The sequence below is a fragment of the Teleopsis dalmanni genome, chromosome 2, assembly GCF_002237135.1.
Source record: "Teleopsis dalmanni isolate 2A chromosome 2, ASM223713v2, whole genome shotgun sequence".
Classification (NCBI taxonomy): Eukaryota; Metazoa; Arthropoda; class Insecta; order Diptera; family Diopsidae; genus Teleopsis; species Teleopsis dalmanni.
The window spans coordinates 19,107,095-19,164,108 of NC_051847.1; the positions used below are offsets into that span (position 1 = coordinate 19,107,095).

Genomic DNA, 57,014 nt, shown 5'->3' on the forward strand with positions numbered 1-57,014 from the left:
TGCTAGGAAAAAAAAAAATTATAAGCGCTAGCTACTGCTCCACACCATGCCCGGTGCTTAAATTGTGCGAAGAAAACTTAGAGTGCGTGCAAAACTTTGTGTATCTGGAGAGTGTACTTACAGCTAGGAATGACGCTGATAAGGATGTCGCTATACGCGTCAACCAAGCGAACTCTACCTTCGGTATACTGAGGAACATATACAAAAGAAATCAAATATCTTGAAAAATGAAACTCCACATCTTCAAATCAAATCTCAAACCTATGCTCTTTTATGGTTGTGATGGAAAGGTTCTTCCATGGAAAGGTTCCAATAACATTGAATCAAAAATACAGACATTCATAAATAAGTGCTTGCGCTGAATATTTAGTATAAGGTGGCCTGAAAGAAATGATCACCAGTGACGTTGTAATCCTACACATTTCGAAAATCTGCGAAGCATAGTGCAAAAACAGCACTCAGATGGAACTTCCAACGCTCTTGAAATCCTGTCGCACCAGCATTAACTTGGCGCAGAACTATAGATAGAGAAATCAATAATGCAAATTATAACTGGAATAATATATGCCGTGAAGCTCCCAGTAGAGTTAGGTGTAGATCCATGGTAGAGCAAAAACCAGTTAGCTTTATCTATCATTAATTTCTATTCTGAGTTGAGTTTTTATTTTATAGTTGTTATATTATATATAATTATAAATATATGGAAATGGCTAAGAAATCAGGTAATTAAGGGAGTTACTTTAACAATTTCATATCTCATATTAGCAATACTATTATTTTGATAAATTACTAGACTATGGGTTGCATTATGGAATTGTGTAATCTTTAGCCATTAGTTTTTCGAGAACGTTCTTGGTTGGCATATAACAAATACTTGAAATTAATATATGTCCATGTATAATGACTAGACTTTAGAGTGTTTTATGGATTGGTAGAATCATTGACCACTATTTTTTATACAGCAGTTTCAACTAAAACAGCTGCACCATTACGTCTAAGCAGAAAATTAAACATTGCGAGGGGTCCGAAATCAATTAATTTGTTTGAATTTGGAAAGAAATAATTACCAATACTTGATACTTGATATACTTGATATTTTCTTTTTATTTGAAAACTAATAAATAATAAATCATTATACTTTTGTAGTATGTCTTGAGACAGTTATCGCATATTTGTGATCTGTTACAGCACTACCATAAAAGTAAAATTGAACAATTATCCAGCTGTCATAGTTTTATGCTAATGACTTAATAACTAAGAGATGTCATTTTTTTAAAGATCAAAGAATGAGTGTAATCAATTTGGAGCCATGTGGTTTCCAATTTTTCTTTCAAATATTTTTACTGATTCATAATCGAAGTTACACAAATGACATTTACCATTATCGTGAGAACGTTTTTTTTTAAATTCAAAATTCTATCTATGGCTCTTTATAATTTTTCAAGTAATATTTTAAATTTTGTGATAAAAAAATATTAAATTTTATTTTTAATTAGTTGAAGTTTTGTTTTTTACCGTACTGCTCTTGTGATTTTTAACATCTGCGGTGTTTGGAAACATTCGTTGATTTTATAAGTCAATACTACTTGAAAAGATTAGTACAATATTTTTCTTCTATCATAATTGAGTTTAAAGACAATATAAGAAAATTTATACTTTATATTCATTTTATATGAATATTCCTACATTGTTTAGTAAATTTGACTTCACTATAAAACCACTTCATATGTATAGCTTTATTATACCCTCTCCTCCTTTCTTAAGGATCGTGTAGGAAGCAATTTTGTTACTTTTATAAAGACAGTCAAAACTAATCTATTTAAGGGTCTAAGCTTCATGCTCTCTATTTCATATATATAAAAGTACACTTATTACCACTGAATAATATAATACATATTATTTATTTGATATAGGTTAAGTACACAGTAATCAGCTTTTATGGTTAACTCCTATTATGGTTAAGATTTCAGTAAAAAATAAATGCAAACAAATTTTATGGTGCAACTTAAATTAGTTTCTCTCTTCTTCCTGCTTGTTCTTGCTACATTTAATGCCACTTTTATATTGAAGTAGTTAACATTTTATTGACACAAAAGGAAACTGTATCTATGTTTAAGTATTAATGACTCCTCACTCCAAAGGAGACACACTAGCATCCTTTACAGTTTGTTGTTTCACAGATGAAATGGCTGGAAACACTCAATAATTTTAGCGCCTCTACGCTGCCACTTTCATGGATGGATGAAAATTATTACCGTATAGAAACTGCAAAATGGTTTTGGAGTTGCGCTGAAAGTAGCTTACATTTTCACGCTCCTTTCTAGCTTCTAGCCGTTGTCTGCAAACATGACTTCGTGCAAGTTTTGTGGGCTTTCGGCTTTCCCTTGCTTTCAACGCGGTACGTGCAAATGCAATCCGTTTAGAATTATTGGCAACAAAATAGAACTGCCTAATAGTTGCTATAAATTTCACCTAAGAACTTTTACACACCAAATTTATTGGCAACAATTTAAGGTTGCCGTTGCCTTTTCAGCCCCGAACAGTGGAAAACACAATGTTCGCGATTTCGCTGGAAATGCTAAAATGTTTTTGACAAAACCTGCAGATACTGATGCCGATGTGCATGGAATAACACAAAATCTCTACTTGCTTTAATGAAATAACAGCAAAATTGGATTGTTTTTTTTTAAAACTTTGTTGTTGTTGTTGTTTGAAAAACAAAAATAAGTACAAGAAAAAAATTAAATACGAAAAATCTGAAAACTTTATACGAATTTAGGCAATTTTTAGCTTCAACGTGCATTTCGACATTATGAAATGTTTTCATGTTTCAATTAAATTGTGCCAAACTTTTTAATGTATCCTACCCAGCAAGTGGTCCTTTAGGACTTCAACATTGTGATTATTTCTTTGTGTTTGGCTTTTGTTCTTGCTTTGAATTTTTCTAGCTTGCAAATATCTGTAAGAAGGCAAACTTATTTCGATTATGCAAAGTTTCTGCGAAGAACAATTTTCAAATTGAGTTAAGCTTTTAAAAGTTTGTAAAATGATTCTTTTATGTTATTATTTTGCTTCAACATTTAACATCTAAGATTTTATTTTTATTTTATAAATGACAAAAGTTTCTTTTCAAAAAAAATATTTCTTATAAAATTTAAAAATTTTCAAAACATTCAAGTCTATTTGTGACTGTTTAATGAAGTAGAAGTCATTAAAGTTTCATATAATTATTCGTTAAACTATTAATAAAGATAATATTTAGTAAATAAAAATTTAAATAATAATAAAAATATGATTTTCCATTGAACTGAAAAATATAGCTACACATATATATTTAAATGTAGAAGTCGTCAAATCTTGAGGTATAAAAGATAGATCGTCGAAATTGTATGACAAAATAGATTTGCAACAAAATGCAACTTTAAATTTCATTAGAAGTCAAACGTCAATAAAAAGGCACATTTAGAAAAATATGCTCTAACCACTAGTTATCTTATAGTTATAGAAATTTTAGATCATGTGGTAAAGATATAAAAGCCTACCATTTGTTGGACAACTTAACCAACTTTATGCAACGTTTAAGAATATTTTGATCTGAGATTTTGTTGAAATAAGGTTAAATCAAGCAAATTATTTTTCTGAGTGTAGATATGTAGATCTTTGTACTATAACTATCTTAATCAGGGCTGTCCAGACCAGATGCAATCGCGGGCTAATACAAATCATTATAGAGATTGGAGAGCCGCAGAAACAAATGCATACATTCATAGTTGGTTACGAGAAAAACAAAAATATGGTTATAATGTTAAATTTAGTTTTATAAATTTATCAATTTAAATTCATTTATTTGGTATACCATAAAAATAAAATTGTAGTATTAGCACTACACCATAAGAAAATTTGCGTAATTGCGTTAGATTGAAAACGTGCTTTGGACAGCCCTCATCTAAACATTGCATAGAAAAATAATTACAGATACAGTCCTTTAATTTTTAGTAGTCCATATTTACTTTTCATAGAAATAAGTATAAGTAATATAAAAAACTAGATAAATGAAGTTAGTAGATTGAACTGACTAACAACAATTTGTCATCCACAGATCTCCATAGGGTTCTTAATGACATAACTTAAGAACATGATTTACAAAGTTATAGTTATTAAGTACAGTCATCCGCTCCAGGCTCAAGTTCGTTAATTATTAGTAAGGTTCTTCAGCTTTTTTGTCTCACAACTATTATCAAACGTGCATCGCATTCTCTATATTAAACAGAACAGCCTCTTAATCTGTCTGGTACCGGTCTCTTGTTTAATTATTTCCACTAGACTTTGACACTAAATTATACTCAAACATTTCAATTACATTCCTTATATATAGCATATAATTCAGAACTTCTTTTGTTATAGATATGGTGCATTTATAATTTTTTACAAAATCGATTTTCTGAATAGTTGCTCTTAAGAGACAGTGTTTTCTGAGTATACCAATATAACTGCAGCAGTTCTTTAGAAGAAGAGAAAGAGAGAGTACAAACTTGGTAGTGTGCTGTTGAACAGGTTCCAGATTGTTTGTGTTCACTACGCCTATGCCATCTACGATTTCCATTTACTTTTAGAAAATATAACAGTTTCTTGTATGTATGTAACTCTGATAGGCAAGTAGATATAAACCAGACAGTAGTAGTTTAGAGAGTTTTTCAGTTGTCTTATTCTCTCCGCAACCTTTTGTTTGGAATGAATGGAACTTTATTTTGACTTTTACTGATTCGCTTGTATTTGAGTACGTTTAAAATTTGGTAGGACTCAAATATAGTGCTTTTTTGGCAGACAGACTATTGATACATGGAATCATTTTTGCCCACATTAAAGTTCTTTCTGTGTAAGGAACTGTATTTCTTGAGCAATGAATACTATGGCTTTGAAAGATGATATAATGGTTTGGTAGTTGATATGAATCCACTTAGATCGCATATAACTGAGTTGATTTTCCGCATGGGCTCTTTTTGTTCATGCACTATAAAACTTTAGATAACTAAGTTTATGTACTTTAATAAGTATTTTTCTAAGAAATAAAGTTGTGACCTTAAAAAGTAAAAAGTCCAAATAAATACTGAACCTTTTTAAATAGTTTTTTAAAATTTATTTCAATTCTTTAAAATTCAATCATATATAACAAACTAAAGCAGTTTCGTCTTATAAAAGATTAATAAGATTAATAAAAGATTTTGACTTCAGACTGCCTAATATAAAATCAAAATTCTTATATGAAATAAATGTGAAGCAAATATCCCTGTTTGAACTGAAGCAAATATTTTAATTTAGTCCATTAAAAAAATAAGTAAGATAAATAGTCTACAGGGCAGCAGACTTTTAAGAAATGTTAATGCAATACAATAAAGTTAAAATTTAAATAAATTTTAAACATTTTTTAAATTCCAAACAGAAGTTTTATAGCCTGAAGTTCAGAATTCACAAATTGCACAAAAGCAAAATATTTGGTCAGGAAGCGGCCTTTTAAAATATTTGCTCCTTGAGAGCAAAATTCGAAGGAATTTCAAAACAACTTTAATTAAGTTTTTAGTGGTGCTAAAATGCGGGGGGTATGGCAGAGAGTACTTTCGTATTTAAATGCTTCGCTCGCAAATATTCCAACATTTTCTAATGATGGACGATGTATCAGCATTTGCAGACTAAGGACAACCTATTCGTGAAGAAATCGACATAGTCTGAGTCTGACTTTGCTGTAAGATGAAGGAAAGCGTTTTCCAAGTATTTTGTAGCAATTTTAATTACATTTTAAAGGCGAATTGTTTAAATAAAATAATCAATATTTTGTGCACGTTTAAATGAATTCTCTAGAGTATACAAATTAAAGTGCGATTAAACACTAGAGCTCAAAACTTATATATATATATATAAAATATATTTTTATATATATAAATATATATTAATATCTATAATTTCAACTAAAAATGACATTCAGATTTGAATGGGAAGAGATAGTATAGGACATGAAAAAATAATTAAAACCGCAACAAAAACAATATTGATTAAATCGTTTTAGTACGTTAATTAACTATAAATTACTTTAGAAAAAAACTTTATAAAACAACTTTTGCAATAAATTTAAAATTATATTACTTTTAATAATTTTTGAAAATAAGCTACTCCAGGACTTAGCAGATTTTGCTCTTGCATATAGGTACCTATAAGTTATATAAGTTATTTAGTTAAATAGTTTATAATATTATTATATAGCAATAATAAAATTAATAAGACAATATGTGCTCACTTATTTATTTAAAAAACAAATAATTTTTATTTTCTACAAAAAATTATTGTGCATAATTTGTAATGATTAAGCACTTTTCATGTTTTGTTAACATTATGTTAACACTTATTTCTTAACATTTGCAGCAGTAAGTTTTTTCAACAACTTGGTTTTCTCCTTCAGTACGAAAGTAAGTTCCTTAATGCGCGATCTGGTCACTTGACGGATTTCTGATACTTTTTTAGTCACTATTAGATTTCCATACAAGCAAGGGACCCCTATTGAAGTACGCAGTTGATGTGCCGCAGTAAGAATAGAGTTTTGTTCCTCAAGTTCCTTACTTATTGATGTACAGTCGCGACGTATATCTTCCAAATCTGTAAAGCGAAAGAACTTTTTTTATAATTCTGAAAATATTTAGTTTATTTATATTCATCATTGTTTGTTTTATACGAAAATATACCGTTACTATCCGAAGTCTCAAAATATAGATCCATTTTAATATTTTATTCAGTGATATTAGCAAATTACCGAAATTACAGTAATCACGTTAGTGAAAAAAAAACACCTGTCAAAGTTACAGTGGGAAAGAGAGATAGAGAGAGATACACAATTAATTTTTTCGGTCAAAATATTTAAGCAGAGATGGCAAACAAAATATATAAAACATAGCTCGAAACAGAGTAAACGCTTAGAGACTCTGAACAATTGCATATAATTTCTTCTAAGTAAATATTCATTTTTAAATATTTCCAATTGTTTTGTGATTAGAACTAGAGTCCAATTATTTGGATTTGCTAGGTGATTTCACTTAAACTAATAGTTCAGATTTAAATTCATGCGAGGTAGTATGTTTAATTTGTTAACAATATGTAACGTAACCTTACTACTTTTGATTGGTAAATCAGCGATAGTTTTTTCAGTCGAAATGCTATTTTAATGCACTTTTAGTGCAATTTTTATTTTGTTTGATAAACCTGTATAACACTCGAGATGACTATATAATACTCGAGATTAATGTATAACATTTTAAATATTTTGCCAGAGTAGTAAGGTTATCCAGAAATGAAAAGCTGTTTCATTTGATATGTATTTCAGAAAAATATAAGTGTCTAATAACACTATTAAAAAAATTTTAGATTAGTCGAAAAAATTCGACTGGGTAACAAAATTTGACAGATCTAGAGTGAATTTAGTTTGAATCTAGATTTACCAGACGCAGTTAGAATTAACACAAAATATAATATCCCTGTTGAGATATAATTTTTGTTTTTGGCAAGTCCAAAGATGACTTCTATGTTTAATTTCATATATTTATCTATCTAATTTTAAACTTTTTTCTTTTCATTTCAGGTATGTTATATACACATTCAAAGAGTTCGGAAAAATATAAAGCGTATTCATCTTCATCTCACAACTTTTTAAATTATACCAGCTAAATACCTATATATATTTTATTGCAGATTAATTGTGTTACAAAAAATGATGAACAAATGTTCAGATATTTCGAAACTTTAGAAAGTCGTGTTTTATATTAAAAAGAAATATCATATTTAAAGTCGTATAACTCCAAAGTAATTGGTGCTGTGACGATTACGTTTTTCTATAAATTACTGCAACAGTTTTATAATTAAAATGTCTCTTAACTGTTTTAATCCTCGCATCTTATGCTTTTATTTATTATCAAAAAGTTTAAATCAAAATTTATAATTGTTTTGCAGATGATTTTCTATAAGATATCAGCTTTCCACACGTTAATTTGTGCGATTTAGTCTTTTTTCTTTCTATTCACTTAACTCTTTTCACAAAAACGCTAGTTGCAAACATTTCAATTAACATATAACTTAATTATAATACATAATATATTTCTCAGCTAAATTATTCAGTCAATATATATTCATATTAATTTAATAGTTTTAATGTGACAGAACAGTTGGGAAGCATCTGCAGCTAAACGCATACAATACATGTGGCATGTAACACACCTCTCGTGAAGCATAGAGCATCCAAAATAACTATAGATGTTCTATGCTTCACGAGAAGTTAATAGAAGACTAGGTGATAGATACATAAAGACGCACACAGCACAAGAATACTTAGTTGACTTAAATCCTTTATGTTAACTCATTGTGACACCACAGCCAGTTAAGAAGAAAGAGATAACAATATCTTGACGCACGTTGAATAGAAATGTAATAATTATTGGATAGAGTGAGACAGCAAGAACATCATTCACGCTCAAAACATCATCACTCAACAATCTTAATTCACTTATTCGTATGAATGGTGGATAAACACAGATGAGAAGATGTACGCTGTTCACATTCTCCAGATATGGTCGATATATTCAATATGTGATAGTACCCATAGATAGTCTGTTGGATATTTGAGAAACAGTTCTCTTTTAATTAAAAGTGAGATGTGTCATATATGCAATTTGACAACTGGACTCCTTGAGCCATTTTAGCGCTGCCATTTGATTTATTCTTTACTAAAGTAGATTTGACTGGACCATAAGGAATACCCATATTTGTGAAAATCAATGTTGAACTAATGAATTGGCCAGTTCGTCGGACTTACAGTTACTGGAATGTTTCTCTGACTCAATGCTTATCTCAGATTAACCGATAATGTGTACCGACACTTTATTCAGATAAGCACGACATTCCCGATACAATCTTTGATGTTATGAGAATACTAACAAGATACATTTTTTATTTAATATTCACATTAAAGTTTCAATCCATTCCTTGGTAAATTTCATTATGTAAACGCAAATAACCTTAACATAGTTTTTCATTAGTGAAGATGAGCGACATAATGCTTAATCTTGTTGTGAAGTAAAGTTGATAAGATTTGATTATTTGACTTCAAAGTAGTATGAACTCATTGATGTTTATAAAATTTCACAATATTTTCAATAAAAATTTTCATATACGACAGATAATAAATTTTATTCAAATGGCTTTGGTGAGTTATTTGGAATCAAATGACAGCAGAAAGTATGCCATACGTGTGGATGTTAACTGATGCAAGTCATGTTAGTTCAAGGACTTGCAATTTTAAAAGCAATATTTTCAAAAACGGATCCCATATAAGTGAATCCTTGCAGTATCTATTGGACAGAAAAACGTTTGTGCCGAACCAATCGACCGAGCTTTCAGTTCACGGGTTGCATGCACAACATCGTCGTTTTTTATAAAAATAAATCAAGCAAGCAAATCAAATGTGCAAACATTTCCTTTAAATTGTATCTCAGTGAACTGACGGAATGTGTGATGCATTAAAAGTTTGAACTTTTTCCATCTTTCTACTTTTCTCCTTTATTTCCCAATAGTATTAAAAACTGCTGCTAATAGTTTGGCATGCAAAGTATATATTTTTAATATCAACATTTTTCTGCTTTTTCCACATGAAATATTTAATACTTTTAATGGAAAACTGCAGTCGGAATAAGTAGAAATTTTCCAAAAAATATAATATTTAATATTTTTAGTTTAGACTCATTTCAATATTTTACTTTAGTCTCCTCTGTAAATTTAATATCTCAAAAATTTATACTTCTATATAAAATGTAGTAGTAATAAGAAGTAGAACACCAATCTGATAATAATATTTCAAAGATTTAATGATAAAATAAAATAAATTTCAGTTTTGAATTTCAAGTATTTCTTGCCGTGAAATAGAATTTTTTAAATGAATATATTATTTTTATATATATTTTACCAGCCGTTAGGAACTGTAAATATTTTATGTTTAATCAAATTCTTCCAAAAATCATTCGAATGTTGTTAAGCCTACCTTTTCGAGCCTGCCTGGCTCTATTACAGACACGAACATCAATTATGAATAACTTCAAATATTTTAAATATATGATCATTTGAGTCCATTAAATAAATAAAAAGGAAAAATATTTAATATTTCAAGAAAATATAAAAATTAATTTTATATTCAAGTTAAAAATAAATATAATGATATAAGTACAACTGGGCTGCATTCGATATAATTATTATTAAGAGTAGGACTTCAGTAAAGTTTGTGCCGCTATTGATATATCTTAAGAATAAGATTTCTAAATACTGGTTTTGTGCCATCCCTGTCTTAATGTTTTGTGTGTCGGAGTTTATTATACATGCATTTCTGTAGTTACCTCAAGTATATTTGTAAATTTCTTTCCTTTAAAAACGTATCAATTAATATAACTGATTACTTTAAAAATGATTACTTTTAACAATAATAGGTCTTTTCTTTTGTAAGCAAATCGTAGTAGAACAACAAAGCATAAGCACTACTTCTGTTGGCAACTCTGGAAGAACTGGAAATTTTGTTAGGCTTATATATGCAAAACACGCAATAAAATTTAAAATCAAAGTTTCAAAAATTAATAATAATTCCTGCCAATTATGGGTAAAAATATTTTACTCTTTAGATGATTGCAAAAAAAATTTGTGTTTTCAGACTTTTTCAATGTTAATAGAAGAAAGTTAACATTAAAAAGTGTTAAGTATTATTTGTCAAATATTTGTTTAAAGTTAACTGGACATTTTGTACGTACTTCCAAAAACAGTTCACATGTGATTTGAGCTGGTTATTACTTACTTAACCGCTAAATAAGCGGTTGTTCTTTTGTGATATGCTTGAAAAAAAAGCCTAATATTAACAATTTAAAAACACAAACACATGGTAAATTTGAAAACCTAAGTTTCATGAAAATTTACACTTTTATGCCAAAATATTGGAACTTTAGTGATTCCTGATTTCCTTTATATGTACCTTGACAACAATAATCGAATGTACTTTTCCAAATAAGTAGACACATTGAAGATAATTGCTTATGGTACACTGACATAATACAGCCTTTTCTAATGTTTAATGTCTTTTCTAATGTTCATTAATCTATTACTAGCACTAAAATAAAAAATGGAAATGGATCAAAATTGTGTTTCATAGAATTTCTCTATATACAACGGATGATAAAAGAGATGATAAAACAGAAATTGATATGAACAGTGCCACTCTCAATGTAAAGGTCTACATGTTGAATATGTTTCCATATATAAAACTAACATTTTTTGCTTAGAATATTTTATGGACTGAACACGTATGAATTTAGGTGTCGATCTCAACATTGGCAAGCTATTCTGACAAGCTATGTTTACATATTTCCGAAATTTTTATCCACAGCATTGTTGAGCAGTTTTTTTTTCCAAAACATTTGGATGTCAGTTGTAAGTAGCAGAAGAAGAGTGAGTTGAGAGTTATGTCCAATGCATTATATTTCAATTTCAATAAAATTCAACAGGTAATGAAGCTAGCGACTTTAGCTAAATTAGCATTAACCTAGGGCAAGATAAAAACTCAATAACGAATGATGGAAATGAATTTTGCAGTACAGTAAAGCAAAAATGAATTTTGCTTTACAGTAATAATGTTTTTTTAAAATGATTGACTTTAAAACATTTATTCCATTTTTACAATTAAATAACGTCAAATTTTAGCTCGTATAATATTGGTTATATTTTGCTTATCCTTAGTATTTTCGATACATCAATTGTTCAATATGTCAACTATTTAACAATGGTTATTAGGAATGAATTTACAATGCAATGCAAAATAATTATTCCTTAAAATTCGGTTAACTGATTATCGTAAATGAAAATCACTATTTAAAGTCATGGTTTTTTTATTTTCAGTGATTCAGTTAAGCAGAAAGCAAAATCAAAATTGTTCTACTTTTGAAAAGAAACGAAAAGAAGACTTCAACTTCAATATCAAAAGTATCTACAACTGCATCTGCACCTGCAACTGCAACTTCAACTGCGAGTACTTCTACAATTGACATGAAGTCAGGTTTATTTTGTTTTGATTTCCTTTTTCTATTTTGTTGGCAATTGTTTTGCTTAATACGTGTGGAAGGCCCTAATGCTATTGACGTAAGCTTCTGCATTTTTAAGCATAAAATCTACGAGAAGTGAACTACGTATTTACATACTAAATATTGGATATGTAAAAATACATAAATGCATTCTGTTAGCTATATAAACCACAGAGAAGAATGGAAAAAATTCTATAAAATGAATTGAATAAATTGAGGAAAATTCGATAAAAAGCCAAATCACAATCTGAACCTATTCAATAACAGTTTGATATTCTCTTCGTCTTCTTGTTATTTCTCTATGATTTACTGGTTGGTCAATGGAGTTAAGGATACATGAAATGAAAAAAATATTTGGTAAAAATCATAAATTATTGACAAGGCTGCATAGTACAATAGAATGCAATATTCAAGGGATTTTTGAATTCTGAAAGTAATACCAAAAACATTTTTTGACAAACCAAAATTAAAAATCTTTATACGTCATTGAGAAGGATTTGAACTGAATTTTGAGGATTTTATTATGCACTTAGCTTGAATAGCATTGTCATCATTCGATATGCCTTTCTTTACAATTATTTAGCTGCAAATAGAATATATGCCAAAATTTAATCAAACGAAGTAAATGTAAGCACCTTGAATCTATAAGTATTCATATTTAAAATGCCTTTCATATTGAATTTTGAAGTGTATTAATAATATAAAAATGGAATAATAATAAATTTGATATGCAATTTTATACGCAAACACAATATTTTAGATTTTAAAATTTAAGCACTGTTACATTTTTTGACAGAAGGCAAATAAAATGATCAATTGACTAATAAAATATAAACTAAATTATAATTATTAATTAATTGTATTTTGGAAAATTAGATTAGAGAATTAAATTATTTAGGTATTAGAATTAGTACAATTTGAACTCATATACACAGATCCATTTAAGGAAGGTTTTTGAAAGCGATTGTGGTGAAATAAGATCAGCTTGAAATTATTCTGTCAATTCTTCCAGTTTGTCTTTGAACTTGTATTTAACAAATATTTTTTCAAACATTCATGTTCACTTAACGTCTGAATTTATTCATGACTTACTTTCCGTGTCTTTTATTTGACAAAATATATATTTGAGAGATTATTTGAAATTCAGTCGACCTTTTGCAAAGCGCTTTCATCGATATTGCCACTGAAATTTGAGCTTTGTCTCTCTGTTTTTCCAATAGTTTTGTTATGACAATTATGGTACAGATGTTTATGTTCACCTGTTGAGATATTGTCGAGATTATGATTTCACTTATCTTTGATAACTCATGGAGTGCTTCATTCATATATGCTCATCAATAGTTTGCAAATGAGTTCCCAGTTTTTGAAACTAGCGCTTTCCGTTTTTGCACCTTTAATTTAAGCGAAAAGTAAAGTCTTCTTAATATTATATATGTAAGTGAGACGTCAACACTCTAAACATATCGACTACTTCATATTGAAAGTTTTTCCTGGAACACTTGTTCGATATTCTTATATTCCGTCAGTACTACCGCCATTAGCAAATAGCTCTATAATTAATTTAGTCGGTTCTTTTAAGAGGTTGCCACTTTATTTATTACGAGGCCTATGGCCTCACGTGACGTTCCGATATTCCTTAAGCGGTACATCGTTTAAACATGTCGGTTCTTGGATTTATCTATAGTAGTACTACAAATAAAATAAAGTAGCTAATAATAGTTGTGAAAAGATATAGCTTTACTTTTCTCGAAACTCATTTCTTAAGCATTATTCTACTAACTTTTATTGTTATTACTTAACATATTTTTAATTAGTACTTTTACTTTTTTGTGGATTAAGTTAAAATCTTGTCTAAATAGATGCTATAATTTCATTATATTCAATACAGTGTATGCTGTAATGTTTTTTATAGCTTATGTTTTTACCTCGTAGTGTCTATTAGATTAGATGTAAGTTTAATACTTATACATAGTATTATTTTTACTATTAGATGTAAGTTTAATACTTATACATAGTATTATTTTTACTATTAAATTGTGTTTATTATTTACTACTCAATTACAAATTTATTGCAAATAATGTTTGAAAGTTTTAATTAAACTTGTTACACCTACAACATGTTAGATAATCTTCTGCATTTAATATTTCCAATATTAATTAAATTAAAAATATTTGAAATACATTTTATGTAATTTATTTTGTATGATATTTGCTGTACTTGATATATAAATAAAATTTCATGACCTCAAACAAATAATTTATAGTTAAAATGTGGTTACTGTGACAATTGAAAGAGTTTGCTAAATAAGCTTTAAATGTAAGTCAAGGTTAGAGCTTCGAAATGCATATTTCAAATTGCAGTAAATATTATTTAAAACATATTATATATATATTATATAGCATACATATATTTTTATAAATATAGTAATATGTAGTTATATGCAGAATTGGTGTGTGTGTTGCTGATTACGAATATTAAATGCATCACATGTGTGCCTACGGTTGTTTTGCGGTGAAAATGTCAAACTAAATTTTTTAATATAATTTAAAAACAACAAGTTTATAAACAAAGGGTGCAATTAGTTTGGGAAATAATGACTTTGGCCCTTGAATCTAACGAGTTTGCCATTGTTCCCTTACAATTTCAAATTAACTTGAGCTGCAATTAATTTGTGCGCATTTCCGCTGTGCGCTGTTGTGCCTTTCACTGAACGTACACCGCTCGTTTTTCCGGTATTCTAGTTACGCTAATGATTCACATAAAACAAACTATGAAATGAAAATGAGCACAAAACAAAATGTTGTTAAAAAGAAAAACTCAAATTAAAATGCATTGAGGAAACGTTGAAAAAATTGTTGAACGTCACAAAGGCTTAAAGTGGTTATTGTTTGGAATTTCCTTACATATAATGACGTCAACAAAAAATTTCACCAAAATGATATAAAGTAGTTGGATTTACTGAAACAAAAGGAGAAGAAAATTGAAAATTGTCTCGAGAAAAGAAATGGTAGAGAAGAAATTTAATCAGATTTGGGTGAAAGGTGAATATTTAAAAGTTTCCATGGTATTTAATTTTCATTATTTATTATATTAAATCAGTAAATAAGATAAATAAAAAATGTTCACTGCATAATGAATTTATATATGTCAAGTAAAGCTAAAGACCTTAAATTCAATGCTCTTAAATTAAATCCACTTTAAACAACTTTTAATATTTATTTATACTTAATTATTTTTTTTTCATAATTGAATTAATTAATGTTAACGAAATACATTATTTATTTGTATATCCATTATTGCATACAATGTAATAAAATAAAAATTTTATGAACTGTATATCATTTTGATTGATTTAAAAACATTTATTAATAATATTTTTATGTAAATCAAATTTTTGTTGAATAAAAATAATTTGTATTTGCATTTACAAATAAATGTTAATTAATTTGAAAAACTTTTATTTATTAACGTTATTTATTAACGCACTATTTCTTGAAGAGTACTATAACGAACAGTGAGCTTTCACCCTCTCTATAAATAAATGACAATTACATTATTGTATTCAAAAAACAGAATCCATAAATTACTGTCCATATAAAAAACTTCGACATATTTCGAATATAGAATAAAGAATCCCAACCACACAATTTACAATATTATAACTGGAGCTATACAAAATCAATTCCATTACGAATTCTATAACAATTACCTGCAATTAGTAATTTGTAAAAGTAATTGAACGAAGAAAAAGCATCAAAATTCCTGAGTAACAACAAATTTCTAATTGCTCAGAAGTTCCAATGCTTCTTCTTTCTTCAATTACTTTTGCAAATTAATTGGAATTAAGAATTGGGTTTCCAATTCCACTTGTAATCTAGCAACTCAATTCCCAATTCCGATTCCTTGGGAATTGGATTTTTGAATTCTAATTCCACTTATTAATTATTTCCACATATTTATTAGTATGATATAAATAAGGTTATATAGTTCACTGTTCACAAGAAAAAAAAAAGATAGAGAGATCGACTTGCTTCAACAACTTAGTGTACATTCTTCATAACTTTCTTTAGTCTAATTCTATATATCTCGGCTAGTTTTACTTTATTTCCACAGTACCTAAACATTGTTATACAACTGTTAACGCTTATGAAGGATATTTGCTGTACTCCTTTACAAGTTAAAATTAAACTTATTAATTAATTATTGTACTTTAAGTCAAAGCAACCCAAAGAGACTTATCTTTAAAGTTGAAGTAATAAAATATTTTAATTTTAATCTTAAACATCATTACCAAAGCACAAGGAAGGCATTCGTTAATAAATAAAAGAGTGGCAGGTGGATCCTGTTCATATTGTCAACGCTTTCATTCAATGGATTAAATTCCCATCAAATGTGGAACATGTGAAAGCAACAAATGCGTCCTGACCATAATCCATACTGTAAGTTTAATCATTTTATAGTAGGGAAGATTGAAGGACTATGGTATGTTTTACTTCAAATTTTAATTAAAGGAATTGAATATTACCAAGAACACCAACTACAATTTAATTTGTTAAATATTCTTAATTTTTTGGTTTCTTTTCAAAAAATTCTTTCTTTTCAAATAATTTTCATATTTCAGTGCAAATATAAAATAATCATCATAGATATTCTTCCAAGCCAATTCAGAGCAAAAAAAAGAATTCAAATTATGCTGCTAATACAAAATTACTCATACGCTATGTGGCACCAATCTAGAAGCCCGACATGTTAATTAAACGTCACAGAGATGCCGAATTATCTGTTGTTGCCGCATATTGTTCTTGATTACGTGCAGTAAGAACGAAAATAGAAACTTTTTTCACAATTTCGTTGTTAATTCAGCTATGAGCGTAAAACAAGTGCACTCCGTAAAAGCATTGACACACTTTCGTTGTTGAAGGTAACAAAAACGCAAAATTTTGATTAAAATGTCGAACAAAAGTTTCTCAACAACGTTTTGCTTGTATCTTGAAAAGTGTAAATTTTTGGTTGAATAAAACTTTGCCATCAATTTTCTTTATCACATATTCTTTTATGCATGTCTTTCATATACGAATACATATTTCAAAAAAAAAAAAAAAACAACATCTGAAAGATTGAAAACAAAAAATCCAAACATCTAAACACAAAATATATACGCGGAAAAATGTCATAAAAATTCAATTACTCCACTATATGCAAAAATGCAAAAATTTGTGTGTGCATAAATTCAAATTTGAATTCAAACTCAAATGCAACTTATGCGACTTTTGTCATTCTGATGTGTTCACATGAACGAGTCCCTGAACAGGAATGTACGAGTACATTCCAGTCATTTCCACACCACATCACCACAGCACCATCATCAACCATCACCACCATCGACATCAAATAAAACGCTGGCCCAAGCCCAAGCTAAGCAACACCAAATGCTAACGTTCAACCACAATCGAATATTTGCAAATAGCAAACGATTTTGTGCACCATTAATGTGTGCAGCGCAGATATTCACAAATATTCACAAACATTATAATTCAAATAAAAGTTTTCATTTTTCATTTGCAGCGTTGCAGCGTTTTTTGCATCGCAGTTTGCAATTTGTTAAATGCTCGAAGTACGCGCAGTACGCCTACGCAAATCGAGAAGACAAAAGTCAAAGTTTATCGCACTGTGAAATACTCGCATTGTGAACATTTTTCCAAGGTATAAAGGCCGCATTCCGCGTTTGCAATTTCGCATGCAACAAATGCAGCAAGTACGAGTGCACTGTGCACTGTGCTCTGCATCGCACAACAGCAACAATAGTCACGTGTAAACATGTTGACAGTGCGTTGGCGCTGCAGAAGAACTAAAAGCTAAATTGCAGCATTTCTTTATCATGCATGAGATACGCCATATATCGTTAAGTTTTCCAGCGAACTCTCAGTCACACACAAATATATAAACGCACTTGATGCCATTACAGCTGCACGAATGCATTTTAATTCTGAATTCTGAAAGTTTTCACACAAAAGTAAATGAATTTCTCAAAAAAGTACACAGTACAGTACAGCAAAAGTCAACACTGCACAACACAGCACAGCACAACACAGCAGAACTTAACCCAACAAAACAAATGCTTCATTTTCGATGAAAACTGTGCGATTTGCATTTACCAGCAAACAAAAACGCAAGACAACAGCTTTTGTTGTTTGATGCATAAATTTTGGTTTCCACTTATTTGCCGATGCCACTGCGACGCTGCACCATCAACAATTTGGCATTGCGTTTACATTCTAAGGATAAACTTTTGTAATTTGCATTTAAAAAACTGAAATACAACAGATAAAATTCAAAAACTGCATGCGAGCAAAAACGCCCACAATGGCAATGCAGTTTTAATGCAAAAAACCTAACCTTCAAGAAGTTTATGTGATTCTGTGAATTAATGCATCGCTTCGACATACGCACTTGCCTTATGACAATAGCAATGCTATAGTAGTGTTAGTTACTTTGAAAGAGATAATGGTTTGCTTAATGTTTAAGTTTCACTAACTTAGTCACTGGCATATATAATATAAATTTTAAATAATAAAAGAGGTTTTTCCAATCTAAAGAATGAATAGTAGCAACCAAGTGTAGTGAAAATCTATTGATATTTATTAAAAATATTTTCTAACAGAAATTTACTTAAATCAAGTTTACTTGATTTCACTACAGTATTCCTTTATTGGAAGCAGCTCAACTCTAGTTCAATGCTAAGACTTTTATACAATATCAACACTTTAACGTATTACGTTATATTTTCTAAAGATAGAAATAGCTGGAAGTTCTATGTTGCTACTCCTGACGTTACTTTTTATGGAGTACGGCTAATAATATACATATATTAGCGTACTGTTAGCGCAATAGTTTATTTACTATACTTCAGACACTTCACTGGAAAATGATGTTTTAGAGGATGACATGGTGACTTGGATATGAAACACTTCTTTTTTAACTCTTGTCTTGCACATCACATGTCCCACCAATAAATTTGTTGTCGATTTGATCGAACATGGTGTAAACACCATATTATTATACATACAACTGCCTTCACAAACCTTTCATGTAACCTTTCAAATACATATTTGTCTGACATATAATAAGTCCGATTAGTATTGTCAGATATTAGAGTACCAACACAATCTACTAATAAAACCAAAAGATACTTCTTATATTACCCAATACATACTTAAAACACGGATACATCGATTTGTTCAAACGACTTAGAAACCACTGCGCAAAACCTTATTATCTGCTAGTTTGCTTTGATATGCCTACAGTACCTCTTTTCTGTGTGGTGCCCAGGCAACACTGAAATTTTTATTCAACTACCAACACTTTCGAAAGATATGAAAAAGATATGAAAGACTAGAAAATGAAGTTTTGAAGAACGGCATGGTGGCATGGATGCTCAACGCTTTTTTTATTCAATTGTGTCTTGTACGGTATATGTTCGCCTAATAGCTTGGTAATGGTTTTACAGATTTGATTGAAAATTGTATAAACTATAATAAAGAGTATAGTAGTACACAACTGCCCTCACAATAAAATATGGCCTGAAATGTTACTTTTCAAATACATGCTCGTTTGATATAATGAAATTGGAGTTGTAAGTTGTAGAGGTATAAACAGCACCTAGCTGGAGTCTGTGAAATTCATTACATATAAACCTGGCGAAACAGAAGTAGGCATAGGTTTTCGAATTTCGACCTAAGATTTCAGCAAACGGAAGTTGATTGCGCTATATGCCAAACACTCTAATGGACCGCCTAAAAGTCTGGAAAGTTGTTTATGGATGTAGTTTAACTTCATATACCAATAAATAGATAGTTTTTCTTAAAGGTAACGTGCTGCTGATGTTTCATTGAGTCGGCCTACTAGAAACTTTGTTACCGCTTTGGTTTGACAGAGTAGCCAAATCTGAAGACAGAGTTGTATTTTATATTTGTGTAAGAATAAGATGAATGATTAACATTACAAATTAATTGCATCAGACCAATTTTTTTTTTTAATTTCATAATTTTATTTTTATCTAAACAATTACTTAAATAGAACATGTCTGACTACTACCATATAAAATGACTAATGTTTTAACCTTATAATCACTTAAGCATTTGGTTTGTATTCATTTTAATCAATCGTAGGTTACCCCCAAGGTATTGCCTAAGGTAAATTAATTTATGTCTATTGCCAACCATAAAAAACAAAGAAATACATTTTTTTGTGTTCTTCACTTGTTTATTTGCAACTTTTAGTTAATTTTAGTAAAAGCAGAGCAGTAAAAAAATTACAATTTAGTCGAATATATCTAATAAATGGCGCAATAATATTAATGAGCTACCTTTTCCATTAGCTCGTTTAAAAATAAATTGTGCCAATAAATTTTAGTTTGCCGTTCTGCCCTTTGTTTAATCAATAATTAATCAATAATTCATGAAACTGCTCTTATAGGTAATTTACTGAGCTGATGGCATTTCCAATAAATATATTCGAAACATGTCCTTAACATGCCATTAGAATATTAAAAGTATATTAGTGAATTAATTTTGCAGAAAACATAAAATTATTTTCGCATTCAAAAATTATATTTTTTACTGGGATCTTTTCAAACAATTGACTTCTTCACATATTCAGAGAAATCTTATAAAAGGATAATGAAGTTTGAAATGTTAATGAAGTAAATTTCAAAACGGTTTTTTTTTAATTTTCATTACATTGATAACCTTTAGGCTCCTTTGGTATCATTTTCAGTGGAATTATGTTTTATTTGCGTAGTAGTACATTCTACAACGCGTTCCAAGAAGTGATTCCAAAAATATATATTAAAATTAATTTGCCTCAGGTATGTGTTTTTAAGATTTTAGAACTTTGTACAAAAAATATTCATTAAGAGAGTTCATAGAAAATTAATTTTAATTTAAAATATAAATTTTTACAAAACGATTCAGTAAGACATTTAGTAGTTAGTAAAATTTAATTTAAAACACAAATTTTTAAGTGAGTTTTTGGATTTGTTTCAGAAAATGATATTGATTTATAAAAATAATTTATTTAATATTTAATGCCAGTTATTTTTAAATATAATATAATGTAATAAATGTTTTACAATATCGAAAAAGCTTATGTATGTTAATATTTTTTAGACTGTATAGACTGTATTGTGCGCCTCATGCACTAGATACATAGACAACTAGTATATGAGACATCAAATAAAAATTACCTTCTTCTAGTCCATTTATCTAATATTCTTTATACATGATTTTCCGATGGAATTTCTTAGCTTTATAAATTCACTATTCCAGTAAACAGTTTTATGAATTATTTAAGGTGGGCTTATATTATTCTAATCGCTTAAAGTGTTTATCATTTGTTAGAAATATAAGAAAAGATATCCAAACTACTTTCCTCTAGTCCAGTTTTCAGTGAGTGGTCATAACTTGATATATATTCATAAACCTTTAATAATCATTTTGAAAATAAACATATACAGTACTTACATTTTGTAACCATTCCGAAGCACGTCATCTCAAGAACACATCCTTTTTACCACCAACAATATTGATATTATTTAAGCCCAATATTAATATAGACAATAATACTAAAGCAAATAAAATAATTAAAAGAAGAGACCCCAACATACTGTTAAGGTTAATACTGATTATTTCTAAACATGAAAGCAGGAGAATCAAAATTCATCATCCAAAACCTTAAAAATAGGAAGGGATTAATGGAGTTTTCAATTGTAGCATGAAAAATCTTTCTCATATCATTATTGAGAGAATAATCGGTATTAATATACTGATTTAATGTTTCACAAGAAAGCGTATTAAGAAAGGGTACCTCAAGAAAAGGTATTATATATTGTCCAAACCCGGCATATTTCTTACAGACTCTCAGTCAGCTTGATGACAGTGATTGCAAAAAATAACTAAATAATTAAAAATAATTAAGTAGATTAAATGACATGATCAGCAAGAGAGATTTCTTTTCTAAAACAAAGTTCGAATTTCTAGACAATCATTATACGTAACTACAGTTGAAAAGGGGATCCCAAATAATTTTAGAAGCCTTGAGCAGAGTGAAATCCACAATATGGTATTATTTGATATCTTCTATGTTCTGGAAAAGTTGTCAGGACTCAGTTTTAAATGATAAAATAATGTGCTTAAAGATTTCGCTACAAATGAGAGTACTGCTAAATAGCTTCTTGCATATATAAGAATATAAAGTTCGAATTCATAAAGGAAATCTTTAAAAGATCGCAATCATCCACTTTTCTATATATTTTTTATGCTGTGGATTCTTATGCTGAATACTTTTGCGTTGGTCTCAGAAGAAGAAATACTTATTTGATAATGAATAATTTAGAGGCACATATGGGAGACAGTATAATACTTCAAAAAATGGGAAAAAAATTTTTATGGGAGAAACGAAAGCCATTTACAAGAAAAAGAAAACCAAGCTCCCGCAAAATTTAAGATCAACAACTGCTACTTAGATTGAGAGAGTTAAATATAACATCTGGACTTGAATATGGATAGTAAACTTATCTGAAAGAATTCTGTAAGAGAGAAGACCTTAATGGGATGGAAAATAGAAGCGTTAAAATCGCGTATTTCTTATGGTTGCGTAGCATTTAGTAAACCGGTGTATATTACTATTAAAAATCTTCACATTTTTTATTATTATATTATTATTACATTAAATTCTTATATTATTATATCGAATTATTATATTGAACTGTTTTATTAAAACTCTATGGTATATAAGAAATGGCTGAGTCCATAAAGGTGTAAGATTCCATAGAGGTAAACAGTATGTAAAGAAGAGAGCTGTCAAATTATATCTAAAATTTGAATCTTTGATAAGAAATTTGAAAATCTTAGATTAGATTGATTTGATTAGAATTTAGCGCTAAATAGTTTAAAAGCAAACTGCAGCTTAATTGTCTATAGTATATATGTGGAACTTTAAAGCATTCTACTCCAAGTTGCAAATAACGTAGGTCATCAGTATATTTTAAATACACTATAAAATAGTAACTGTTTCATAATTGCAATTACATACAAAATAAAATGTATTTATATGCTTGAAATCACTAACTTGAGGTACAAGACAAGATAAGAGTATTGATATTCGCCTTTGCCTTGGAAATAACATAGTAAAAATATATTTGATTTCTGGATGAACAGTAAGTTCATCTGTATCTAAGTGTGATAAGCAAAGCTTTGTACTAATGTCAGTGAAAATAATAATTTATATTCACAACTAAATAATTTCTTAGTTTATTTTATTTTATATACATATATATTTTATATATATTTTATATATATTTTAGTTTATTATATTTTATATAGCCAATACTCTATGATTGAAAGTAATAATTGAAGTGCAAAATTTTTTCTTTGATTGTTTCAATTTAAATAATTTAATACTATTTAAAGGGTAAACAATCTATGTGAGAAGCTACAGTAATTAATTCTTCAGTAGAATGAAATTTAGACATGGCAATCAGAGTGAAACCTAGGACATGGCTTGGTTGTGATTTTAATGCAATCACATGTCAAAATATGTTTATGTGGCAGTATTCATTATATCTGGTTTCATTATACAAATTAGTTTACACAGGAAATTAACACAGATATGAGGAGTACATAAACAACTGTTTAGCACCACAGCAGGATCCAAATTACACTAAAACATAAAGCATGCCGAAGTGTGCGTAATTATGTGTAAGTACACAAGTCAGGACATTAAAAAAATAAAGTCGGTTCCCACCAGTTTTGGTCTCATTTCAAGGTAGAAGTTCGTACTGAAATGTAAATACACTGAGCAACAAAATACTTCAGTTTTATGACTAAAGCAATGAATTTTAATGTTTCGTATGTATTTTTGCATATATAAATGCTGGAACGCAGCAGAGCAGTACTTACGCAGGCACGCACGCATGACTTTATATGCGTTTTTATGTTTTATAATAAAAATAAAAATTAAAATTAATTTTACATTGCGTATGCGTATTTTATTTATTTATTTATTCTCTTCCTTTTTTTTCAATTTTTGCTTAACAAAATTTGTACTTAAATAAGCCTTTGTGGATTCAGCATAAATCTAAGCAAATCCTCAGCCCACAAACGTTTCCAAACCCACGCAAATGCCTCTGGCACTTCACATACGACGCCAACATTTAAATGCACACTGTGTAGTGTATAGTTTGTAGTGGATATGTAATATCTGTGATGTTCTGGAATACACATATGAGGATATATACAATATATTACACATATTTTATTTCGCGCAATATAATTCTTAAGTTATTTTTTTAATGATTTTAAACTCGGTTAAGCGTTTATGTCGCTGCCGTCATTGTGGTGTCGTGGCATAACTGCAATTATAACGAAATTTAAGTAATTCTGACAGCGAAATTATATTTGTGTCACTTTTATTTATAAAAAATTATTCCAAACTGAAACACTTTTTATCTTCTGACTTATATTGTACAAATCACAAGCACTTTAAATATTATATTAGTAGTGTATGAAAACGAAATACTTAAGTAATCGTCAATCCGCAAATCACGTTATCCAAATAGGTGACTGCAGTTTCAAGCAAGTTGAATCCTGCAAGTAACTTGGATCAGTATTAAACCCAACCAATAACTGCAGTCAGAAAATAAATGATAGGCTAAAGCCAGCAAATAAAATATAGTCCACTATATGAAGCACTGGGTACAATTCTGCTTACTAAAAAGTCAAAATTAAGAATACCATATATAAAACGCTAATATCTCCAATTTTAATGTATGGTGCAGAGGCTTGGAATATGAAAAAATCTGATGAAAATAAGCTGGATATCTTCGAACACAAGATTATACGTCGCATACTTGGCCCAATTAGAGAAGAAGACGGCACCTTTTGGCCGAGATTTAATTACGAATATCAAAAAGAGCTAAGAGAACAAGCAATAACCAAGAGAGTAAAACTAAAGCAATCGCAATGGGCTTTCATATTCAAAGAATGAGCATAGATAACCCAACAAAAAAATTATTTCAATATGCACTAGAAGGAAGGAAGAAGGAAAAGAGGGCGTCTTTTTTTCAAAAAGAAAAAAATCTATATATCACGAAGATCAATGCATTTGCTTTCCGTATTATAATTGTAGTATTTTCATATAAATTTATTTCATCAAATCGCTCTGCCTTTTATATACACTTAAGCCATGTTTTTTCCAATACTTAAGTAAAAAGAAGCATGTACTGTACCGCTCTATAAAAATCTATATAAATCATTTTATATCTACCTAATCTAACAAAGATAGATTAAATCAGTATTCATATGGCATTATTGCTGATTAAATCGGCAAACAGATCTTAAAAAAAGGTGTACTATTTTGAACAAATATGCTTCCATAAATATTTAGTGATATTGAAGATCAACACATATCAGAAAATTGCATTCACTCATAATAATTAATATTGGAAAAAGACAAGAACCTATAGAAATCTCTGAAGTGGTATTTCCCCCTACTTACTTTCACAAAGATATCATGGAACCAAAAACCACTAAAACTAAATAATCAGCTAATGAACATACATTTCTTCCGTGTGAATAGCATATAATATATTATGACAAAGCAGAAACTAATTACCTTTAGTGCTTGATATAATTTCAATTTTATTTTAATGACCAATCTATTCATAAGCTTACTAATTTGACTGACCGCACTGAAATTTCAACAAATTTGATTCATAATTTCATCAAATTATATAGTATTAAATTTAATATGTCTTTTCATTATTATTTATCCACAAAAAATAATTATAATAATATTGTCAACCTTAAGGAGGGCTGACAATACCCGATGCCGCCCAATAATTTTATGAAATATTATACTTCATATTTAGAATCTCCTAGTGTACACAGAGTCATCGTAAATAATAATGGCAGCAAAAGCAAAAACAAAAGCAAAAACAAAACTTGTGTAAAAAAGCTTATTAATTAAATATTTTATGGTCTTAAATATGTACGGAAAGGATTAACATCAACAACAACAGAGTATACAATAGGGTATTGAGATACATTTGTTGCGACTCGAATGGCTTTGCACCCATGCCATTAGCGTGAATAAAAACAATAAATTTTATGCGTTGCATATTTTAACAGAGCCGGGCATAAATGTAAATGGATGCCATTAATCATTATGTTTTGATTATGGACAGTAATTTAGCATATAAATATGTAAATTATTCACTACATGTGAACATCTCTCAATATGTGAGACGTATAGTCGTAGAATATAAATCAACCCATGAAGTGTACATAATACTTCGTAGCATTATTACAGTCCTTTTTTATGTGTTCGAGCAAAAAATATTAATAAAAGGATAACACTAATAATGCTAATCATGCTGTATAATAAATTAGTTTTTTTTTAAATTTTTTTTTTAAATTTTTTTATAAATAAATAGAATTAAAGAAATTTTAATTATTCAACAACTTCATCACACTCCAACTAATTTAATGATTACAAATTGCCTTGTTGTTTACAAATTATTAAAATAAAATTATCTTGATTCCTGTTAAGTACGAATTAAGCTCTATTTAGTGTCTTTGTTTTCGTGTAATTTCCATAAATTATACGTTCACTATTTTGTTATTCCCACTGTTTTTTTTTGTATTTTTTTTTTCTTGCGAAATGTTTTGACATATTCAAGACAGGGTTGGTTTGTTTATAATTTATTATTTGAAATTGTTATCAAATTGAAGAAGGCCAACATGCAATGCTCATGTCAAAATATTAAAGTTAATGTTTTGTTATTAAAAGAAACAAAAGTCCTTGTGACTTGTTTTTATTTGAATTAAAACATATGAAGTTCCTGCACGTGCGTTAGACGTATACGGCATACCATAACTTAGAAGAGCATGAAACCTTGTCGACATTTTACAGAAATTAATACAAATGACTTCATGGCAGGCGAAGAATATACAAAATTTATTTACCCGAGAAGTGCACAGCAGGAAGTTGTGCATAATTAAAATAAATAACAGATAATACATAACTATTTCCTCAAACAGAAACTTTCATATAATAGATTTAGTGTAATAAATTTATTTACGTAGATTTTGAATAATATAATAATTTGATTAAAGAAAACTCAGCTCTATGAGAAATACTTAAGATTTTAATGGAATTAATAAGAAAAATGATTTGAATGATGAGAATAATGATTTAAAAAAAATAACATCAAATTCAAGAACTAAGAAGGTTATGCTACACTCAAAAAAAATATGCTTTAACGACATACTAGTTAAATGGACCTAATCATTTTGGTGAAAAAATGTTAACTCATGTGGTAAAGAAGATAGGAAAACCAACATGTGGTGTGGTTGAGCCAAAAATACAGTTGTCGACTTGTTAAAATTTGGATAAATTAACCAAATTAGTTATCTGAGTGTATATACACAGTAATGTAATGAGTGGTCAAGTCCATTTTGAAAACTATGTCAATACATACTTTAATACTTTTTATTTTGTGTTTAGTTTTAAAAATTAATATTTTTTTTATTAGATATAATAACATATCCACATTAAAATATATATATATTTGTTAACAAGCGCCGAAAATTTTGACAATTTTGATTGTGCAACACTGTTTTAACCCAAATTTATTACACTTGCCTTTCTTTCTCACTTTTTCTCTCTATTGTCACCCTGCTATTTTTCTCTCTTTTGACTTCCTTGTTATTCATATCTAGTCTCTCGTCTTTTCCATATCTTGATTCATTCGCTTCTCCCCACCAATTGATCTTTAATCACTTTTTTGCTTTTTTTATTTTTCTTTTTTACACTTTTATCGCTTTTTTGTTACCGATCTTGTTTCTTTCTTTGCCTGCATGCTGTCTACTTTTCTTCTCTTGTCTATTTCTTGTCGGTCTGTTGCTATGTCTGTTGCTATATTTTTATTTTATTTCTCTCTTTAAGCTTTCTTTTGTCCCTTTCTTGATTCTCTCTCTTATCACACTCTAGTCACTCTTTTGTCCTTTCCTTGTGTCTTTATTTTTCTCTCTTATCCTTCTCTCTTTTCTCACTCGTTTTTTAATGTTATCTGTCTGTTGCTGTAACAGTAATTTATTAATGATATTTCTTCTTAACGCTGTTATAGCAAAAATTTTTGCAACTCAATCAAACCACCCTTTAGAAAGGGAAAGGGAGTAGCAGAAATTTTGTTTTATTTAAATTTTTTTTTGAAGATTCACTAATAAAAAGGAATTCTCGATTCAGTTCAACAAAATAAAATACTAAACATAAGATATAATACTATAATAAATTCAAATTCGTAATTATGTTAGAAACTCAGAGTATCTGTGATAATAATATTACCTAGGTTTATTTCACTAATCTAATTGTGGCGACTCAATACTTTAGGGGCCCCATTCTATAAGGATCTTGATCAACTGCAAAAATTCACACTAAACAGCATTATAAGCTTTGCCAAAGGTTCCAGGTGGTGTTATACCCCGAGCTTTTCCATGATACGGTAGCACAATGAGCCAATGGGCGCCTGTAGCTCACTTAGGTTAGGTATAACTTAAGTGGGAAGCATAAAAAATATATATAATATATACAAATGTCGGTTCCATGCTTCAGTCAAAATTAAAATTCTTAAATTTTTATTTAGTTCATTAACAATTGAGCATTTAAATTTAGTTTGCGTAAATTCGTAATGTAAATAAAATTTAATTGTTTGTAATATCAAAAATAGAACGTAAGATTTTACGATGATTTATGAATACTTCTTTTACCAATAAAGTAAGATATTTTTATTAAATTAATATGTGATATAAAAGTTTATTATGAACACAATTAAATTTGTTGTTCAGTTATTTTTATAGTGCACTACTCAGCGTAAGTAAAATATATCGTGACGTTAATATATTATATTAATAAATATAAAATAAATTGCTGTTAAGTACAGCAATTTCATTTAAAAATGTTGGCAAATAAGAAACGCAAGGGCATAAATAATAAAGCAGTAAAATTAATAGCATGCTATAAAAAAATAAAACTCTCCTACCTCCAGCTGTAGCATGCAATTTAATATAAATTGCAGTTGAGCATATCACAAATTAAAATATAAATTAAGTCGGAATAATCGAATTGTTTTACTATGAACTGCTTTTTTTTAGTATAAATTTACACTTAACAATTAATACACAGCAAAAATATAAAACTTTATGATTCCATAAATTTTTTTCAAAATTGATTTACAGTACAAAATTTTATAAATGAATCAATATAACATTTCTTCTTATATTGAATTTATGTACACTCAAAGGAACCGAGTTTTATATAATATAAAACAGCAATTACAATATTAATAGCCCTTACTCGTTTATTAAAATATTACCAGGCATTATTCTTTTATAGCATAATAAACTTATTCCTTCTTTTAATACTCGCACTCAAAAGCAATAATATTAATTTTTAATAGATATTTTTAATTAATATGAAAAAGGCTGCCTATAATACTTTTCATACTTTTCAGTAATAAATAATATTATATTTTTAGTTTATTGTTCATATACTTATATACAAATAAAAAAGAATACAAGTATTATTGACAATAATGATATACTACATATATTAGCATTACTAGTCGAAGTACTCTGAACAAAATATTTCCGAAGCTTTTAAGTCTTTGTTGGAAAAGAGATTTCAGAGTCGAGATTTCAACGCAACCCACCACTCATTCATGAAGTACTTCTACTGAAGTTTTAAAGAAATTGGATACTTATTGACGTACAGTTCCACTATCTGAGATATTCATAAAATTAATCGTTTTGCTGTTTTCGAATTTAGATCATCTTATGTACAGTATTCTCTTGATTTGTATAACCCTTTCGGGATAGCTTGCATTGATACAAGCCGCAACTATATCTAATACTCAGAAAGTATTGTTTGAAGGACTTTAACATTGTTCTATAAAATTCAGTATTTTACTGTCTTTACTGAGATTTTACTGTCTTAAACTAATCCTAATGTAGTTTTAACAGTATCACCGATGTCTCAATTGTACCAAAAATAAGAGACAATTTATGAGTACAGAAACTTTGATTTTCTTGATTTGTTCTTTTAATTATTAATAGACGATTTTCAAGTACCTAAACTTTGATTTCCTTGATTAGTTCTTTTAATTGTCAATAGACGATTTTCAAGCATTAAATCTTTGATTACCTTAGCGTGTTGTTCATTAGATAATATTGAAAGTCATTTAGAATAATTGTTTTCGTCTATGCTTTCTTTGATTAATTTACATCAGTTTTAATAAATTTTTCGTGATATAGCCTGGTTTTTTATTAAATTTATTTCACCAGAAATTTCATTTTGCAAGCAAGACTTAATAACTTAAAGCGGTTACATTAATCAGATATTGTAAAAGTTCCTAAATTTATTCTTTATTATTCACAAAGCAAATACGCAATTATTGGACTAATCCAGATATTAACATGAAATTTGGCTCATACGTCAAAGACAACACTACTAACCTAAAACAAAAAGAGTTGCCATAATCAAAAACTCGCATATTTTCAATAAAAAGTTTCATCTTATTTTTTTATCCACATTCGCTTTCGGTGATGCTCACATACCAGGACATCCCGGATTTCATTATATATTTTCGACCTTATCGGTAAGTTTGTTCATATCAAAAGTTACACTAATGCCGTCTCTGTTTTTTTTGCGGTTCAATTACATCGGCTAAAACCTCTGTGTTGTTTCACCGGAAAAGAAACAAATAATATTAAAATAGAATAACTCAATTATGTTAAATAAACATCATCTTTTAATAACATTTTGTTTTGTGTAAATAAATTCTTTGAGGAATTTATTTAAATGCAAAGTCCAAGTAGTTTTTTGTTTATTTGCGTTATTCAAATTGTATTAAAAAAGACCTTGAATTTGTAAATAATTTTAATTGATTAATTAATTACTTTGTTCCGATAAATATTTTGTAACTTTTTATGACTTTGCATTAAAGTCTGATAATTTAATGCAAAATGGGACAAATCTTCCCAAGTAAAATGTAAAAGCTTTTGCTCAAGTAAATATTCATTAGGCCAGCGAAAAGTCAACTAATTAAACTGCAAACTCGTAAAATTTATAAACGCTGTGGCGCTTTTTGTTTAACTTTTAATAAATCTTTATAAATAAAGAAAAAAGTTTGCGTTTTTTTTTAGATTACAATCTAACTACGAAATGATTGCAGCTTTGAATATCCCAAAGCTAAGAGTGAAAAACTTTCATTTTCATTAAGTAGCAAAATTACGCACGAAAAATAAATTAGCTACTGCCAACAATTTTTGTATAAAATCTCTGTCATACCATCAAATAACTTTTCCTCCTTTAAATTTATTTTAATTTATGCTCATTTTTTGTATTCTTTGTTTTTCTCCACTGTTTTTATAGGTCTCACGTCGCATGGCGCAAAGGATAACAGAAATGACGAACTACACCGGATTATAAATCAAAATTTAATTATGTCATCGTCGTCGGTTATGCCCGGCTCCCCACTAACATCAACTGGACTGATATCATCATCATTGTCATCATCTGCGTCAGATATGCCCTATCCTCCGTCATCTATTTCAGCATCTTCATCACAGTATCAACACACAAGTGGCAGCAGCATAAAAGGTTTTGATTCATCCAATGTGATCGATGAACAACAACAGAAACAGGAACAACATTTCAGCAGTCGACAATTAGGCAGAGACACAATAGCGCAACGCCCAACACATAAAATGCTGGGAGTTGGCAACATTGGAGACGGTAATGCTGAGAACCAACTTGATGCGTCTGGTGAGAGTGCGGATGTGTTTAATAGTGCACCCATGTATTTTGGTACTGAAAATTCTACAGTGGTGTCGACTCAAATCGGTGCCACAGCACATATACCCTGCACAGTACATCATATCGGTGATGGTGTGGTAAGTGTCAATTATTGTTTTCTTAACAATTATTTGCTTTCAAATTGTATGGCGCGTGATTATTTCTGTTTAATGATAAAGAAAAATAAACAGGAAATAATTGAATGGCACTGAAACTCATTAAACTAAGCCTAAGTAATTATATATTATGATTATAAAATGAAATTTAATTTTAATTTGTAGTTAAAAATTTTTTACGAATATAAAACAAGTAATACGTCAGATGAATATATTATATATTAAAAAAAATTTTGTTACCTGAATTACTTCTTTAAAATACTTAATTAATGCATGTACGAGTACCACATCTTAACAGAAATCTGAGTGATTTTTGCTATATATCCATTGATAAAATTTCCTTTCATATATTTCAAATAATTATAAAAAATTTATCCATCATTTATAAAATTTAAAAATAAATAAATGCAAGAAATATTTCCAAGATGATGGGTATTTGGCAATACTCAAAACAGATGTATGGTCAGCTAAAAATTCAATTAATTAAAATAAAATAAAAAAGAATTTTTGTTGTTGTAGTTCACTGCTTTTTGAAACTTCTCTATAAAAATTTTGTGATGATTTTCATATAAAATCCATACAAAAAGGGTACCAATGAGGCTCAATAGTTTTAAATTCAAATATAATATGAGATAGAATGAAATGACATGAGATAATATAAGATGAAATGAGAAGAGATGAATAAAATGAGATGAAATGAGATAAGATGAGATGAGACGAGATGAGATGAGGTGAATGAGATGATATGATATGATATGAGATGGAATAAGATAAAATAAGATGAGATGGATTGGGATGAGATGAGATGAGATTAGATGTGATGAGATAAAATGAAATAAGATGAGAAGATATGAGATGAGATAAGATGAAATAATATGAAACAAAATAAAATGATATGAGATAACATGAAATATGATGAGTTGAAATGAAATGATGTGAGACTTGAGAGATGAGAGTAATATGTTTAGAAATTGTATCAAGACAAGAATAGTTAGGAAAATATACGATATGTCTTTAGAAGAATGTCGATTGATTGAAAGAGATTTAGTATAACCTCTAACACTTTTGTTAGAGATAGTGAGTAAATTTTTAGGTAAGGTTTGTGTTTTAAAAATCTGTGTGCACAATAAGTGTACCATTCGATAACAACAGCTCAGAAACCCATTCGTATGTGACTTTGTAAATTGACTCTAAATAAATAGAAGTCTATCTCGCAAAAGAGTCATATCGAATCAATCATGATATATCAATATCACTTGAAAATGATTGATTCGATGCCTATTCGTGATTAAGTGTGCCTTATTATGTAGTTGTTGATATAGGACGATACCCATGATCGGAATTATACTATATTATATGAAATTATACTATATAAGTTTTGGTAGCAAATTCACTATCGTTGACTCTGAACCATGTCTATTCAAGTTTTTTTTTTTTTTTTGAGAACTTGACTTATAACTTATAAACTCTTAAATTTGACGTAGAAATTTCAATGCAGTTCCACCATACACAACATAAGTTGAGATTTCATAGAAGTTAATAACTTAGTTTAATTTTAGATTGATTACTTTGTTTTAGTAGAAGCAAACCGTTCCTCATTTTCTTACCACACACCTTAAAATGAGATTCTAATTTCAAAAACCATTCTGCAATGTTGATAAGGGTTATTTTATTTGGGATATTTCGATCTTGCCAGACCTGACTATTTGTATAAATTGAATTCAGATATTATGACCAGTTTCAAATATTGTATAATACGAATCGTATAATACCAATTCTGCAGTACCATGATATATAAAGATGTGATCCTTTTTGCTTTTTTTTTTGTAAAATATAAAATTTTTCCGAAAACTTAAACAAGTACTTACTATTCATTAATTTTGTAACCCCGTTCTTGAAATAAAATATTAAATTCATCAAAAACAGTCAAAGATTTAAACCTAAAAATAACGTATCAGAAACCCAAGTGCATGCAATTAGTTTACATATATTGGAATAGGAAACCTCGATTACAATTTCCGAATTTAATTAATATGGCAAACTTACATATTATGCAAATTACACTGCCATGAGATTATATAAGCATATATATATACATATATACATATGTGTAGTATGTGTATGCAAATTTATGGTATGCAATTGAATTAGCATACCAAAGGACTGTAGTAGGAGCACTCAATAGAAGTGTGTGGATAGCACATCATAAAGCTTAATTTCGAAATTACTATTAATTGGCTAAAAAATTATCTTTTGTACTATTGAAAAATTTGAGGTTAATAGATATAAGATATTCGAATAATAGAATTTTTTTTGAAAATATTATATAAAGGAATATTAAATTTACTATTATATATGATACTTCAACTTGCCGTATTTTTTACTACTACTCATATTTGAAAGTATTTATAAGTCAGTCATGATTTATAATAACATTTATTATTTATTTATACAATAACAGTACAATATGTATGTATGTAGTTATAACATTGGAAAAAGTTTACTGTTTTTAGAATTGTTTGGGTATGAAAATTCTTCATATCCTCCATGTTTTAAAGAACATCAATTAAAATATATTATCAAATCAGAATAATAATTGATTAGACTGATTATTATTGATAAAAAGATTCCGGACCCAGCTTCTTCTATCCTGGCTAGTTTAGCAACGTATTCGTTTCCACATACGCCAGTGTGTCGCGGTATCCATACAATCGACACGTGATTTGCTTCGCGGAGTAGGTTCCGCATTCAGGTATTCTAGCATTAGTCTTGAAATCCCCTGGTACGAGTTTAGTGCCTTGATAGCCGCTTGTTTGTCTGTCAGTATTGCGATATTTTTTTCTCTCGTATTTCCATTCAATATTCAAAAGTATGCACCTAAATATTGCATAAATTTCCGCTTGGAAGATGTTAGTAATTTTTTGTAGCGCTACCCAATGTTTCAGGTCCGGTCCGACTATGACCGTTCCATCATCATCTTTCATAAGCGAGCCATGTGATTGTACTGTTCATTCACTGGTAGGTTTGTTTAATGTTCTCTCAGCTTCTTTTGTTGTTTAGTTCAGTTTTAAGGAATTTAGAAGCTAAACTTTAAATTCATCATATCCCATGGCATTGCGAACTCTATCTATTATTAAACAGACAAGATTTAACAAGTTAGATTTCATTTCTTCATTCTTAGGTATGCCGTTTCGTGGCCATTATCACTAGCTTTTATTTTGAAGTCTAAATTTTCTTTCATAACAAAAGCGTAAATATATTCACACTTTAAAAGATGAACAGACTTAATAATATGAAGTTACTCTTTATATTTATTATCTTTATCTTTATTATTTTTTTTTTTTCGTTATTAGAATTTATATAATTTATAATTATATAAATTTATAATTTATAATTTATATAATTATGTTATTACAATGTAGGGAGTAGTACCCATTAGAAATTTGTAGTCCATTGTGCTAACACCAATTCTATTAAACAATCTTTATGCCTGCAATTAACATGAAAGTCTACCTTTGATGATTTTGTTTTGCGTCATATATAGTGTGGCTCAATGACTTTATTCTCAAGATGGTCAAGTGTCCATCAAGTCATCTGATTTTTGAAACTTGAAATCTAAAGTTCAGTTTAAAGTACATTTACTAAGTCATTAAGCCCATACTTTAAAACCATACTAAACTATGCTCCACTCATAATGTGTTAAATTGCTAGGATTACAGCTGAGATTTTCCATCTCTGCTGTTGTAGTAAAAAGCAAAATATTTACCTTAAAGTGAATATTTGAATCTTATCCTATTTATTTTGGAACAAAGATAAAAAATTAAAATAATTTTAACGTTAAAAATGAATTCTCTCGGCAGCATTAAAGTGAAAGCGAAAAAATACATTTTCGAGCGAATAAAAGTGTACTCACATAATGGAACACCTTTAAATCTGAGCTTATGGGCTCAAGGACATCACTTCAAAAGTACGTGTAAACTACTATCCTTATGCACGCTTGTTTGCCTATATGTTTGTTTTTGTGTGCGTGTGTGTGTGGAGAGTGTGTGTGTGTGAGTGTGTGGTTGTGTACCTTGCGTAGAGGAGCTTAATTCTATATTTTTGTGTTAGCATTAAATAATCCATGCCACAAACAAGAAAATGTCAACTTTTTTGAATGTGCTAAAAAGCACCGAAAAATGTGGCAGCATTGAATGCTTTGCTAGGATTCTTCCTATGGCACAAAAACATATCTCAACGTAGCGTTAGTAAGGATGCTTGTAAAAGTAAAAGTAACATTTTTTGGCTACACTTTTGCGGTGGCACGTTGATTTCGTGACTTTGGTTTATTCGGTATCTTATAGTATTATAAACAATATACAGTGTTTATTTTGTAATTATGAAATTTTTTCCACATAATTTACCTTTCATTATGCTCCTATTAATGCAGAAGTTCTTCAAATGTTTTCTTAAAATTATTTCAATAAAATTTTACTCTTCCCAAAATAATGCAATGGCAAAGTAAACAGAATGCAGGGCACTTCTTATGTGTATCCTGACTCGTTCCATGTTGAAAGTTTTTTGTGATCTGAAAATTTTAATACAAATTTTACATTTCACATTTTCGGTTTTGTTTTTGTACAGCACACGCCCGTTATTTGATACTTTTTTGTAGATACTTCGGAATACAAATGCGTTACTTCGATATTCTTGTGCACGATAACAGGACACAAGGACATATTTTGTCGCAGTATTAACTATAGTATCGAAATATGTAAACTATCACTGGTATGTACGATGAACGTATACTACATACAATATTCTTACTTATTTTCACAGGAATATTATTTGTGTATATTAGCATTTACCTGATTTTTCGACGAACTTTAAAATATTTCTTTGAACGAAACGACTTTGTGACATTAAAAGTAAACTCTCTTCTTACAAAGTATATAAATAAAGGAAGATTTACTACTTGAGGAACGAAAATGAATAATCACTTTCTGCTTTAGCTTAAATTTATAAGTACTTTTGCTAATTAATATGAATTTTGTATCCTGATAACCTGAGTCCTCCGTAAATACTTCATTTAAATGAAGTATGAAAACTTTGTCTTTTCTTTAGTGGAAAGGCAAATTGAATTTAAACTAATGCATTAATATTAAAGGATTCAGTAGTTTGTATTGTTGGTCATGTTATTTTAAAATTATTTAAGTTATTTATATTTTAAACACAAAACTCAGACATTACCAATTTTTAGTTGTACCAAATGTTTATTTAAGCAACAAAATTTTCCTTAACTCCTTAACACCGACATCAATTATTTTCTATTTAAAAACTTTAAATTGTTTAAAAGATTTTATAAATTGTGATTTAACGTCATTATGATGGCAGTGACTATTTTCCTTACTAGAAACTATTTTATTTTATTAGAAAGGTTTTGAAAAGTAATAAATTACAACAACAAAAATTTTTTCAACATTAATTAAATTAATTTAATTAAAAATATAATAGTAAGAATTTTTTTTGTTGTGGGTCACTACTTTTTAAAAACTTTCTAAAAAAGTTTTTTTTAGAAATTATAAAATTTTATTTATTTATAAAAAGCTAATCAATAGCACAAAAATTTTTAAATATTTTATTTAGGTAAATAAAATTTTTTTTACTTCTAATCTATCTCGGATTTGGTATATATATATATACATTGATAATAAAAATTTTTTGCAGTTATTTGTCATATATTTTAATAGAGTTATTTATTAAAAGAGTAGAGATAAGAAGAGTACAGGAACGTTTAAAAGTTCACAACTTCTTTCAAAATAAATTTTTTACCAAGTTCCATTTTCGTACATAATGCCAACGTTATTGTTGTGAAGTTTAAAATAAGTACAAATCTTATATTATTATATTACATTATACACTCACTATATTATATATATACTCTTATAACTCTTATACATACTCCGTACATTGTACATTATTATGTTATTAAAATAAAGTCAGTTGTTTCTAAACTGTACAGTTATGTACTTTATTTTGCCCTTAGTGTTATTATTTGATTTTCTCACAGTTACTCGACTGACATTTATGTTATCTTTTACGAGTCTTAGAGCAACAAAATAGTCTCTTTGACGATGTAATCTATATTTTATACCATTATTATTGGACGTCCCTTATTAAATTGGGCAGCTTTCCACCTAGTTTATTAGCATTGTTTTCTGTATTTCTTGGACCATATATTCTTTGAGAAACAGACATACTATTACTTTTCTTTTAATAGTTTGTTTGGTTCCAGTTGAACTATAATAATTGAGATGATTACCATCTCGAGGTTATGGCTATTTTTATAATACTGTGCTAGTAGTTGATATTTACCAATTTTATTGTTATATGCTTCTTTTATATATAGTTGTATACTGATACTGCAGTGTCGATGATTTGTGCTATGTTTTGTTGTGTACCTATAATAATTATAACCAGTCTATTTAGGAAAGTAAAATCTGTTTAAAGGTTTATTAAGATTGATATGTCTTATTAATAACAATAAACGGATATGTACATATTATTATTTATAATAAAAATAGTGCATATAGAAATGCTTTCGATCGTACATGACAACGTTTAGTAGTCTCCAGCAGTCAATCCGATAAGCGGTTTGCTGTCGTTAGTTAGTGGCACCAACAGCCTTTAAATAATTCGTCATATGATCCGACCATCATAGGTTCCGTCATCTTCAGTAGCACTATTCATCAGCTGGAATGGTAAACATCATTCTCACCGAAGCATTTTTATCTATTCGTATAGCATGACCCAGCCGATAAACTCACTAAGTTTTAATACGTTTAACTCTGAGGCAATATAGTTAATATATTTTATTATGATCAAAAGTTTTCTCTCTGCAGTTCTACGTATTATTCCTTTGCAATATACCATATTTACAACCATGAGAGCAATGATCGACTTCCCTAAGTCTACAAACTTTCTTCGCTTCCTAATTGAAATTATTGTGGTAAAAATGAAAACATAACAGTAATTGCATTAATATTCACCATAATTCCTAAGTTGGAAATTATTTTAATATGCTATTATCGCTTTGAAAATAAGTAATTTTATTCCATTTAAGTTTCTTTGCTGCCATGGCAATATTAAAAAAATGAGATATTGACACAAATGTAATTTTCGCTTGAAGTACTGAATGGCGCAAATGGAAGTAAAGTGAGTGGTGCTCTACTAATTTTAATTACAATCCAATACCATGGCAATATTTTTTTCTTCTCAGCTATTTGAACATTTAATGGTTTATGTACTTTACTTTACGAAATATTTCTTAGCAACCATGAAACAATGTATCTGAAGCATTTCAAGCACTTAGAAAATTATTATAATTAATATTAATATTTTAATTAGCTGAACGAATGGCAAATTTAATGAAAATTTTGTCAAGCGGAAGAAATGTTAGAACAATAATTTTACAGTTTTATAAAAAAACTTTATAAAGAAAACTTTCAACTTTATTTTGAGTAATATCTTTCATTTATATCAATTGTTATAAAAAAAAATTTACCAGACAACTACCCGCATCTTTTAAAAATAAAAAAGACTATAAGACTAATAATTGAACATAAGTTATTATTAATCTTAGTTAGGGCCTTCTTTTAGTCGAAACTTTCCTTGATGCTATCTATACAATATCACTCAAATGCGGCTAATTAATCTGACAACTAACATTATATTATTATTTTCCACTGGCTTGGAAGAGATAACGACAGCAAATTTATAATACAAAGCTTAGCAACTCGCCTCTCCCGGCAAAATTTTTGATATTTTCTCTCAATATACCCTTAATAAATTAAAGACATATTTTCCTCGACTTTCTAATATCTGCATCAATGGTCATTGCAACCAATACTCAATATCCTATAATGATTTTCTCACCAGGAATGAGACATAAGCAAATCTTAAATAAAGATTGAGATACTTAAATCACTCTTATGAGATTTATGACTCTATAGTGCACCTCAATAATAGAAACTATAGCTTTGTTTCTATTTAAGAAGGGTCAACTTGCTTGGAAATGTTTGAATATCGTTCATCCTTTTATTCTTATATATAATTGATCTATACAAAAATACTTTAAACATTTTTCCATTATATTTTGAGTGCAACCGTATTTTTTATGTACTCCAAATATGTTCTGAGACTTTTTATCTGCCTTTAACTGAAAATAACGTAGATATGTTAATTCATCTAATAAACTTTAATTTTTCGCAACTCTTGTTTTTAAAAAAAAAATTTTTTTTTAGTTAATCTATTATTTATGTTACAATGAATATTACAAAGCACAAATTATCTTTGTACATTTATATATTGATTTAAATTAATTTTATTAAAGACGTCTTCAAGTACTGGTTTTGACCAGAATTTACCAAACCGAGCCATGATTTTAGACTTCAATTTTATTACAGCCACTTAATTGACACCAGACCACAACGAGTCACATTTAATCAAAGCAGATTTCACCTTAAAAGTAATTAAGCTTGAAGCCAACTCTAGCAGAAATGCTAGGTACAGAGTTAAAGTTGGATGAAAGGTAAACACAAGAAGGCATTATTTACTGTAACTCCTTTTGGATGGAATACAAATTAGTTAAGTGCAGTAACAAATGCAATCACATTCACTTCCGAGCAAATAACCGGTGAGGTATTGGGCGTTAAGTGTACATTTGGCAAATGCAACCATAAAGGATAACCAGCAAATATGCCGTAGTCAAATGCCAACGTCGATTGCGCTGTTAAGCTACTTGCATTAACATTTTGATAGTGTCAAATTTTTATGCAAATGAATTCATATCTTCTACACAGATACTGTATATATAGATAAGTGTACGATATATTATATAAAGTCGTGTACTATATAAAGGCATGTATCCTTTTGGTATGTTGTGTAATTACCGCTAAGTGTTGGCATTCTCTAAGTCAACTTATATATAATCTGACAGTTGAGAAACTGAGTTTAGTACTGCAAATATATGTAGATAATTTAGATAAAAGTATAATCGAAAATTGCTTCATAATTATTGCATTTTAAATGTGATTTAATATTTGTGTGAAAAGTGCAATTTTCAGAAAAAAGTTGTAAATCTAGTGTAATAAGGAGTGTAAACAAAAACATGAAGAAATGCAAAATCTGGCAAGACAATACACAAAAAGTTTATCTACCCCAAATGCTCCAGATAATCGTTGCAGTGCTGAACATTGTGAAAAAATTAATTTTTATGACATACTTCAGATACGCGCACTTTGCAAGCTTTTCATGTTGACGTTCATGCGAAATGAACAACTTAAGGATAATGCTGCATATTATTTTCCTTTAACGAAATGGTTTAAAAAGTAAATGTTCCGTTAAGATAAAAGAATTACTGAAATGGTGTCCATTGCAAGCGACCTAGATTCATTCCTCAACAAATAAAACTTAAATTAGTGTGAAAAGTAAAGAACAAACTATGTTCGCACGAAGGATGAGCAACACAAAACAAAAAACAAAAAACAATTTATATATAGTAGGAAAACTCTAGAGAAACGTAAACATTCCAAAAGATAAAAAAATAATAATAGAGCCCAATTTTCTGCTCATACACATAAACAAAGTAAACAGAAACAAGGAGAAGTGAAAGTAGCTGGGGAGAAGTTGGATAGTTGGATAGTTGGGGCGTTGTTGCACATTAGCAATGCTTAAAGCGTCAACAATCATTATGCACTTTATTGACATTTTTCAGGCAAGTGGCACACAGTTAACAAAGTGCAACGGCATTAAGGGTAAGGATATTACAGTAAAAACTATTCCAAAGCAAAAACTTTAAAAGCAATGCTCAGTTATAAGCCTATTGCAGTATTATGTCATATTCTACGGAAATTACTTATTTTAAAGTATTTTAAAATGGAAATCTGAAATCTATTTGCAACTAAAAACGTGCTGTTACCAAATTTGCTACACAAAACACTGCATATTGTTAATATGTTAAAGATGCAAATTCTTTTCTTATTTTCTTATTTATATAGGCTTATTTCACTTCATAATATTACCAAAAATTAGTCTGAACTATTGACACTTAACAAACACGCAAATTTCGCAATTAAGTTACAAATTTGTAGGCGTTAGAGCCCTTAAAAGTACAGAGTAGGCAGGGTTTACTGTCGCTTTAAATTTGTCGAGAATGCTACTTCGCTTGTAAAAATAAAATTTAAAAATATTTGCTACTAATGAATATGTTTAACAGTCACTGACAATCCTTCAACAGTTTTGACTTCAAAAAGATACTTGTGTTTTCAAGTTACTTTGCAGTGTACCAGTGTACCAGTGAGTATACGTATACGTATACGCCTGCAAATATGCCACGCTTAACATAATTTGAGTGACCTTCTTTCCTTCTTTCGTTCTCTATGCTCAGTGCCTCATTGCAGCACTCTTTTGCGTTTTATATTACAAACTTAAAGGGAATTATTAACGCAACAACTGCTTAATTGTACTAAAATAACAATTAAATCAAAATGGTGAAAGCTTTAAAGGACAACAAAGATGAAAAGCATAAAATGAAATACAAAAACATGTTGGCGTCAGTTGACTTCAGCAATGAAAAGTTTTCCCTTCAGAGCAAATTTTGTATTTTACGTCGTTTTTATGCTGTTTTACTTTCTTAATTTTTGTGACGTTAAAAGCCATGTCACAATAGGGTAACTAAGTACAAATTGTGTAATTGCCGACTTCTATGTTACTTTATTTATTCATTAATTTTAAAATTAGTTTTAATCAACGTTGACATGCGGCAAATTTCATGACCTTACAGGATTATAAACCTACTAATGAAGTGAAAATGTTTTATTTTTATTTAAGGGCTTACACTCCACTCTTGGGTTAACAAATAGTATTGATGTCCCGAAATTAACTGTAAGCCAAATGGTTCAAATTATGATATTGACTCAAAACTCTTTTGTACTTTAAATTTGTTTTCCAAACATAAAATTAACTAAATATACTAACTCTCTTTAAAAATAATTTAATTTAAAATTTACAATACAGTATAGCATTTATTTAATTGACTGTACAGTATGAAGTAAAAAATTGGCAATATTGAACCCATCAAGCATAAACTTTCGCTACTAAAATTAATGTATTTGATAAATTATCAATAGTAAGTCTTTAACTTAATGAAAAATTTATTAAAAAATTAATTAAGTGGATAAACACAATTAGTCACCGCTTTTAATTTGACAGACACGAGCTCTAAGCCTGGCACTTGCAGTCCCAACAAAATCTATACGGACTATAAACTAATTAAATAAAATTCGATTATTTCCTAAGACCACCGATGTACTTGGCAATACTCGAAACAGCGTTGTATGGTCAACCAAATTTCAATAAATTAAATAAAGTTTTGTCCTCGTCTTTTCTTTGCTATTAATATATAACTTTTTGCAAATCGAGTCGAATAACTATAATCAAATATTATAGAATTCAAATTAACTTAAATTCAATTTGTTCATTAAACTTCATTATACCCTTTAGACAAAAAAGTGGCAAAAGACAGAGTCTTCCTTTATCAAGATTTTTATAAAGAATTGAGAGAAATAAGGAAGACGCTATTAGGCATACATATTTATCATTAGCTTAATTAGAAATCATTTAATCTATCTGTTTACCTGTTTGACTGTTTCAGTGCTAATAGGTTAATTAGCTTTTAAGTGCATTTTCATCATTAGTCGTATTGGTCGAATTCAGATTACTATATCACATAAATGTTATATTAACTGAACAGTTGGGTTTGAGTGCACCTTGATCATCTATCTGTTTAATTGAGTTCGGAATACTATATCATATAACTGATACTGAAACTGAAAATTGGATATTAGTTTTCTTCATTTCCAGATGACGGGAAACAAATTCAGTTAATAAAAATAATTCTGAGAACTATAGCATCCTAAAAAATTTTATTTTAATATAGAATCTAATGATAAATTGAATTCAGAAATAAAAGTATTAAAAATTGCAAGTATTAAAATGATAAAAAAAATTAAAATAAATTATTTCTTAATTAACTACAATTATTTTATTACATAAAATTCGTAACTTCATACGTAATTACACATTGTATGCAATAATCTTCTTAATATTAGCATAATATGTTACTGTCACAGTAGCAAAATCCTTCTAATTGCCTTTAATTAAAAAGATTTTAATAAAAAAATTTTACCGTCTAGACTCTAGATATTTTTTATAAAGGATAATTAAGCACCTAATGGATGTGAATGCTTAATCGTTCTATAATATATATATGTACAAGTAATAAGTAAATTGAATTAAGAGAGATTTTATAAGAATTTATTGTGATCATTGCAGCAAATTAATCTATTCAATGAATAATGTATGCAGCTAAATAGCAATTAATATTTTGAACTGTAATTTTTTTTGGTTTTTTTAAGGTTAACAATTAAAAATTGTTTAATTAATAAAAGTTCAAAAATTTTGCATTATACTACGTATAATGCATTACAAAAAATTTTGTCTACAACTATAACCAGGAATATTATCTTATACAAATTAATTAACCTGAAGTAGCTTATCATACAAATTATATGCACTAAATATGAAACTGTACTGACACTCTTAGTAAAGTTAATTATCATACATTTAATTTATTTCGTAATTAGTAAATAAAAAGGGATTTCACAAAACATACAATTAACGCAATATATTAAGCTACTCTTGCATTCTATATTGCATCGATGAATATATATTAACTTTTAAACGAACAAATAAAAAGAAATATTTATTGCCTTTTCGCTTGATATCATTGCAATTTAATCGAATTTTTTAAGTAGCAAATTTTCATGAAACAAAACTTCAGGCAGATTGATTGCATTCACCATTATTTCTTGTCTGTAAAACATTTTAATTGAGTTTGGTTTTTTAATCCCACTTATTTACTATGGTCACATTTTTAATTAATTAAATTTTTTGAATTGTATATTTAAAAATATTTCTTTTGTGCATAGTAGATGTATTTCTTAAATATAAACATTTACAATACTATATTTTTTGAAATAATTTATAATTAATAAAATTTTAAAATCAATGAAATTGCAAGCTTATTAACTTTAAAATTCAGTTCACCTCATTTGAATACTGTGCATGCATTTAAAAATATGAAGATATTACAATGCAAATATAATGTGCTTCCAATAATTATTTTCATAGCTGCTTCTGTGAAAAATACACATAAAATAATTGCAGTTCATTAGTAAAATTGAATGCTTTTCTCTTTTAAAGAATTTGCACAAAGGAAATGCAAATAAATATATACGTACAATATATTCTTTAAAATATTCAATTTGTAAATTTAAGAGATCATTAATTATTTTTTAAAAACATTTTAACTTAAAAAAAACTATCACTTATTCAGTGGTTAATATTCGTTAATTGGTTTATTAATGATATTGTGGATGTGGTTGAAAAAATAATTTTAAAACATTTGCTGTACGTACATTATAAATAAGTGAAATTTGGAATTTTTGATTTTATTTAAGCTTCAAATTAAAAATAAAACCAAATATTAGACTTTTAAATTTGCAAGAAATCAAATTTTATTATGCATTGTCTTCTAAGAAAGTTTAGGTTACCATTCATATTTCCCTTAAGTCACAACTAATCACTTACAAAGTGATTAACATTGGCTTCACATAATTCTGTTATTAACATGTCCTAACAGACTTAACTCAAAAGCGAAGAAATTTTTCTTTTAACATAATTCTTATTCACACAAAGGAATAGAATTTTGTTTGTAAGTTGTTTATATGCAACTAACATGTTTACGTTTTATAACACTTTTTTCTAAATATCTGAATTTTTTAACAGAACTAAATTAACAGAAACAGTTTAATGTACTTTTCAAATTATTGTAAACAATTACTTCTTTTTGATGCTGTATTTAAAAAAATTATTGAATGTAGAAAATAGTTTTTAATCAATATTTAGCTTATTTTGCTTCAATATATTATTTTTAAGTAATACAGAACGATTTTGTTTGGCAATTATAACATGTAAGGATACGAGTAAGTAAGACAAGTGTAAAATAAACCTCGTTTTATAAACAAATATTCCAACTGCTGGGATTATCTATAGAATTTTGTTCAAATTGGATTTTTTTATGTAGTTTATAGTTTATTTCTTCTTTTTTTTTATATTTATTTACTAAAATTGAGTGGTTGTGCTAGATTGTGGTTAACCAAAACACATGTGCGAAAAATCACAAAATAATCAAAAGCAAAAGATTGTAGGAAACAAGCAAAATATTTGCATAAAATTGCCATAAATTTGAAAACATGTGATTTGTAGCCACCCTTTTTTCACTAGACTATAAATAAAATTGTTCGTTTTTTATTTGGTTTACAGTAGAAACTCTGTACAAAGCAATTATCTGAGTATGCACACTCCTGCAGCATAAAAAAATTACGCTCAAATGTATGCAGACATGCATATTTATTTATTTGCGTCGTTTTTTTTCTCACATACCATAAGTATCTATCTGAGTGTGGGAGCTGTGGTGAGATAAATGCTATGTCAGACATTGGAATGATGGCGCAGAACATATTTTGATAAATTGAGTTAAAAACAATTTAGGGAAAATATTTTCTTGACAATTTAAAATTGAATAAATGTGACTGATTTAATGGTAAGTGTAAATTGGGGCAAGTATGGCTTTACTTTCATCTTGTGAAGTTCTTCTTTGAACGATTTTTATAGTCTACGTAGTCTTTTGTTTCGATTTAAAAATTCATTAAAGCTAAATAACATTAAATAATTAATGTTAATAACAGTACTGTTAATACAATACTTAACTATTACATAGTGTTCGCATAAACTATGGGATTTACTGAATTTAAAATATGACTTACTTGCTTATCTGACCGTAACAACTCATCAGACTTTGGCTTGATGCAGCACTCCTTTTCAAGCGTTTTAACTGCATACGCACCCTCACTACTTCTGTACATTAAGCACATTTAGATCTCCCGTAATGTTTTCACTCTATCGGTGACGGCATCTTTCTCTTGCAACTGCTGCTTCATGCACATTTTTTACTAAAGTATCGTCATCAATTCTTAACTCTCGACCAAAACAGCTTAATATTAATACGTTGAATGATGTCAATGTCGTGTTAAAGGTCGTACAGCTCGTGTTTCATTCGAATATGGTAGTCGTCGTTATTTCGTAAAGAACCGAACATCTTACGAAGAACTTTTCTCTTCTAGTAACTTAACGCTTCTAGTAATGCTTTATCACTATGTGGTACCATCCATGCAGATGTACAGATGTGATAAGTAACTTACAGAGCGTAATTTTTGTCAGTCGAAAAAAGCTCTACATCCCCATTGTCCAGTGAATCCAAGGCAGCTGTTTGTGACAATGGTATAAAAAACGTCGCGGTACAGAATTCTGGTGCTACATACTACTATGATTCGCGCCGCAATGAAGTGAAACAACCGCATATCATTGTTGAAGATGTATTAATAGAGGAAGACTTTTTTGATCTTTGGGCCAAAAATTGCTTATCTTTTGATTTAGCATCATAGGAGGATGCAGCGGTCATAAATTTCGTGGTGAAGATAGTATCTTTGATCAATTAGTGTTCTTCTTTCGAGGCATAATAGCAAGTTTTTTATATACTGAAGTTTGATAGGTCTTGTTTATCACAAATTCGTATCGGTAAGCAAGCTTTTTTCTTGGGCAGCTGTACTCGATATTATACTTGCTCTTTTAAAGCAGGCCTGCCTCGTCCATTGCATTTTTACGATAGAGACGAAGTAAGCCTAACATTTATTGTCGACTTCAAAAGTTAGATAAAGATACCTTCCATAAAAAGAGTTCGTACATTTCAAGTACATATCAGTAAATTATAATCCATATTTCATTTGAACAGGTCATTACGGCCGTTACAAATTTGGAATCCATTTTCGAACAGACACATTTCCTTATGTGATTGCTTAAAAGAGCTCGTGGATTACAATTTCAACAACTGTGATATGTTAAGTATGTGAAAATGATTTTTATCAATATTGTAAAAAAATGTTATAAATTAAACTCGAATATCGCTTCTGTATATAATATGTGCCATAAAATTCTTGATACATTGTTCAATACAACCTTTTAAAATATAAATAATAAATAAAATATTAAGAAACACTATTTTTAAACTTGACTTGTTGGTGTGAACAGCACAGTTCATTTAAAACACTTCAGTCAAGTAATATATAAATAATTTATAGCACTGATATAAAATTTTTTCGCTTTTAATGTGTTTATATTAAATTTAACTGACTATAGTCAATTTTAGCACGACTATATAAATACAAAAACTATTAATATTGTAATAAAAACTAAATCTCAATATTATTTTTTATATTATTTAAAATGAATCATTTTACACAAAATCTAACAGACAGTAGGCCACTTTAAATACAACTCAATGATGTGGGAACCTAAACAAAAACACACAGGCATATGAGTATCCATGCCTATCCTACTCTATACATGTATATACATTATTTAATATGTGTATAGACTATATATATATATATATAATTTTATAGCCTCTGTAATATGAGTGCGTTTAAGTGCGTAAATAAATTTCGTGATTATTATTTGTGTTGTGTACGTCACCGACAATGCGTCTCCACAGTCAATTTGGCTTAAAATGAAATTTAAGTTAAGAAAAAATGGTTCAGAAAATAAGAAATCGTTAAGAGATAAATGAGATACGCACTTAAAAAGCTTTGCCAAATAAATTAGTTTAGTGAATGTCAAGCAGTGCTCCACATTCAGTTAGAAACAAAAACTCTGTGTGATTTTTTTACATTGCTTCACTATTTACTTTATTAATTAATATTAAATGCTTGTGAGAATCAAAAAAAATTAACATGTTTGTAGTGCAATATAGCATTTGATTATACCAAGCATAGCATGGGAAGCCTAGGGCTAAGGACTGGATCTCTTTCAAAATTTACCTTCATTGGAGAGTATTATCATGGATTACAATATCGTATAAATATCAAAGAAGGAGAAAACTGTATGAAAAACTTCTCTCTCAAATACTATTTATAGATTAAGTAGTAACAGAAAATTTTCTCAAACATTTTTTACTGAATTGAACATCTACATGATTTGTTTGCTCGTGGTATTTAGTGGTACTTTATACAATTGTATTAATGATCATTTCTAGCAATTTATGTACAACACTTTCTACGTATTTAACTGTAGGATTATATCCACAGTTCTCATATTCCTTTCCTCTATCTCTGTAATCATCTAAGTGTGCTTCTAGATAACTAGTATTAGTATCTTGTGACTACAATAATAGTATGTTTTATGGCTCTAACTATTTATAACTATTTTGAATGAAATTACCATTACTATCCAAAATTAAACCTTACTTTGTCGGTTGTCTTTTGCACATTCATTTTGTCCATTATCATTCGCCAGACAGTCCAATCAGCGATTTGCAGCAGTCAGTTGGTAGTACCGAGTATCTTACAATCGCTTTTTCCTAGTCTTTCTACAAGTATCGAAATAAACATTTTTGTACCCAGAGAGATCAAATAGAATGCTGTATTACAGTTATCATATTCTACTTCCGTAAATTTATTTAAATTTAATTCATTTTAATTAGATATTCTAACACCAAAAACAAATATAATTAAACCAAATAAAATTATGTGATAAACCTTCGTTACGACGTCAATAAATTCATATTCCTTTACTTAGATTAGATTTTATTTTCTTCCCAACCGTCATGAGACTTTTCCGTACAGGATCAAATAAAAACAAAAACTTATCAATTGGAAAATGATTGATTCAACAATTTGCAAACTTGCAGTAAGTACACTTCGTGTGCCATGTTTGGACATACGACGGACTTATATTGCCAAAAGTTCCTTTGTAGCAGTTTCTGCGTTATTTATTTGCAAAATGATTAATGGCCACTTGAGATTACAAGTCATTCGCCTACTAAAATCTGGTACCCATACAACGGATTAAGGATCAAACCAAGAAGCAATACAGAAACTGTAGCGAAATATTGCCAAAAATTATGTAGCATAATGAGTGCGCTAAGTATATTATTTGTAACAATTTATTGATATACACATATACAGGAATATATATGCGTAAATGTGTATAAGAGTATAAGAGAGTAAGTGGGCATTTCCAATGCCATAAACAATGCAATGCATTAACATTAAGTAATACTTATGAGAACCTTAAATCGAAAGTCAAAATGTATCGTTTTGAACACAACTTGACCTTTACCAGCTGCTTCAATCAATCCATTTGTTTGGATAATTTTATATTTGATTTTCGTTTCTGATCAGGACATTTTTCATTTTTTTCCGTTTTTTTTTTGGCAAGTATTATTTATTTTTACTTTGCAGTTTTTGTTTTATTAGGAATTTCTTCCATATTGGCAAAATTAGTGATTGATTGATTAGCAAATATATTTTGTGCCAAATCCAACATAGCAACTCATCTCTAGAGGGTCAATGCTGAATGAAACTTTGTAATAAAAAGTTTAAATAACATAAAAGGAATAAGTAATTGAATGCGCTGATTAAATAAGTCCTCCAATCCTCACAATGCCAGTTTTGAATTGTACTTGAATTCACGGTCAACAAACAGGGATTTTTGGAATACAAAAGCTGAAAGTATATTTAAATTTATTTGCGGTTATGAGTAGGCGAATTTCAGTTATTCAAATTAATGGAAATATTTCATTTTTTTAAAAATAGAAGTCCTGAATCGAATTATTTTTGTATATTCTCTTAAGACCTCATCAAAACACACTTTTTAGTTTTTCGGCTTCAATAATCTAAAATAGAAGGAATGCAAATTATGTAAAATTTTTCGATTTTTTAATTCTGAAATAATGGTATATAAAGCTTATCAAGTTGTTATTAAGTTGCTTATCGTTGTTTCCTTCATATCTTGTATTTCCTATCCTTTAGGTTCGGAGATGACATAAGGTTATATTTTTGATTAGCGGGTTACCATAAATCCCGAACACATTAAGCAGACAATTTAATAAATTTGGGTAACTATGTTATATATTGTCCATTTAATACAACGACAAAAAGATGAGTTTTGGTTTTTATATGAATACTTGAATTAAAATTTTACATAAAATGAAGGAAGGATTAATGAAGGATATTACGAAGTATAATATCCAAAAAAAAGCTCTTCTTTCAAAGACATATGTAAGATAAATTGATTTAAGACGTGTATGAAATTGGTACAAAAAAATTTAATATATCTTAAATAATTTTCTTTAAAAATCTATTTTGTTCTCTAAGCACTGATCATTTTATCATAAATATGTTAAGATTGAGTATTATTGATGAGACTTGACTATTACTAAAAATAAATAAATTTTGTTAATACTGGCCATCAACCGCGGATATGCTTTGAGTTGCCCACACCCATAAGATAAAGTTAACATATTGGATCTATAATAATATCCACAGTAATATTAGGTACTATTCAGACCAAATACTGTTAGAGATCTATTTCCATTAAAGAGGCACGCGGATATTTACAAAGAAAAGAAAGAAGTTATGTCACTAACTAGCATTGTCTTCCAGAAAAAACAGTTTCTTAATAGAAGTACATCGTTTATTATTTGTCAGATTATTAAGAATTGTCTGTATATAAAAAGTAATTTACTAATAATTTTTTAAACGAATATATATATTTCAAATTAAAAAGAAACACAAATTTTCCGAGCTCTTATCACAAAAAAATCTATTTTTGTTAAGTAGACGAGTGATATTTATTTACTACGACTCCTTTAAAGTAATTGTTAAAATAGAAAGATTTACACAAAATGTTTGAACCTTCAAAGAACCTCCGTCAATAGTTTAAGTATTTATAAACTAAATACTTAAACCTCCGGCCCCTTCGCTTAGTATCATTAACGGCTTAATTATGCGATCGCCTGATTGCTACCAAACGGACCATCAACTTGTTTGTCTGGAAAAGCCTGGTTTGGCCTTCGTGGCTCTCAAACCTATAAGCGAAACTCATTAACTACTGAAGCAAACTCACTAAACCGTTTTTATAAATTTTTAACTAATTATTAATTTATATAGAATCAATAAGATGATGTTTATATAATATAAAATAAGATTACTGACTCAAAAAAATATCTGTTGCTTTCTAAACAGTAGTAAAGCAAAGCAGAATTATTAACAGGACTATTTTGATGAATAACAATCACTTTTGACGAATTTTTCTTTCATATCTGTATAATCCTGAAATACTTTTTTAATGCAAAAAATGTATTATATGAATTGTGCTTCATATATTGCAATTTTATACCAAAGTTAATATATTTTAAAATTGTCACATTCAGGAAAAAATTAAAATTGCTTTTAAATTGCATATTTAGATATCATTTTTTTATTTTAACAGAAATACGTAGCAACGTATTTATTATTTAACAGAAATAAATGTTATCCGACTCGATTCCATATTAAATTATATATTTATTAAATCTAATTTTTTCTTTTAATATTGCAGGTATCCTGGATAAGAAAAAAAGACTATCACCTACTGACAGTTGGTTTAACCACATACAGCAGTGATGAGCGCTTTAGTGCAACGCATTTAAAACACTCTGAGGTAAATAGCACACTTCATATGTAAAATATATGCAATTTAACAAAACTGCAGTAGTAGAAAAAAACAATATCCTTGTTACGGTACACTGACAGGGACGATATTCCTAGCAGAAAAAAAAAGAAGAAAAAAAATTGAAATGAAATGTACTTACAAGCATTTTACACTCATGTTCAGAGCGGAATTTAAAGCTAAAACGTGATTTCCATATTATGCAGCAAACAAGCGGGAAGCCGCATGGACCTGCTCCATGACACATATAACTTGAAGTGCATACAGATAAAAATTAAATATAATATTGACACATTGGTTAGTATGTGTCGCATATTTCAGAGCCACGGAAGGGTCACATACGAGTCTGAACTGCATTTGACAGTGAGCAGAGTGAGCATTCATTTCACTTTTGATTCACGCAACGCACAAAGTACTGCATATTTATTTTGATTACTTTAAGCATAAAATAAATTCATAAAATATATACTGTATCATTATTTTAATACTCCTTCCTTCGAGTTGTAACAACGTCATAATTGTGTAATTTTTTATATTCTGCTCTTCTTCTTTTTATTTCAATTTTATAATGCTTTTTATGCAACCGCATCTGTTACCGAATGTGTGAAATAAAAAATATTCCATCCGACCCAGGATTGGACGCTGCAAATAAAATTTGTGCAACTACGTGACGCTGGCGTCTACGAGTGTCAAGTATCAACCCATCCGCCCACATCAATATTTTTACATTTGAATGTTGTTGGTGAGTATCAGTGTTGGATGAATGCATTCACATAAATTTACTAAGGCAGTCAACAAAAAGTTCACCGTAACAAATGTAAGTCGAATAGCAAATCTTAAATGCAAGCGCAGTAAAAAGCACATACGTACGGTACTAGAGCAGAGTAGAGTAGAGTAAAGTAGAGTAGAGTAGAGTGAAATGGTCCACAAGAAGATTTGTGGCATTGAAATGAAATTGGGTTTGTGGTAATAACGTCGATTTAGCACAGATTCTCCGATTTTTCTTATTTCAAGCGAAATTTGATTTGAGCTCATTTGTTTGTTTTATAGCTTGCTGATGGAGGATACAGTATTATCGACTTAGTTTTAGATTAAAGCATTTACAGCCTTGACCGTAAATACACCCAAATTCTTAAAATATATTTGATTATTTTCATTGAAAAATAAAATCTGTTGCACATTTAATTTATTACATGAATAGTGATTATCACAAAAATAAATTTTTAAAGGTTATCAAAAGAAAGTGGAAGGGTTTAGGAATATATTCTTTATATACTCGTATATATATAATTAAAATTGGAAAAAATGCACTTTTATATAAACTACTCCAATTGGCCTTAGTTCAATTAATTAAAAATAAAGGTTTCTATTCATAGTAACTTGTATTATGTACTAATTAATATTTCAAAATTAAATTATAATTTATCCCTTCCATTTTGTATAAAGTTGCAGAAGAAAACAGAACAGTGTAGGGTTTAATATAATAAATACGAGCACACATATGCATACAACTTGAATTATTAGGAGCAGTATTACCTAACAGTTCCATAGAAAGTTTATGACAGGTTTGAAATAGAAAATCCAATCCAATCTAAACTATGTTTGGAAATATAAGGAAAATTTTACTTACTCATTCCCATAGATGAGAACGCTTCAGTACTAGACTATACAAAAATGTTATGGAGTGTCATCTATTTGTCAGCAGAAGAACTGAAGCATTACTTGCAATACATTCTGTCAGGAAGGTGCAGTGAATCGTTTTGTTAAAAAAAGTATTATCGAAATTCTTCTTGGCACCTTTCCCTTCCCGCACTGTTATTTCAATGTTACTTGTCATTTTGCTTGTTAACAGTGCGCCATTTTGTGAATACATCTCAAGACTGTTTTGCGACTTTTGCAGTGGATAACAATATCAAACAAAGAATATGTCTTAAATTTATTATTTCAAATAAAGTTTCTTGTAAATAAGCACTGAAAATGTTGTCAAAATCTTGGAGTGTATAGACTATATCAAACACGTGCGTTTGAGTAGTACAGGACATTTCAAACCAGTAGAGATTTGATGAAAGATTTGCATCATTCTGGGCGATTATCAATGTCTTTACCTGAACTTAACATCAGTAAATTAAGGGAAATACTGAAGTAATGCTCTATTTACAAGTCATATGAAGTGGACATATCAGTGCACTTCTAAACAATTTAAAAATAGAATATCATACAATGATAAATTCTCTCTCAAAATAAAAATCTATGAAATTCTATCGAAGAAAGAATTATAGTTGAACTCCATTGTCTTAGTTCGCGTCGAAGAGTATGTTTATTTGTATATTCTATATAAAGTTTAAATACTGTAGACTTGATGTCAAAAATATTATGCATACATATTTAAAATTTCATTATCTGATATTTAAGTTATTCTTATTTCATCGAATTTATCTGCAATATGTTTAATTTTAAAGTGCCTGTCCATATTTTTTTTTTGTATCTCAAAATAAATTATGTAAATTTTATATTAATATAAGTTATTGTTATAACTTTTGTATTATATTGATTAAATTCTGCGGTTGCATATTACATTTACCATTTATTTATACTTAAATGCATTATTGAGTTAATATATTAAATACGTTATGATTATCAGGTATGCTTGCCATTTTTATTTATCAATTGCACTTCATTTTACATAAATTTATTTTATTGAAAATAATATAATAAATTCTTCTCTTAATTTAATTGTTGCTATGAATTTTTCATGAAATTCACTTATCAATTAATTAAAATTACATATTTTATTTTCACTATTCAAATAATACTTATACTTATATCTATAATAGATACATATTATTAATATGTATATATAAATAAGTGCAAATGATTAAAACACAATTGTCAATTAATTGTTGTGGTTTTAAAGTGTTAAAACTGGAAGAATGAAACAAATCTATGTTAAAAAGGTATTATAACTCAAATTTACAGGGTCATTACTCATATATATGCGAATATATCACTGTAACTTGAAAATTATACACCATTGCATATATCATTAAAATGAATTTATATATTTTTTATTGATTCGAAACCCGTTATTACAACAAAAAAAAAATTATGAACCAATAAATAATTAAGCAATGAGATGAATTAAAATTTTTTTTAATAGTTTAATAGTTGACTGTATTGTGGCCGTGTGAGTTAACAAATAAATTAATAGCAGCTCTTAAGGCTTAGCTTTATTTATAAGCACAGTTTTTTTTTCAATAAATTACACACTAGAGAATAAAATAAATTAAAATGAATATAATAAAATATGTTTTATTTTTAATTATTTTAAGATTGATAGTTAAACGTTTTTTCCTTTCACTGAACACATATCCACAAACATCTTCACTGTAATATGCGTTCCTAAACCAAATATAAAGACTTTCTAATCCTTTCATTTTAATTAATAGAGAAGTATATATATGAAATAATAATTATATTATCATTAAATAATAAATTTTTAATTTTTTTTAACATTGATTTAATAAAATTAGACAACAAAAACATATTGTTTGGTTTAAAGTTATGTTTTTAAAAACTTAACATAACCCTTTCACTTTGTATAAATCTCGCTGAGACCAGCTGCAGATATGTTAATTTAACAGTTCATTTAACATAACTATTGAAATTTTAACAGCAACAACAGTTGTGTGCTGTACTAAATAGTGCAAGAAATTAGTTAAATGTTGAAGTAAAATAGAATTTTTTTAGTCTTTCACTATCAAAAGTTGGTGCTTCAGATTTTTGTTATCATAGTAATGCATGGCTGCATGTATACTCATGTATGAATGTAAGTAAATATCGTAGTACATATAAGCAAGTATGAATATGTATAATTTTAAATTTTGCCTAACAGTAACATAAATTAAATTCATTTATATACAAAAGATATAAATTCAATAAATACAATAAAAAAAATATCAATCTTTATAATATGCAATATATTATTCAATTATGTATAATAATTAAGATACTCAATTATAATTTTGTTTTGCTTTAATTTTACTGAAAATCAATTCAAAATGAATACAAAAACTTTTTCTAGTTTAAATTAAAATATTTCTAAAACAAATATGTAATTGACTTTAACTTTATAAT

At 28.5% G+C, this 57,014-nt stretch overlaps 1 protein-coding gene across 1 annotated transcript; it reads left to right on the forward strand.

Moving 5' to 3' along the window:
* Window positions 1-31,223: 31,223 nt before the first annotated feature.
* On the forward strand, window positions 31,224-53,657 carry LOC119674042. Its single transcript, XM_038085165.1, has 4 exons — window positions 31,224-31,242; window positions 31,633-32,153; window positions 52,770-52,871; window positions 53,514-53,657. Exons 1-4 carry the CDS (start codon window positions 31,224-31,226, stop codon window positions 53,655-53,657), a joined length of 786 nt encoding a protein of 261 aa, XP_037941093.1.
* The last annotated feature ends 3,357 nt before the right edge of the window (window positions 53,658-57,014 follow it).

Coding starts and splice junctions, on each gene's coding strand:
- LOC119674042 (XM_038085165.1), top strand. Junction 32,154..52,769: donor ATCATATCGGTGATGGTGTG/GTAAGTGTCAAT, acceptor TTAATATTGCAG/GTATCCTGGATAAGAAAAAA. Junction 52,872..53,513: donor CGCATTTAAAACACTCTGAG/GTAAATAGCACA, acceptor CATCCGACCCAG/GATTGGACGCTGCAAATAAA.